This window comes from Diplotaxodon limnothrissa, linkage group LG6, assembly GCF_057381915.1.
Source record: "Diplotaxodon limnothrissa isolate DT_005_m linkage group LG6, D_limnothrissa_male_GT1.1, whole genome shotgun sequence".
Classification (NCBI taxonomy): Eukaryota; Metazoa; Chordata; class Actinopteri; order Cichliformes; family Cichlidae; genus Diplotaxodon; species Diplotaxodon limnothrissa.
The window spans coordinates 8,063,191-8,135,279 of record NC_140601.1 but is presented as its reverse complement, the minus strand read 5'-3'; the positions used below and the strand labels follow the sequence as shown (position 1 = coordinate 8,135,279).

General features: G+C 40.6%; 2 protein-coding genes across 2 annotated transcripts in view; one reads left to right on the top strand and one right to left on the bottom strand.

Moving 5' to 3' along the window:
• Positions 1-25,358: 25,358 nt before the first annotated feature.
• Positions 25,359-51,254, bottom strand: mfng (MFNG O-fucosylpeptide 3-beta-N-acetylglucosaminyltransferase). Its single transcript, XM_085355572.1, has 8 exons — positions 50,871-51,254; positions 45,405-45,450; positions 44,020-44,122; positions 37,798-37,951; positions 31,014-31,099; positions 29,061-29,226; positions 28,897-28,982; positions 25,359-25,455 (listed from the first exon to the last, which is right to left on the bottom strand). The coding sequence occupies exons 1-8, from the start codon at positions 51,252-51,254 to the stop codon at positions 25,404-25,406; spliced, it is 1,077 nt and encodes a 358-aa protein (XP_085211698.1). The 3' UTR covers positions 25,359-25,403.
• Positions 51,255-61,741: 10,487 nt separating this feature from the next.
• Positions 61,742-72,089, top strand: part of LOC146630063 (E3 ubiquitin/ISG15 ligase TRIM25-like) — an 18,130-nt gene continuing 7,782 nt past the window's right edge. Inside the window, exons 1-5 of the mRNA XM_085355571.1 lie at positions 61,742-62,387; positions 63,587-63,682; positions 68,861-68,941; positions 69,072-69,224; positions 71,056-71,215. Coding sequence (XP_085211697.1) covers positions 61,788-62,387; positions 63,587-63,682; positions 68,861-68,941; positions 69,072-69,224; positions 71,056-71,215 — 1,090 coding nt within the window. The 5' untranslated portion in view covers positions 61,742-61,787. The remainder of the gene's footprint in view (positions 62,388-63,586; positions 63,683-68,860; positions 68,942-69,071; positions 69,225-71,055; positions 71,216-72,089) is intronic.

Below are 72,089 nucleotides of genomic sequence, written 5' to 3'. Positions count from 1 at the left end.
TCTCCCTCTCTCTTCCTCTCTCTCGCTCTGTTCCTCTCTCTCCCTCTCTCTCTGTTCCTCTCTCTCTCTCTCTGTTCCTCTCTCTCTCTGTTCCTCTCTGTTCCCCCCTCTCTCTCCCTCTCTCTCCCTCTCTGTTCCTCCCTCTCCCTCTCTCCATTCCTCTCTCTCTCTCTCTCTGTTCCTCTCTCTCCCTCTCTGTTCCCCTCTCTCTCTCTGTTCCTCTCCCTCTCTCTCTCTCTGTTCCTCTCTGTTCCCCCCTCTCTCTTCCTCTCTCTCCCTCTCTCTCTCTCTCTCTGTTCCTCTCTCTCTCTCTGTTCCTCTCTCTCCCTCTCTCCATTCCTCTCTCTCTCTCTCTCTCTGTTCCTCTCTCTCTCTCCATTCCTCTCCCTCTCTCTCTCTCTGTTCCTCTCTGTTCCCCCCTCTCTCTTCCTCTCTCTCCCTCTCTCTCTCTCTCTCTGTTCCTCTCTCTCTCTCTGTTCCTCTCTCTCCCTCTCTCCATTCCCCTCTCTCTCTCTCTCTCTGTTCCTCTCTCTCTCTCCCTCTCTCTCCCTCTCTCTGTTCCTCTCTCTCTCTCTCTGTTCCTCCCTCTCCCTCTCTCTTCCTCTCTCTTCCTCTCTCCCTCTCTGTTCCTCCCTCTCTCTCTCTGTTCCTCTCTCTCCCTCTCTCTGTTCCTCTCTGTTCCTCTCTCTCCCTCTCTCTCTCTTCCTCTCTCTCTCTCTGTTCCTCTCTCTCCCTCTCTGTTCCTCCCTCTCTCTCTCTGTTCCTCTCTCTCCCTCTCTCTGTTCCTCTCTGTTCCTCTCTCTCCCTCTCTCTCTCTTCCTCTCCCTCTCTCTGTTCCTCTCTCTCTCTCTCTGTTCCTCTCTCTCTCTCTGTTCCTCTCTCTCTCTCTCTGTTCCTCTCTGTTCCCCCCTCTCTCTTCCTCTCTCTTCCTCTCTCTCCCTCTCTGTTCCTCCCTCTCTCTCTCTCTCTGTTCCTCTCTCTCCCTCTCTCTGTTCCTCTCTCTCTCTCTCTGTTCCTCTCTCTCCCTCTCTCTCTCTGTTCCTCTCTCTCTCTCTCTCTCTGTTCCTCTCTCTCCCTCTCTCTCTCTGTTCCTCTCTCTCTCTCACTGTTCCTCTCTCTCCCTTTCTCTTCCTCTCCATCCCTCTCTGCTCCTCTCTCTCCCTCTCTGTGCTGACAATCAAGCCAAACACCAACATCATCAAATATACAGTTGAAAGCAGATATTTACACACTCTTCAGATAAAAACACTTTTTTAATTGTAACATCAAATCAGACTAAATGTTTATTTTTTTTTAGATTGATAAATATAAAAAACATATCTGTTAACTTTAAGAGTAAAGAGAGAAACTATCTGTATTTCTTAATTGTAAATGGCACCAAATTGTATTCAAAATTGAGCCACACTTATGGAGCTCCACAGTTCTTTTCCAGGTGTTTTGGTTGACATCTCTTGATTTTCCCATTTCAAAGAAACAGGCTCTGTGTTTTGCCTTATATGCATCCACAGCTGTGCCACCAATTTACTCGCATGGACTCTACTAACCTATCAGAAGCTTCTTCAGCTCAGAATGGAATCATCTGGAGTTTTCTTATTAATTAACAATAAACTTAGTGTATATGTACTCCTAAATTTGATGAAAGTGATAAAAAAATAGACAGCTCTGTCTCTCTTTATTCTGACATTTAACTAATTCAAAGGATATTTCAATATTTATTTATCCAAAACAAAACAAGTTTAATCTAAATTGATGTTGTACAGCAAAACAATGTTCTTGTGTTTTCCATAAAGTGTATGTAAATATCTGGTTTAAACTGTGAATATACTGCTGTGTAAGGAAATTCCTCGTGTTTTGCATAGAAATATACTGAACAACATACAAAGCATAATATATAAAATAACATCTACTTGAGTTTTTTCTTTGAAAGCCCCTTATGTCCATTCTTGTATATCGGTACATTACTGAAACCAATTTATTTAGTCGTGGAGGGTAACAACTGAAAATATGAAATAAACACACATAAGCTAAGACGTAAATTCCCACAGTGTGCGCTATGTGCTTCGAATATTGTGTGTAGGTTTTGTTTTATACAGTTGTCAGCCAGGCATCTAACTATGAAAAAATTACACTCCAAAAGACCCCGGGCTTCTGAAAAAACAACCCGGGCTTAAACCCAGTAAGCCCCCCCTTTGCCACTGCAGCACACGCTGTCTGTTGGCAGTGGAGTGTGGTTTTTATTTTGAAGCAGTTAAGACTGTTCAGCTTGCATAAGCAGTATCACAGCTCTTCTAAAGCTTTCAGAGTCCCAGTAAACAATGAGCCTTAATTAATGGAACTTTCACCATCGCAATTTAATGGTGGATATCTGTGGCATGTCATATATGTGTTTGTTTTAGTACATTGAATGTGTTCTCTTACTATTTAGTTGTTTGTAATCAAAGTGTGAAATCTATTGTTATGGATTAACTGATGCCTGAAATAAATTGGACTGAAGGTGTTCACTACATTTCTTGCTACAGTCAGAAAGAACTTTGGCAGCTGAGGCAGTATGAGACTGTAACAATGAGTCCCAGGGTCTGCTGGAGTGCAGGAGAGGAGCAAATGTGCCTGCAGTAAGAAAACAGAGAGGTCAGAGTGCACTGGTGTGATGGACTGTACACGTCTGTGGATCAGGCTACCTCTCCCAGAACAACTGAGGGTTTAGCGATACTGTACAGTGGAACTGCAGGTGCTTGGGACTTTTCATCTGCACTTCTTATCACTATCAGACCAGAATGTGCTGAAGTTGTAATGTTAATATTAGTATTCATTAATATATTCACATCTTTCTACAACAGTTTCGTTTCTATCTTTCATTTGTGGAGAACATTTTAACTTTCTTTCTGCTTTATTGCCTGTTTTTTTTTTGTTTTTTGTTTTTTGTTTGTTTGTTTGTTTGTTTTTTACTGTCTGTCATTAACACAGAAAAACTTGAAAAGATTGAGAACATGTCCAGCTTTGTCAGTCCCAGGTGAGAGGGAATGGTGAGCAGTCATCAGTGATGTATCAGGTACAGACAGGTGTACAGACAGTATTACCTTTTCAGGTTTCAAATGCCTTTTCTACAGAACTTTCCAACATAACACTGTAAGAAAATAGAGGCAGTGTAATATGTGTGTGTTTCTTGTATTTTGTGGTCCTTTTGTCCATGTAATGCCTGTTTAATGTTAATGTATCCAAAAGTACAACAAACGTACAAATGGAATTTTCAAATATGGATTACACTCTTCAAAATAAAAGACAATATTTAAAAGCCAAAGGAAGTAACCGACTTTGAAATTCATACCATGGGTGTGTCATGGGTTTGAATCTCAGTGACCATGAACGCACTGTTAGAGTTAAGAGGTCGAGTTTTCTTGAGAACAAGGTAATTTAGCATTGTGAAATTCATACCATAGGTGAATTTGCCAAGACACTTAGGGGTGCCACTGACTGCTCCCAGTATTTTTTGTTTGTTTGTTTTTATAAACATCCCCTATACTTATGAAGGCAGCTTGGATTCTGTGTCATGGCTGCCCTTCACTCAGCCTTGTTCTGCTGGAGGTTTCTTCCTGTTAAAAGGGAGTTTTTCCATTCCACTATTGCCAAGTGCTTGCTCATGATTAATCGTTAAGGTTTTCTCTATCTTTATAGAGTCTTTATCTTATAATATAGAGTGCATTGAGACTGCTCTTGTGATTAGGGATGGGTACTGGTATCGGTTCTGACATAAATGGTAGTAACCAGACCGAAAAGCAGCGCACATTTCGGTGCTTTATTTCGGTGCTTTTTTTTCCCGGAGATGTCATACACTTTGGATTCTAGCCAATCATTTTTACCTTTGCAAGCGTAGGTACGTACGTTCTTTTAGAGCAGAGCTACAGATTAAAAATGCCCAAGGCGAAGCAGTCAAAGTTTGGTTGTGCTTCACAGCAAAAGATGCAAACTCAGCAGCCTGCAACAAGTGCTTTAAGCTGATACTGTGATACTGTGCAAACACCTAGCAATGTATAGCATTTTGTTAAAAGCTGAGAAATGCGCCGTATTTAATAGCTTGCTGCGAGACCTCACACCGAGCACATCTACTGCGGGAGTGGTGCCTGTTATCGACCCGGAGTTAGCAACATCCCCCAAGAACCGGAAGAGGAGAGTCCTGGCCCCTAGCCCTGCCAGTGTAGCAGAAATGATGACGGATGATGATGGCAGCAGCAGCCGTTCTTTCCTGCGTGAGTATCTTAATGTTGTTCGTGTGTAATTTACGTTGAGTAGGCTAACCACGTTATTACATTAATGCATGTAAGGTGAACTAGCAAACACCGTTGTAGTTACATGCAGCTGTCTTCTTGTTTGATGGCAGATACTCCCTTCACCCTGGCCAAAAAGCTAAAATGACCAAAGAAAAAGTGGAAAACAGTTAAACATGAGAGGTTTTTGGACAAAGTTTGTGTTTTTTTCCATTGATTAAGCACTGCTTCCAGCCAAGAGTGATACCATATATGCCCTATAGCTGCAGAAAAGGCTAACATTGTTATCTTTTTACAAAAAAACAGCTGAACATGAGAGGTTTTTGGACAAAGTGTGTGTTCTCCATTCTTTAAGCATCGGTTCGAGCACAGTTTAAGCACCGGCACCATTTCAAAAGTACCGGTTTGGTACTGGTATCGGATAAAACCTAAACGATACCCATCCCTACTTGTGATTGGGCACTAAAGAAATAAAATCAATTGAAAAGAGTGCCACTATCAATAAAAAACACCCACATAACCAGTGTATAAACATTAATAGGATATTTCAAGAAGATCAGCTAGAATGAATAGTATCACAGCGAGCATTCTAATTTTAAGTCGCCCTTTTTTAAAAGGTACCTTCACTTAACAACAATGCAATTTCTTCCAAAAAAGCATGCTTTTTATTTAATTCCCACAATGTAATTGTACATAAGAAAAGAAAACTAATACAAATGAGTACAGAACCTTTACTAGGTCCTACAAATTTAAAGCCAGTACACTAATAATAACTGTTATGTTTTATAGCAGCTGCAAATTAACAACAAAGGACACAGATAAGAAAAACAGTATTATCAGACTAGTATTTAGGAAGCTATTGAGTTTATTTTCTAAATTAACACTACAGGTGTTAATGAACTTCCCCAGCACTAACTCTGCACTCCCCCAGCATGCTATAATTTCAGGATAATAAATATTCTATGAGCTCAGCAATCATTAAATAATGTCACTATAGTTTGCAAGCCTTGCATGAAAGCCAGTGAGAGGAACTAAAGCAGCCCAATAGTTCTCTTTAGGTAGTATTTCAGTATTATAGGCACAGCGGTCTATATGATATCTACTCTCAAACAAAGATATACATGTAATTCAATACATAATTCAGAGTGAATGCACCTTTTTAACATCTATTTAATATGGACAAAACAGCGTCTGTTTATTTGTGATTTCTTTTGTGCAGTGATAACAGTATAGGACCACACAGATCCACAGACACAACTCTCAGATAACTCCAAAAACAAATTGTGTGTTTTAATTGGATTTCTCTCGTGTCAAATATGGACATAACAGCCAGCAGTAAATTACTACTACTGCTGAGACAACTAGCGACTCTCAGGTCTTCACATCTGGGAAATGTCTAAGCAAATTTCGGCCTTAAAAAAATAACGTAGATTTCAAACCTCAGTGGTCAATGAAAAATTATCGAAGCTTAATTAAATGGCAACATTTTTTTAATGACCCTATTTCCCCCTTGTTTTTTTAAAGTCTGGTAAGATTAAAAGATATCAAAACAGCTGCCAACACATAAACAGGGTCTCACTTCCTTTAACTTGAACTGGACTTTTCCACCATGGTTAGGCTGCTGGGGTCTAGGGTTTACTATGTGATATAGTACCCATTACGTTACAGTAAGCATTATTTTTTATACTATTGAGTCATATAGAAAAAGTCTACTAGTGTTTTTACTTTACGTGACATGTTGGTAACAGGGAATCTTTACCAGCTGATTCTGCTGTCCGCTCTGCTATGTAGAGCCAGGTGATGGGGTTTCAGCAAAGGAGCTGTTCCAGCGATCATCACAGAAATCTGAGGTGTTTCTACAATGATGTAGATGAGTTCAGTGAGCTCATTAACACCAGCGGGAACACGGTGAGTGTAGGCTGATCTGCTTCATGGAGTGTTGCAGTGGGACTTTAACACACTCACACTTTGCTGAACTACAGTTTGACTCTACCTGACTTCAGGATTTTTTGGACTGACAGAGACTTAATCTGAGCGGTAAGAAGAAAGGTGTAGGGATTGAGTGTTGTAATCCCAGACATGTTACTGTGAAAAATCATTTCTCAGGGCTGAATAATGAAGCACTAACAGTTGGAAGGTTTCCATATTACTTTCCAAGAAGATTCATCATTCCTATTTGGATCCGTTTGGATTCCTCCATCAGCTGATGCAGCAGTCATCCTGGTCACTATGGTGAATGGCTGTGGATTAATAACAGATCCTCACTGCCCTCTGCACCACTTAATGGACATGCAGCTGTACACTTTCTCTAACATCTGTTTCAGGCCCACAGCCACAGGGATACAGTACACTGATACAAGAAGCATGCATTCTTCATTGTGTCATATTTAGATTTAGTTCTATTGTGCCCTTCACTTTATTTGTATTTTCTTTTTAACTGAGCTCCTTCTCTAATGTAATTATTACCTTTCTAAGCATGTTTACTTCATGATATTAGATTTGATTTATTAAGCTAAGTTGTTTTTTATGTTTTGGCTGCTGTAACAGTAAATAATCTTAGCTCTATTTAGAACATTGAAGTGTCTTGCACCCATACAGTTTGTGAATGTGAGCTTACTGACCAAGCTTACTAACATTAAATGATAATTTAGCCTGTTGTCTACTAATAGGCTACTACAGCAAGTAGCAGAAACAACAATCCATCATTACTTTGAGAATTGAAGGTCAGTCAGTCTGAAAAATTGCTAAAACTTTAAATGGATCCCCAACTGCAGTTGCAAAAACCATCAAGCAGTACAACGAAACTGGATCACATGAGGACCTCCCCAGGAAAGGAAGACCAAGAGTCACCTCTGCTTATGTTATGGTCAAATAGCTGCTAGGAAATCTAAGGAAAAGCAACAAACAGAAGAGATTTGTCTGGGCCAAGAAACACAAGGAGTGGACATTAGACCAGTGGAAATCTGTGCTTTGGTCTGATGAGTCCAAATTTGAAATCTTTGGTTCCACCTGTGTCTTTGTGCGATGCAGAAAAGGTGAATGGATGGTCTCTACATGCATGGTTGTCACTGTGAAGCATGGCAGAGGAGGTGTGATGGTGTGGGGGTGCTTTGCTGGTGACACTGTTGGGGAGTTATTCAAAATTGAAGGCACACTGAACCAGCATGGCTACTACAGCATCCCGCAGCGATATCCATCCCATCCAGTTTGCATTTAGTTGGACCATCATTTATTTTTCAACAGGACAAACACACCTCCAGGCTGTGTAAGGACTATTTGACTAACAAGGAGAGTGATGGAGTGCTGCGCCAGATAGCCTGGCCTCCACAGTCTCCTGAACTAAACCCAGTGGAGATGGTTTGGGATGAGATGGACCGCAGAGTGAAGGCAAAAAAGCCAACAAGTGCTCAGCATCTCTAAGAACTCTTTCAAGACTGTTGGAAAACCATTTCATGTGACTGCCACTGCTGGGGTGGCTATGGAAGGAGGTAGAGCAGATCAGCTACTGATTGGAAGGTTGGTGGTTCGATCCTTGGCTGCATAATAGTATATATATATAGATGCTAACCTCAAGTTGCCCTCCGATGCGTTCATCGGAGTGTGAATGTTGGTTAGTTTGCTCTTGAGTTTAAAGTGCTTGTATGAGTTGGTGTGGATGATGCATGTTGTATACAGCGCTTTGAGTACTCTGGGAGAGTAGAAAAGCGCTATATAAGAATCAGTCCATTTACTGCCTCATGAAGCTCATTGACAGAATTTTGAAGAATCTGTGTAAAACGTGTTGTGAGATATTTCACACTACATAATTCCATATGAGTTCATTGATAGTTTTGATGCCTTCAGTGAGAATCTACAGTGTAAATAGTTATGAAAATAAAGAAAACCCATTAAATTGAAGGTGTAGCTATATCCATATTTTTTGTTCAACATATGGCTGAAACACAGTTTCCCACTAAAATTACTAAATGATGTTAGACCAGGTGCACGGCAAGCTTATCAGTGTTGCTGATGTCCAAACGTGGTCAGAAGATCTATGAAGTCTTTATACAGAAATAGGTCATAAGATGTATGTATTTTTAAATCAAAGTATGAACACCATCCCATTCCTGAAAAGGAAGAAAAAGATTTCTTTCTACCACTCAGGAGAAGTTGTCTAGCAATCCAATGTTCAGATCTTTGAAATGGTTAAAACAATGACCTAGGAGTTGAGGACGTGGCTTAAACCACATCCCTGTCAACCAAATAATTGCTGTTCATGTTCCTGTTGAAGGTTCTGTGCTTTGCAGACTACCTTTGGGTCCAGAATAGGCATCCATATATGACAAGGTGGGAGTCTGGCCGGTCTCGTTATTGCAGCAACGACTGAGTCATGGCAACAACATCAAAGAACACCTGGTGTGTATGTGACGCCAGAGGCTTTGATACAACAGCAATATTTGACACCCTCTGAATGAAAATAGACTGAATGCACATCTCAGCATCAGCTGTTTGAAGGAGACCACAAATTAAGCTTTCACGTTAGAAGTAACAGAACAAAAAACACTACTGGTTCTTATCGAAATGTCTTGATGTGTGTGAAATACTGAGAAGAGAACAGATTTTATTTGCATGTGTGTTTTCCATCTGCGAGACATAAAGATGGGGGTGTGATGGTTAGGGAGCTTTGCTGTGGGCCATATATGGAGTTTGAGACAAAGGTAACTACACCATTGTCACAGGCTGGGTCTCCGACCCAGCACTCTGAGTTTTCTTTGTATTTTTTGATATGTTATTAGTTTGTGTTATTTCCTATTTGCCTTTAGTTTAGGCAGTTATTGTTCCTGGGTTTTCTATGTTTTGGGGTTTTCTATTTATTTCATCACGTATTAGGTCTGTTAAGTTGTGTTGTCATTTCCTGTTTTATTCTGACAATGTCATGTGTTCTTTGTTCATTGTATTTAGCTTTCCTCTCCACTTCCCCTGATCACCTCATGTCTGTATTTAAGCCTTTTGTTTTCTTCATGCCATTGTCAGTTCGTCTGTTTATTCTCACCAGAGTTACAGTCATAGTCATAGTCTTAGCCTGTTTATTTTCCACCTCGGTCATAGTTATAGTTTTTGGTCTTAGTACCTTTAGTGTTTTGTTTCTTAGTGTTTTGCCAGTTCAGTGTTTTGTTTCTTAGTGTTTTGCCTGTTTGCTTTGGTCTCTTGGTTCATTTCCTGCCGTCATCGCAATAAAGGTTCACTTTTCTGTTAATCATTACTATTCCTCGTCATCATCTGCTTTTGGGTCCTGTTTCCGCACACATCGGCGCACCCCGCCGTGACAACCATAGCATATGGTGAAGTGGGAAAAATATTTTCTTGACAACAAGACAGAACAAACCTCCAAGCCCTGTGAGGGCTCTTTGAATCAGTGTGAGAGTGACAGAGTTCTGCATCTTCTGTTATCTTGTGTCCTAAGCCCACTGTAGCTGCTTTGAGATGAGCATGACAGCAGAACTAAGGAAAAGGAGCCTATCAAGTGCCAGACTAAAACACCTTCAATGCAACTGGAAAAACTTCAAGTTCAGCTCCGCACGTTTCTTCTTATTTTCCAACAATTAACACGACACCCTGCTTCTTTAATTAACTGGTCAACAGCACTACTGCTCTGCATTGACTACGATAAAGACTAGACCACATGCCGCCTAAAAAAGACCCAACACACTGCCAGAAAGCAGTAGCTGAAATCTCTGCGAGCACCAACGCCATATTCAGCAGCTATCGCTAGCCTAAAAACTCTATGGAGAGCCGCCTTGACACAATTGAGTCAACTCTGTCTAAGCTCCAGGCAGATATCCGGTCACCCGAACAGCGTCTAGATGTTATCGATGAGTCGCTTACTACAATGGACAGCCGTGTTTGTATGCTTGAAGCTACATGCAAGGAACTAATGGCGGCCACCGATAACCTGCGTTATACCAGCTAGGCCAGATGGAGGCGCACTCGCGTCGGGCCAACATCAGGATTGTTGGAGTGAAGGAAGGTGCTGAAGGTGGTAAGCCAGCGGACTTTGTTTCATCTTTGCTGCTGGATGTGTTGGGGAAAGACAACTTTATTAAGCCGCTGCAGTGGTTCTTGTTCTTTTTGTTCTTTTTTTTGTTCTTCTTGCTTTTTTTTGTGGCCTTTTTCTTTTTGGCAGTGGGGTTCAGTGTTCTTGTTGTTAATTTTGTTTTAACTGTTTTTATGCCAGTCCTTTGTATAATTTTTCACCAGTCCATTTGTCATACCACCTCTCATTTAGATGCGGGGTAACAGTGCTGCTGGTTTAGGAACATGTCCTTTGACTCTTACATCATGGAATTGCAAGGGCTTAGGCAGCACTTTGAAACGTGGGAATGTCACATTTGAAGCATTTATCTTCTGATATAATTTTTCTTCAGGAAACTCATATTCACTCCAATAAACAGAGATGTTTAAGAGTAAATTGGGTGTCGCAGGTCTACTAGTCCACTTTCACATCTAAGGCCAGAGGTGTTGCTATACTTATACCACTCCATTTATATTTGGATCCGTCGTTACTGATCCGGGTGGGAGTTTTGTTTTGGTCTCTGGGTCCATTAACTCTTTTCCACTGGTTTTGCTAAATATCTATGCCCCTAATTTTGACTGTCCTGACTTCTTTTCCAAAATATTTGACCTAATTTCTGATTATAATATGTCTAATATAATAATTGGTGGCAATTTTAACTGCCATTTTGATCCTGTTTTGGATAGATCATCTACAAAAATAGCCCCCGCTACTAGATCCATGACAGTTTTGAACAACTTGGTAAAATCACACAACATGGTAGACGTTTGGAGGATTCAGCATCCAAACGATAGGCAATATTCCTTTTTTTCACCTGTACATTGTAGCTTTACCAGAATAGATTACTTTGTTACAGATTCTAGACTATTACCTACTATTGTCAGCTCTGCTTATCATCAAATCTTGATTTCTGACCATGCCCCACTTACCATGAAAATAGATTTTAATTTACAGCCTCGAAGTTTCAATTGGAAATTCAATTCTACCCTTCTGTCAGACAAAACTTTTTCCACTTATGTTTCCACTGAGATTTCAGATTTCTTAAAACACAACGACAACGGTGAGGTCTCTGATTCCACTCTTTGGGAATCATTTAAGGCAGTATTGCGTGGCAAGATCATCTCCTTTCAAACATTTTCGAAAAAAAACTAGATTAAATTGTCTGTCCCAAATTGAGTCTGAATGATCAACATTAGAGGACTTCACCAATCTAACACAGAGGACATATCTAATGCTATTCTAAAACTAAAACTTGAATACAATCATATTTTGGGAACCCAAGTCGGAAGCGATATTATTAAATTGAAACAAAGACACTTTGAGTTTGGAGATAAATTACTTGCCAGACAATTGCCAGACAATTAAAGATTTGCAAGGCCATCGGACCATACATAAAATTGCCTCCTCTGCCTCCTCTGAATTAATTACTGATCCTAAGCTGATTAATGACAGATTCATTGAATTTTTTAGCCAACTGTACTCTTCTAAATCAAATGCCACTGACTCTGAGCTTTTTAGCTTTTTTAACTCTCTGAGCATCCCAACCCTCACAGAATCTGCCACCCAAGCGCTTGAAGCCGACTTTAGTATCACAGAAGTCAAAGCTGCTATCCTTTCTTTCCCTAGCGGTAAAGCCTGCAGACCGGATGGGTTCAACATAGAATTTTATAAAGCCCATATTGATATAATCACTCCACTTTTACTCAGAATGGTGAACTGCTCTATTGCACGGGGCTCTTTCCCTGATAGCATATATGATGCCCACGTTTGTCTTCTCCCTAAGAAGGACAGAGACCCCACCAATGTGACTTCATATCGCCCACTTAGTTTATTAAACTGTGATCAAAAAATCATTGCAAAAGTCTTGTCTTCACGCCTTAATAAATTTTTGGGCACTTTAATTCAACAAGATCAAACTGGGTTTATCCCAGACAGATTTGCTTTCTCTAATACCCGTCGTCTGTTGAATGTACTGTATGGAACAAACTCTCCAAATTCAGCTGTTATTTCATTAGATGCACAACAAGCTTTTGATCAAATTGAGTGGAAAAACCTGTTTGCTACGCTTGAGAAATTTGGCTTTGGTAGTAATTTTACAAATTTGGAACGTATGCTTTATGCACGGCCAAGATCATCGGTACTGACAAATTTTAATAGATCACATCCATTTCTAGTTCACCGGGGGACTAGGCAGGGTTGCTGTTTATCTCCACTGCTCTTTGCTTTAGCTATGGAGCCTCTGGCTATTGCAGTTAGAAGCAGCTCTGATATTCTGGTTATATCCTGTGGTCCTGTCAAATCTACTATACCTCTATATGCAGATGATGTGGCTCTAACACTGTCTGATGCCAGGCTCTCTTTGCCTTCATCTCATTAACAAATTTGGAAAACTCTCTGGTTTCACAATTAATTGGGACAAGTCCATGTTTATGCCACTGGCAGATGGGCTCGACTTTCTCAATCACATTAACGGGGATTCAACATAAAATTTAACCCATTTGACTGCACTTTGTGTTTGTGTCTGCACTTCTGCCGGACCCTGATTCCTTCCTGGTCTTGTTCCCCCCATCTTTTGGACTTGGGGAACTCTCTGTTGCCCTGTCTGACCTCACACAAAAGATCATCTTCTTTGGACACTGGTGTTTCTTTTGAACTTTTGATTTGTACTGGCTAACTGGTGTATTTTTTCTTTTCTTTCCTGTTTTCCTGTTTGGGTCTTTTTTTTGTGTGTTTGGTTTTTGTTTTCTTTTTTTCTGTGCTTAAATGTTATTATTTTTGAATCTTATGTCCTTTGTCTGGTGTGATGTTATGTAACATTGAACTTAAAATGTTATAAATAAACATTTAAAAAAAAAAAAGATCAGAAAAGTTCAAATGTCAAAAAAGGTTAGAATAAAGAGTGTCTACTTTCTTTGTTATTCTACAAACTTAGCAAACATTAACACATTTAGTATTTTCAGACTCTTTGGAACATCTACATCAATATATTCTTAAACACAGAAAGAACTGACTGTAAGTGCTCAAGCTAAATGATTTTTAAGGAAGTTTTTGTCAGTCTAATTTTGAGCTGCCCGCAGTACAAAAGAACTTCAATTCCAATTTACTGCACCACTCAGGTAGCACCTGCTGGAGCAAAACACAAGCAGAGAGGCTAATCCTCGAAAATCCAGCAGAATCTGAGTGTTTTGTATTCGACTCTCCTGTTCCCGGATTAATTTGAGCTGAAATGAAATCTGAAATTGACTCGCTGAATACTTGCCTGTCTCTCAGTGGCAAATGGGTTCCGAAGAGGACACATACAGTATAAATACACACAATAAAAATACAGCATGACAGTTCAGGTTTTACCAAATGGACTAGGCAGCCTGACATCTTGTGGGGTAAAGAGTAATTCTGCTGTCAGATTCCAAAGTACTTTGAAAACCCAGAATGTGTCTTTCTTTGTAGACATTTATCTTTATTCTCTGAACTCTCTTTTTATCATGTTTCTCTTTTTCCTGCTTTACATTGCTGTGACTTATAATTGCTGCCTTTGTATCCATTTTCCATGTTTCTGCATGGCTCTGTCTGCCACTCTCCACCTCGCCACCCCTCCGCTCCCTCATTTCATTCAGAGCAGCCTGAGAAATCTCTAGAAATCTACTCCCTCTATTTCCCACCTGTCACTGGCAATCAGGCTCTAAATCTATCCAATCCACCGATCACACAGGAACTCACCGTGACCATTTGGTAATGCTGACAAGCACGTATGAGCCTCTTTCAGGCACCAGAAAGAGGCCACGTGTGCTACCATTTACATTCCCTGTGCCTCTGAATCAAGCCCTCTTTTTCTTTATTCATTAGAGGAGGTTTGTTGGCAGGCTGCTGCCTCTTGGTGGCTGCTTGAGGTAGGCTTGGTGCCGTTCACAGCTGGAGTTTTGTTGCTTCGTGGGGTTTTCATAATGGGAGAAGAATTCTCCTGGCACCCCTCACCATCTGTCTCAGAGACAACCCACCACCGTCCCTGCCTCCACCTTTACCTTCATCTTCTGTCTTTTCAACTTCCGTGCAGGTGTTCCTTCTTATCTCTAATCAGTGCTTTGTAAAAGGCCTCCAAAGTCTTCTCTATCTGTAAGCCAAGGCAAAGCAGCAATGTTGAAAACTTTTGCTACATTAACATGAGAGTTTTGTCCAAATGGAGGACGATTACTGTTAAACTCACCGTTAGTAAGTTGTGCAGAAGTTGTGCCCCAATTCAAAGCTAGGAACTGCCAAAAAACGTGACCCACAAAGATCCTCTCAGAGGATCTGAAAGCAGGCCTACCCCAAAATAGGTCAGTCTGACCTCAGAAATTTGTCCGTATGGCTTAAAAGTATTTCAGGCAGCAGTGTCTGAAACTCCCTCCCTCAGCTCCTTTCCATTGTCAGCATGAGGAGTCCTGTGTCCAACAAATCTAGTAACTTCCTAAAATTGGCAATCCAGTACAGCAATTCCATATGTCAATTTTAGATACTATTTGTGTCACTTTTTCTTGATTACAACACTAGAGAGTGTGCAAAAGGGTTCATCTTTATCCCTGTTTGTCTGGTTTGGAAGTGGGTCACAGCAGCTATCTGCCTTTTAATCTCTCACTGTGTCCTCCTACATCTTCCCATAATCCTTTTTATGTTCCTGTCAAAGAAGTGTCCTTTTGTGTTGATCACATAAAAAGAACATGGAGTTTTTATTTTGATGCGTGTTGTACTGCAGATGCTTGAAATGTCCCTGCTTTGGAAAGTGGTTTACTGTAAGTTGCCCCTTCAGCTTCCTGCCGTGACCATTTTTCAAAACCAAATGTGCTGTGAGAATTATAGACCTGTAATTCAAAGTGTGTAAAAGTAATGTGGAATTGTTTCCCTAGTTGGTAAAAGCCCAGTTTACTGGTCAGTTGAATCATATCTTTTTCTTCTTTTAACGCATATGGGAAGATTTATCTGCGTTGTAGCTCAATAAAAGTGAAGTGTTTGTTGCTGACACTAAAGAAATAATTCTAATCTTTACTGGGAAGTCACATGACCAGGGATCAGCGGCCTGGAATATCTGCCACCATTGATTAATTGGGAGGTTCATACATAATAAAGTCAAGATTTCACATGCTGCACCCTTTGTTTCCTTTTTGCTGAGGCCATGGAGATATTCACTCATCAGAAAGTGACGTGAAGCTGCACTTCAAAGTAGAACACACATCCCTTTTTCTTTCACAAGACTGTTATGTTAATGCATGCACATGTCAATAAAGCTGCTGTACTGAGGCTTAGTGCTGAGCATATGTAGAGAGAGTGTAACCAGAATTATATTTTGCAAGTATTTTCAGTTCGGTTCAACTCAATTTTATTTATATAGCACCAAATCAAAGCAACAGCAGCTTCAAGGTGCTTTATTTTGTAAGGCAAAGACCCTACAGTAATACAGAGAAAACTCAACAGTCACACAAGCAGGCACTTGGCAACAGTGGGAAGGAAAAAAAATCTTTAACAGGAAGAACACCCTGAAAGAACATGGCTCAGGGTTGGAGATGGGGGAGGTTTCAGATGCAACATTTCAAATGACATCATTACACACACAGGATGTTTTCCATATCTAGTTTGAACATCTGTCTTACAAGCTACTGATGCAATAGCAATATTTCACATTTAGAAAACACATTATCAACATTAATGACTAGAGAAGATTATTTTCATGGGTAAAATCTGCTCATTTAAATTGAAAAACTGGAAGTAATGTCATTTGTTTAAGAATGACTTTGACAGTGGGTGTGTGGGAACATGTGGGAACTTGATTTGCTGTTGATCTGGTACTATAATGCATATTCTGAAGAATCAGTAAATTAAATTACAATAATCATTCCACTTATATGGGAATGCTGGACAGCTTAAACAAGTTCAAGTTATGGAGCTGGGTAGTATTTAGTATTATGTATACAGCACTGGATTAATTAGCTTAGTGAATGTCAAGTTAGTGTTGCGATCTAAAAGTGTTTAGAATATTTTTTATTTCATTCATCTCTGGAAAAGATCTAAGGTTTTAGCAAGGATTATACTAATTAAATTTATTTTTATTTGGGGCATTTGCTGTGACTTATTCTAGTTTTACTATTGCCAAAAAGTTAGAGTTAAGACTGGGTCATGATGTCATCAGCGAGTACGTGCGAGAACGTGATTAGTAGAAACTCACGAGTAAGAAGAGAGAACATATGTTAGCTGTGCTTCATGTAAACTCTAAAACTGATGTGAGGGTAATAAAGTTGTCAAAACAAGAATGCAGTCATGTCTCTTTGAGGGTGCAGCATTAGCATTTACGTTAGCAATTGAGATTAAAGTTTTAAAAGTGTTGCGGGGGTTCTTTTGTCTCATTTATTCTTTATTTCTTACTTTGTTTTGCTTTGGGGGGGTTTCTGGGCTGCCATATTACATTCTCATTTTTTTACATTTCTTTGGTTGAATCTGTGAAACGTTCCAAAGATAGCACACTTTAGTAGCTATGAAAATGAACATTTTACAGCAGGTTGATTCCCACAGACCCATCACCAAAAAACTTTTCTTGGCATTGTGTGCTGGGTGTCCCTAAAAAACAAGTGGACAATTGCAGAATGAAAAAAAAGCTAGCTAAATCAAACATCTACTGCAACAGTAAATGTAGGTCCTGCCCTAAGAAACCAAAAGAAATCCAACAAAGAACTGACATAGGATATATAGAAATTCGTGCCGTCAGCGTTAATCTCGTTAAAATGACCTAAAGCCATAACCGCATTAACAGTCATTTTAACAAGATTAACGCTGACACCACTAGTAGAAATGCATCTGATACATCCAGTCGATCTACCTGTTAAGAAATATTTGCTAAAGAAGGAAACGGGGAGAAAAGGCTCAGGTTTGCCGTTTAGGTCTGATGCAGTGATGAATCCATATTTGAGTTTTTCGTTTGAATTATTGCCATTATGTATGTAGGTCACGAGAGAGGTACAAAAACTGTAAACGGACATCTGTAAAACACAGTGGAGGCTTTGTCGTGGTTTGAGGTTTCATTTTTCAACCAGTGGTGTCAAAGAAGCTTATGAATGCAGTAAAGCACCCTGAGATTTTTATTCACCATGAAATACATGGATCAAATGCCAGTGCAGTCAAAGCATACCTGGATAGAAAGGTTTAACACTATCAGTCATGGATTGGCCTCCACAGAGCCTCAACATTATCAAAGTAATGTGGGATCATTTTGACAGGGAACAAAGTAAAAGCAGCCAACATCCCTTGAGAACTATTCCTAAAGCTACTTAAGGAAATGCTCAGGCTGTGTTGACGAATAAAGATGTTCACACCAAATATTAACTTTCAAGCTCGTTAGATCTATAAACTCTGTTTTTGCTTTCTATATTGTATTTCCCAACAACAAAAACAAATGAGGGGTGACTCTAGACTTTTGCACCATACTATAGTGAAAACTGTCACGGCCCTTGTCAGTCCGTCAAGTCCGTCAACTTTGTCCACTTCGGTGCATCTGTCCTCTGTCGCACAAAACAAACAGAAGCGGTGGCAGTCATACCCGCTATGCCTGATGTCTTTCCATTAAATTCCACTCATGCAGGATAGGAGAAACACTAAAGCAGAAATATGAAAAGATTGAGGCAGCAAAATGGTGAGTGACAAAACAGCTGATGCTGAAAAGCAGAGATGGAAATAGATGAAACAAAAATTGAAGCGACAAAATGGAGAAATAAAAAGAGTAATGTCGAGAAATCACTAGAGAGGGGAGGCTGGGGACACAAGACAAACACGAATAAATAAATGACAGACGGAGCGAGAAATTCAAGCAGTTGAAAGGCAGAGGCAGCACACAGACGGCAAATTTGCAAAATTACTAATATCTGATATTGCCATCAATAAAAGCAGAGCTGACTCTCTATTTTAAGTTTGGTTTTTTTCTTGTTGTTTTTTTTGGAAGAGGCAAGAATTCACTTCATCTAATTTATAATAATAATGGATTGGATTTATATAGCGCTTTTCAAGGCACCCAAAGCGCTTTACAATTCCATTATTCATTCACACACTGGTGGAGGCAGCTACAGTTGTAGCCACAGCTGCCGTGGGGCAGACTGACAGAAGCGAGGCTGCCATATCACGCCATCGGCCAACACCAGTAGGCGGCAGGGTAAAGTGTCTTGCCCACGGACACAACGACCAGGGCAGAGAGCCCGGGGATAAAACCGGCGACCTTCCGGTTACAGATGCGCGTCCCAACCCCCAGCGCCACGGTCGCCTCAATTTGCCCCTAAACTCTTAAACATGGCAGCATCTTTATCGTTAGACATTTGCATTCAAGTGTTAAGACAATGTTTTTCTATATTTTAAAATATGTCATGATCATTTTCAACAGAGAATTTTTAGGAAATTTACCAGACAGATAAGTCTAGACTGTTTGTGTATATAGTAAGTGTTAATATGACTGTGAAGGTTCTCATCGTAGTCAAAGGAGCTTGCAAAGAAAAGCGTCTGGACTTCTTTAGTTGCTTGAAGACGTTTCACCTCTCATCCGAGAAGCTTCTTCAGTTCTAAGGTCAAATGGTGGAGAGTCCCAGATTTAAACCTAGTGGGAGTATCCCCCCCACAGAGGGACAAAAGGACCCCCTGATGATCCTCTAATCACCTGAGCCAAGGTGTGAAACTGGGTGTGGGTCCCAATCAGCTAGGGTTTTGGGTGAGCTCATTGTGAAACCTGGCCCCACCTTATCATGCGAATTCCTGAGCTCACATCCTGAGGCCCAGGATGTGAGTGGGCGTTAAGGCGTCTGGGGAGGGAACTCAAAACTGGATTATAGATGGCAGACAGTTGCTGTCGTAAACCACCGCCTCTGTTCAAAGATGGTCGCTCACAGTGGACATAGATGGCTTCTTAAGTAAGTGTTAATATTGATGTTGATACTGGATGCCCAAAAGTGTCAGAATTATCTGACTGGATCTTTCCAGAAAGCTTTCCACCACACTTACAACCATGATAGCATCAGTGGGGTTCAAAACATTATTGTCCAAAGCATCATTGTACAGCATGCCATTTCTGTTAATTGGTGTTAAGGGCTCTAACGCAGTTAGAAACAACCATACACCAATATGGTGTACAATTTATATGCTTTATATTTGTTATATTTGTTATACATGCATGCATAAACTGATAAATAAAATGTAAACACTCAAAGATAAAAAATAATGAGCATAAATGTAGAATAATGCAAATAATGTTCTGCTCTGTTGTGACCTGTGTTCTTGTACGTGTAATTTAAATAACTAATATTTCCTATTTCCTGGTCTCTGAGGTCATCAGGTGGAGATCTTTTAAATGTTCCTAGAATCAGATCTGAGTATTGCTCAGGATTTTTTCACTTACTCTGGTCCTGTTCTTATGAACAAGCTGCCTGCTGACCTGAGATCAGTTACATCTGTGCATATATTCCACATATACTGTAAACTTACATAGGTTTTTATGTTTTTAATTTCCGTGTTGAGCACATTGAGTTTACATATAATGAATTCTGCTATATGATTAAAATTGTCATTGTCATTGCGAGCAGTGTATGCAGTGTTTCCCCTAAGACAAGGACCTGATTGATTTACTAGCAGACAGTCCTCACACCCTTATTTTAACAAGCTTGCAGCCGCCAAAGCCGAGGTTCAACCGCCAACCTGTTTTCTCTGATCCTGTCAGTGTTGTCATGCTGTGGTGGGACAAAGCCATAACTTCACTGTCTTGGTTTGCAGCTTTTCCCCTGTGAGCTGATTTCTGTGTCACTACAGTGAATTCACTCAGGCTTCAGGACAGAACAAGGACTGCCACTGTAAACTACAGTAAAAGACAATGGAACTGAGTATCAGTGAGTGAGCCCATCCAAGGAACTGAGTGAAGAGACAGTTCATTCTCTCTGTTGTTTATATAGCCTATATAGTATGATTTACTTCTGTAGTCACAAAATCTCCTTTTGTGCACACATGCACATGTCCCCAGCAAGAACTTCAGCCTTTAATAATCGTTGGAGAATGATTTAGTTTTTAGTAGTCAGAAGCTGGACCATTTGTCCTGTAGGACATACTTTTCATGAACTTTTTAAGTTGTAACCTGTCAGCCAAATTCTGCACAGCTCTATTAGCCCGCAAGTGGGATATTTGTCTGGAAACAATTAATGCAGTGAAACAATAAAATATTCAGTCTTGTTCATTTAATTAATCATTTCTGCATTCTCTATATTAGTGCCTGTGTTTTCAGCTGAAATCTGCTCGCCTGTCACTCCTCTTATCGACCCACCGCCGCCTCCATCATTTCATTATTCCCATGAATCCTGTCTGCCTCGGTGTCTTTTACAAGGCCCCTCTGTTTTAATGTGATGGACAGAGTGGATGAAACACAGTGTTCTTGTGACAGCTCCAACACTCTGCCTCCAATTGACCTGGTCCCCATACTACCACAGTTAGTCCCGTTTATGGACAGTGGAAGCCATAAATCTATGGTACAAGTGGACAGAGTCAGAGCACAGTCAAAGAGAAGGAGCATGAAGGCTACACTCAGGTTTCCAAATCCCACTTCCTGACTTTGTCACCTCTGATAGTCCCAACCTATACATTAAAATAAGGAAGATAATAATCTTGGCCTGATCTAAGACTGCTACAAATACTACGGTAAATTGCTCGATTGTTAACTATTTTATTCCTTTAGTCCTTTGTGCCTCAGCTGGTGTATTTGACTCTATAGTCTCTGTATTGAATAGAGAATCAGGCTGTTTAGTCAGTGTATTAAAAGTGGAGCCTTAAAACATATTGGTGCACATATGGCTGTACCACTCATTACTGGGGGTTGTAACTGTGTTAAGTCTAAGCTAATCGTATTGTGAAGCATAAACAAATGTAATTACCTTTCAAGTGTATCAATTGATGTAATTATAACCACATCAATTAAAAGTGGGAGCTCATCTAAAGAGGGTTTATGCAAAGAAAGGTGACATCCTTTCACAAAGTTATTTTTGAAGGGCTCATTTCATAATGACGTAACACTCCGATTTGTACTTTGTGGAGTCTTCTGGCCTCAGATGACATTTAATGTAAATACATGCTTCAAATCCTAAGAAATAAACAGGCTGATGAAGAGATCGTGTTCTTATTGTTAGGAAAGACATGAATTATTGGCAGTAATGTCCATATACTATACTGCAGTAGCCCATGTTTACACTTCATGAAAACCAGAGTTTATTTACTGATTTACTGTTAATAAAAAAATGTTTTAAAAAATGTAAAGTTTCCCTGATGTTGCTATTATACTGAATGAATTCAGACTGTGATTCATGCTTTTATTTTTGCTGAGTTACTGTACTGATCTTATAAGAGATATCTATCAGAAGTCAGTGAATAGTGTTCAAATTGTTCAAAATGCAGCAGCAAGACTTTTCAGAAGAACCTAGAAAAGTGAACATATTAAGTCACTTGTAATGACTCTGCCCATGCTCTCGATTTGTTTAAGAAATCATCTTTGATAATTACTTTTAAAGTCCCTAATGGCCTGGTTTCAGAAGACATACTGGAACTGTTATCCATGTACCAACTGGGGCTCAGTGTGAGATCCTCTGACAGGAACTTGCTAACAGATCACACCTCATAGTTAAAGACAAAAGATGGCGGAGCATGTGCTATTAGGGGCTACTCTGTAGTGGAATGATCCAAGTAGTGGAGAATTCTGACTCGCAGTATCTTCTTCTTATTGATCATTGTATTGATCACTAAAGACTTACTTATATACTGCTATAAATGTTATTATAGGCTGCATATCTGTGACATGCTGATCTTGCCTCCATTTTATTCCTTATAAATTGTTTTTGTTTTGATTTATTCTTTACTGTGGATTCACCATAGAAGCATATTTTAACTGATATGCTGTGCTATGCTATAGTATACTATTCTATGCTATGATATGCATGTTGTGCGATGCTGTGCGATGCGATGCTATGCTATGCTATGCTATATTATGGTATACTATTCTATGATACGCAATGGAATGGTATACTATTCTATGATATGCTATGCTATGGTATGCATGCTATGCTCTAATATGAAATGACCGATTCTAAACTTCATTATTTTCAAATAAACTTTCTTATTCATTTTTTATTACAATAAAAATACTTTGTGAATCAAATATGATTATATATGATTTTATGTATTATACCATAGTGATAACAATGCTGTGTAATTAAAGGCACAGACATGCAGATGTACTCCTCTAGCATTGGTCCTCTCACCATCAATCACTGACTAAATTCAGTCATTCTGGTCAGTGAGCTATAGAATGGAACAGCTGCAACCTTTGCTAACAATCAAACAGTATATGTAATGAGCGTGTATTTGTATTGTGTCATAACTAATTCATACCAGCATTTTAAGTTAAATGTAGCTTTCACACCTAATAGCAAAGCCACAGTAGTTTGGCCACAAGTGCACTGCTTTAATCTTCGCAGGATGGACTCTCTCGTGATGCTGTAGGTTTTTCAAATACAGAGAGAACCAGCTGTCTCATTGGGTTGTGACCTATGTCTCCCCAACCAACCATTCAGATCACCTTCACCGCATGACTATACCACTAACTCAGTCAAGGGTTACTGGTCACACATATTCTAAAAACTATTCATCATCTTTGTTCTCATTTAATAAACCACAACCGCTCTGAAGAGCATAAAAAGAAAAATCCCTCATTCTGTAGCCACTGTGGGAAATTGATTTTACATTCGGAGAGAACTTTCAGTCTGCATTGAAATGCTCAGGTTGTTTACTTGAAACAGATTGGTCTCAGCGTTCTCCTGGAGATGTGTTAACGTCACACAGTCACACTTTTCCATCCACTTCACAGAAGGTCAGTCCCAGACACTTTCAACGGCATATCTGTATTCATCACATCTCCATTCACAGCAAACAAGCAACCCGCGGGCAGCCAGCGGCGCGGTGTCATCTCTCTGCAGGTACTGCATGTATGGCCTCTGGCTTCTATTCCAACAACATTTGGTTGTGTGTATATCATAGCGACATTTGCATTCAACCCCTGATCTGTCCAGCTTGAAGAGATTTGCTTGCAAATGTGAGCTTCTCTTTCTTGGCAGCCGTGTCAGTTGTGATCTTTTTCATACTTCAAGCAGTTTCTTGTTGTTTTGTAAATCTAAAGCAGAGAAAAGTGACCCAGACCGATTGGGTAGGAAGTTATTTTACTCATTTTTCTTACAGTTTTCAAGGAGAAAAACAACTGTGGAGAAGACTGAGCAAACACATAGAGGGAAGGGACAGATGGAGGGGTGGGGGTGGGGGGGGGGAAGTAAGAGTAGGAAGATGTGGGTCAAGATGGTTCATTCTGTGCAGACTTCACAGGAACAAGGACAGAGCCTCCTTCATGAAGTCACAGAGCATCAGCAGCACCTGAGGTTAGTTTAGGTCTTCCAGGTAAAGTTTGCCATTTTAATCATCGTTAACCTCCAGTGATAACAAAGAAATTAGAAAAACAGGTAAACACAATTTCAACTTTGCACAGTGAGTCTTTAACATTTTAATTTTTCCCACTTGCCAGCAAAATGACAAAAGATCTCAGCACACACAACAACCAAAATCCACAATAATCTTAAGTGCTCATTTGTCACATAAAATTCCTTTCATTTCTTGTAACAATTTCATTTGAACATAACACAGATTTAAAGTAGAAAAATAAATTTCGTATTTCATACATTTTTCTAAAGCCAATGTTTTGAGTGCATAACAGCTGGTGCTGTCAGCAGATGACATCTGAAAATGAAACCACTGCGCTGTGCAAAAAGAAGCTGAAAAACTGGCTCGAAAATCGTGCAGACTCCCGTGTTAAAATACCACATAAACAGGTTTACAGCCTTGAACAAGGGCAGTTTTTGTGCCTAGAGTTTCTTTTCCCATTTATAAAAACTGCTTTGCAGTGGAATTTTTATCTAGCTCATCATTTAAATTTTTTTAAGGCTTAACATTTGTCCTATCAGGAGCATCCACTCATTAATAACTGACAGCTATGCAACTAGCTGTCTCCAAGACTTCACATCAGCTAATTTGATTCGATGACCTAGACCCTTCACCTGTATTTGTGGCAATAGTGCCTCTTGTAGCATTTTAATTGCAGTTATCTTAGATGTAAGATGCTTTGTGGTTCAATAAATCCAAGACATTTTTGCTGAGGGAAAATTTAGTATTTCATCTGTATGTTACTTAACACTAGATAACCAGTATCTGCGTCTATGCAGCTCAGCTATAGACTCTGTTGTGGAAGTTTTCCATTAAATAAAGCCTGCAGATGAGCGGTGAGCGGTAGCTAACATTCTTTAATCAAAAACTCAAAGAACATAAAAACCCAAGCTTGTGGCGAGCCTGCATGATCGCGGGGCAGACGGTCAGCAGAGTCTCCTGAGCCTAACATGGCTCTCAGTTAAATACCTTCTTCAAGAACAAAAGGCAGTACACAGCTGTTTCACACTTTAAGGTTCACACTCCCTTGCTCCCTCCCAATGTTTACAAAAGATTCTTCCTGTGGAGTTGTCTGCTTCCCTCAACTTCCTTACTAGACCCCCACCATTTGTCTTATAGTATGAGTGTGAAACATGTTTAAAAATCCAGTGGCACCAAGGCATCATACAATAAAATAATGTGATTAATACATAAGTAAAAGAAATTCCTATAGACTCAGTGGACCAGCCTTGCTAACTAAGCTTGCTACATTAGCGCCTAATTTCTGAATTTCACCCTCTTCTCTTGTGGCTCTAAAAGACGAACACAACAATGGCCAAACATTAAATCATGTCTTCGGAATGGAAGTCCAAAAACAGATGATGTCTAGATCCCTCTTTTACAGTCTGTGTTGATCAGTGGTAGGTGAGGCGTTGTGGAACACAGATAAGTCTGAGTCACCGTTATTCCTTCTGCATCCAGAATTGCTCCACCAAAATGAATCGGTCCATTTTTCTGCAGGTAAAGGTAAAATATTACATTCAGCTGGATACCAGCTTTGTCTCAGGTGCTTGGATGTGGTCGTCTTTAGGGGGTACTCATGGACACCAGCTGGTGAGGGGATACAGGATGCAGTGGACAGTCTTAAACCTGCAGAACACATAAGTCATGATTAATAACTCAGAGGTGGTTAACAGCTATTGTTAATGATGGTGGGGGGGGGAAGGCTTTTTCTCTAAAGGACTGGGTGACACCTATTGGAATTATTATTTTTAGTAAGGCACTGAATCTTATTGGCTCCTTCCACACATTTCCCTGTGTGTGCACAAAGCTGAATGATTTAATAGGTATCAACTCACCACTGGTGACAATAAACAAATCACCTGGAAAAGAACGTGTGTGAATTATTATCCTTACTTTTATCATTCTTTTCTGGGAATGGGAACTTCTGAAATCTATCTATTAAATACCAAAAATGGCCTGCACAAATATCTACAGCAGCAAAGATTACAGCAGAGCATCTGTGTTTCTTAAATGTTATGCTCCTCATTCACAGTGTGATAAAGCAGTGGGTCCTAAAGTGCTGAGATTAATAAATAAAATTAATAAATAAATATTACACTAACATAGTTAATTCCTTATTGAAAGTCAAAACTGTATTCTGGCTAAGATGTATATAAACATTTTTAAGAAAAAGCAGGCTCATGAAAGTCAGCCCCACTTGACAAAGTTAAATCTACAGTGCTGCTCATTAATGTTATAAAGGTGAAAACTGGGTATTTATAGTATGCACGGTGCGCTGGGTCGTCTGTTGATTTGCATGTGTAAACACTTATCTGTGGCTCTGTACTTTCATCTAACAGCAACTGCAGAATGTCAACTAGAGGGCATCTGATGAATATCTTGTGCAATTATCCATTAATAATTTCATATTTTCCTATTATTTATTTTTACTTCCAGAAAAGAGATTATGTTCTGGCCCCTTTGAGCTAGAGTCGCACAAGGGAGAACAGGGTTTGGAGACCACAGCTGGACAGCAGGACCAAAATTATTGTGACTGTTTGCAATGACCCTGCATGTCTTTGAAATGGTTGCTCCGAAGCAGGGACCAAGTCTGCAGAACAATTCTGGTGTGTCAGGACGGCGATAAAACAGAAGTAAGATGGAGTCAGTTTATTTATCAGTCTGCAACTGAATATTGTTAAGCTGGAAATTACATGCAATCTGTTTGTGATAATATGGCAATTAACGGCAACGAATCAGCAAGACCTGCAGATCTGTTGCCATGTGCATACAAAGAAATTCATATTAAACAGAAAATTGCATTAGCTGCTTATATTCAGAGTGCAGCCTGAACCTCAAAGATTTGAAACAAAAGAAATTCCAACACAGAGAGAAGTGAGTTAACCGCAAAATGACTTAGGAGATCAGCAACCCTGCTTTTATATTGGAATATAAGCTAAATAAATAACCAATAACCAAAATAAAGCCATGGTAACCAGCAGAATTGAAATGTTTCTTAGTTGCAAGGAAACATTGCCAGAATATATTGATATTATATATATAAATTACCTAACATACAAGTTCAAACTTGTGTGAATGAACCATTAGTTTGTCTGTTAACAGTTGGCAGGAAAAACACCATTTTTCCATTATATACAGTTCAAGCCTTTGTACAGACAGATGAACCTGTGACCTACTCCTCTCAGGCTGAAGGGAGGGCAAACACAACCGTGCACTAAACCAGAGGATGGGAGCAAATGGAAATGCCACTGTGAAGCATTTGTGGTGATATGTTCTTACAGCTGAGGATGAAGGAAACCGGAAAAGACAAACACATCTGTTGTTCCATTGTGTTACATCAAATTGCTTTTATCTGGGAGTGAAGATAGAACAAGATCAACTGGAGCCAGAGGGCTGTCATGCCTTAACGTAAGATCATGAGAGACAAAACTGAAAACTGGAGATTGGAGCTGGAGATTTCTACAGCAAATACCTTTAGTAAACAAGAGCTTTATCACTGAAGACGCACAATAAATGCATAAGCCTAAAATTATAATAATTATAAAACACTTACAGTATTTTTTACATATTTATCTTATTTTATTAATTGTTTAGGGGTTTTTTGCGGTGGAGAAAGTCGTTTTTCCATTCTCAGTAACAATATCGATATTGTCCAATATCACACAATATCGATATTTTTTGGTATATTTAATTGTGAGCATTTTGTAGACAGACATTATGTCTCCCCTTGACAATTTGGTATGATAAGGTAAATAATAAACTGAAGGCTAAACAAATGACGTGTCATTTGTTATGTGCATTTGATGTCCTAAATCCTGGAGCTTTTCATGATTCCCTCTGCTAGATATCGCCATCAGGTCAAAATGAGGCCCATTACTGCTTTGATACACTTCAGTCAGATTTTAAGGCAACTGCAGCACAGAGTCGAGTCTTCCCTGATACTAGTGCTCCTGTGCTTTTAGATTAGAGGCACTTTTACTTCTAAATCTGGGCTGCTCTTTCTGTAACGAAACATTGCTGGACCACAGGGTTTGTAGTTGTCCCTGGGAACCATAATTCATAACGCGTGTCCTTGACCTGTGATTCTTTTGTGACCTTCACATCAAACCCCCATCTGCTTCCGTTTAACCTGTTCCCATGTGTCTGAATAAGTGACGCATCCAGTGGCTCAGGAAGGCCGGCAAGTTGATCCCTGATTGCCTCCTCGGGCAAGATACTGAACTTTTAGTGAGTCCAAGAGCAAAAAGAATGCACGGGGAGAAGCTGCTAGACATTATGCAGCACTACACTGCATAATCATACAGCATTCATCTGTTGAATGGTCTTAGTAACGCTCATGTTTTATGCTGTTTTCACACATCAGTAGGGTCATATTGTGGGGTGCAGTAACTTTTGCAGACTCTGAGGGGAGCGCTGTTTGTAAAACACGTACTTGGCATTCATAGGACAGAGGTTAAAATGTAATGCTCTGCTCAAGGAGTGAGGCATTGTCCTGCAAAACAAACCTTAACATTACTGTGACACAACCCTGCTAAATTGGCCAAACACATATTCAAAATTGCTTTGTGTAGTTAAAAATTACTTCTACTAAATACGGGGGGGAAAATGCAACCAAAAAATGAAAGAAGAGAACTCAGGTACTTTGAAAAAGCAATAAAATGCCTAGAGACACTGTATTCACGCTGAGAAAAAAGCACAAGCACACAGAGATACAGAGCTCTTCTTACATGATCCACTCTATCTCCAGTGCCTCGACCTGGATTTTTATGCTCAGTTTTTGGTCATTATGTAGTATCGCAGTTGCACTCATGATCATTTTAGACTATGTGAGTATTATAACCTGTCGTGTAGTGGTTTTGGCATCCAATAAGCCTTTAAAACCAAGCCGCATGAAAATCCTACAATAATTAGAGTTTGATCCATTAGTCTTTAAAAGCGACATATGTTTTTTTAATGTTATGTCATTTATGTGCAAAGGGAGCCAGTGGAACACTAAACACAATAATGTCAGCAAGGACACATTTCTTAGTACCCCTCATTTACGAATGAATATTGCGAGAAACAAACCTGGAGGGATCGTCCTCCTTCGAGAAGCTCCCTTTTACCTCGATGCTGTTCATCTTATTCTCGAATATCCCATAGCTCAGTGTCACCTGCAGATTAGAAAACACATGAGAGTAGGAAGAAGTGCATTTGCTTGGACACCTGTGTATAAAACCGCCTGCTACTACCTGCTGTGGTATGCTTCTCTGGCTGATGAGCAGCAGGTTTTCCAGGTGTGAGTGGAATAAAGGACAGTGGACCATGGAGATTCCCAGTCGCTTTTCCACAATAAAGCCCACAGTGCAGTCATCAGGAAGACGGATCTTAGCTGAAGTTCTCATGAACTGGGAGCCACTGACATACACAGGGAAAAAGAGCCTTTCTCAATATTTTCTCACATAACAGAGTGTGCAATACATCCACATTTACTGTGGGAGAAATTTAGCACCATAAACTGTCCAACCTTTATCTGAAAACATGTGGTTGGGCCCATTGACTGTTTACTGTGCATATTTTACTGCTGACCTTTTCCAAAGAACTATTTTAGATTGGTTCTCTAGCTCTACCTGTAGCCCTGGGCAGCTATTAGTTCCAGCTCTTTGAGAGAAGTACAAATACAAAGTTTCAGAGACAGACTGAGAAACCAAAAAGTCAAAACAGATACAGCACCAATTTTGTCAGTCAAAAGATTAACAAATTGCTACAAGATAATTTACAGAATGAAAATCATGTTGTAGTTGTCGTAATCAAATTAGCCACTGAGACCATAAACACAGCAATAAATAATTTTGGTGGAAAACCAGTCCTGTTGGTATTTGGAGCAGTAAAAAGTAAGAGGAGATTTATTAAGATTCGCAACGAGCAATTTACTCTAACTCTGCTGATGTAGCAATGAAAAAGTATCTCTTGTGCTTTGTGTTTGATTTGACAGCATTAAGTGAACTGATGAGGCAATGCAGAGGTTTAAGAGCGTGTGTAGGAATTTCAGTTGACCCCGTGGTGTACAGAGCAAAATGACACAAGAACAGAGCAAACGGAGCGATGAAGTTGGCTTTGGAGCTAAAAAAAAAAATCAGGTCTTAGATGGACATCAGGCAAAGGAAGTGTATTTTGATGTTTGTTTGTTTTTTGATCACGGTGCTGATTGCTTTTATTCTGATCGATGCATTTCCATTAATAAACTTCAAAAACAATGTTTTCTCCAATAAATTTTCACTATACTCCAATGAAACCGTTACAAATTCAGGACCATGGACAGCGCATCCATTTTTCATGAGCTCGTCTGAGCTGTGCTCTAAAACATAACCACAGGTGCATCACAATATGTGAGATATAGATCACAGATACACACATAAAAGATTCCCACATGAGATCTGCAAATCCTTTTCTTTTTTTTTAACTAAACAAATCAGAGTAAAATTGTGCTGGTACTGTTGACCTGTTGACACCACCAGTCTGAGAGTATAGAAATAAACCTTTGTCATTTCCAGTTGTTCTGTCTCTTGAAGGGATGTAGTTTATTTTAATGCAAGAATGCTACAGATCACGATGTTTACAGTCTTACATCGGAGTCTGTCAGTTACTGAACATCATCTGTTAATGTGCGACCCTGCTCTAAATTGATTGTCTCTTGGCAGGTGGGGTCATTTTTCTATATTTGTCTATAAAGGGACGCACAACCAGAGAAGTCGCCCCCTGCTGACCGTTAAAAAGAGTGCACATTTAAGGCATTTTAGAATCTGCTTTGCTTTTTCAAACCAGAGGTTTACTTGTGTTAGCATTTATGATTTAATTAGTTTAACGTTTGGTGCTTTTTCCATTAAAACTGATGAGATATGTTAAAACAAGTTTATATCATTGAGCATTAATGCAAGTTCCCTACAACAATGTAAAGAACAGGAGGTCGTCTAAAACTAGAAAATCTGCACACTTATTAAACAAGAAGCCATTTTTACAAACAAATGTTTAAAACCAGTGAAAAAATGTGTAAAAGCCCCAAACATGTTTGGTTTGAATTCATATCAGCATTACATAGATGCAATTGTCTGTGTGCTTGTGTTTTTTTTCCTCACTGTCTTATCATCATCGTCCCTATAAAGCACACACACACACACACACACACACACACAAATTGTAAATACCTGGCCCACGGAGCCATCTTCTCTGCCAGTCTTCGACTCAGGCAGAAGCCTGCTCCACCTGTTGCAAACCAGAACTGCACCTCCCTCTGATAGACAACACACAGAAATTATTAAGAGATACCGTATAAAAATAATCACGAACTAACAAAGACTGGACTGGGTGTCGTATGAGTAAAAATGCGGTTCCAGTGGAGATATACCACAGTTTCAAACCATAAAGGAAACAAAAACTCCACCTCGACTTTTGCTGCAACATGTTGTGACAGTACAGTAGACAGAACAGTCACTGAAGCGCTGCACTATTCCTGCTGTGGTAAAATGTGCTTATTAACCATTGTAAAGTACTATGTGAAATATTAGTGCTCTGCAGAGGGTGCAACTCTGGCTGTGAAATGTCACTCAAATGTTTCCAAGGAAAAACTCCTTTTAGCCGCTTCAGACTCACAGTAGATGCTGTTTCCTCAAAAATCTGTTTAAAACACATTTTCTGTGCTTTGAATGAACTATTTAAAAATATACAGATACATTTCCATTAGACATCTACCGACTTAACCCTTTATATGGCAGTCGTTGTTACCGAGTGTTATTTGAGCATGTTGCAGAACTTTTCTTTTTACTTGTGTGACTTTTTTCAAACTTTTTTTAAGATCAACACTCACTGCTTGGGGTTCGCATTTTTCTAAACAGTGTGTATACATAGACTATAGGGAAAAAACACACATTGTCAGTTTTCACAAATATAACACAAAATGAAAGCGCAGCGCTGTCACAGGAACCTGCTTCACTGTACTTGGTAAAGCTGCTGTAACATAGTAATGATGTCCACTAAGATAATGCTGGTCATTGTCATTTTAGTCATTATCCAGCCAACTCTGAAGGAAAACAGTGAAGTGTAGATCTACTGAAAAAACATATATTGACATAGAAATAAAAAATATATATATATATAAAAAATAGCATTGCACCTGGTGTGGGTGCCCCTTATAATTGCATGTAGGTAATTCAATCGAAACTAAATAAATTACAATACTGAATTACTATCTTAATTTTAGCAGTAGTAAGACTGACAATAAACCCCAATAAATGCCATTTATTTATTATAAACCTGCTATGATGTCATAAAGCAAACAAAATCGAATATCTCACAGTTTCTAGCCAGAAAAAAAAGGTGAAATGTGTAAAAGTGGGTTAAATTTTTATCATTGGATAACTGTCTGTATGAAGCTTTGACAAAATCCATTTTACTATGAATACTACTGTCCTATGTTTATAATAGGGTGTGTTTTAGAACACAATGTGGCTCACCTGGTGCTAAAAACTACAAAGTAACCATCAGTAGTGAACGTTTTTTAGGTGAACGTTGTGAAAAGTAAATATGGTGACATCATTATTATGCCACAAATTTCACTAATCTATACTTTCTAGAAATCCAACACAAACAACATCTAACTCAACATCTAAAGCAACTTTTGAACTATATAATCCTTCGCTCTTATCGACTTATCAGTTTGGGCATTATGAGCCCAACTGTAGGAGCAGGTAAGTGCGAAGGACCCGATTTCATGAATTCTGGAAGAACACTGAAAATTACAATTCTCCAGATCATCACTGATTGATTAGACACACTGTTGCCACTATCTGTCACACACCTGATATTTGCTGATTGGCTGGAAGAAATCCATGTACAGTAGTTGTACCACCTCTCAGTGATTTATGAGGGGGGGGGATTTTGACGTCCATTTAAGGTACCAAATATTATTTATGGCCCAATAAAGAGCTAAAGCCTTTAAAAGCTTTGGTTGTATTAACTCTTTTAAATTGTGTTTACTTTTGTTACACACATATAGAGACTCACACCAACAGACATACACACATATACTCATCTGGGAATACAGAACACAAAAAATACAACACAAGCTCACACTGAATGTTATAAATATTTGCCACCATTTCACAGACACACAATACCTCTGCTATATCAGAGGAAATCAGAAGAGGAAAAGGGCCTCTATGACTGAACCTAAGTGTTCACGGTTTCTCTTTCAGGCGCGTATTAACTGCTCTGGTTTCCAGTCTGTTATGAATAGTACATCTTTATCTTCTAACTTTGAGCCATTTCTCAAGCAACTATTGTGTTTTTCCTTCTCCTGTTGCTTAAATTGCTCAGTTGATATTTTGCCGGGGTAAATGTGCTGCCTTGTTTTCCTGTTTGTCACAGCAGGCAGATAAAGAATTTAACTCATAGAGCGAGCTGTAATTGCACAACTAATCGGGAGCTTGGAAGATTTCTTTCCCTTTCTGTTCTTCATTCTTCTCTTTTTACCTCCTGTTCACTAATTTTCTTGTAAAATTTAACATGTGAAAAATGTACTTGTCCTTCCTTCCTTTACTTTACTTTAATTTCCTCTTTCCTGTACATCTCTTCAAATAAACTTCTCTTCCTTTTTACTATTCCTCTGTTTTTTTTTTATCTCTTCCCCTTCCTTTTTACTTCCCATTCCTTCCCACTCCATTCCTTTCTTTTCCTCCTTCCTCCGATCATTATCCTTCCCGTTTCACTATAGTGACAGGAAATCGGAAAAAAACTAGGCAGCAAGATGTAAGAAAATGAGATGAGGAGACAGAGAGGAGCCTGACATCGCCTTTTTTTTTGTTTTCACTAAAGGGAACAGAAAGAAGGAAGGAAGAAGGGAAGAGAGAGAAAAAGCAAAGCAAAGATTAATAAAGATCTATTCTTCCCTGCAAATGGCTGCAATCAGAGCAGAGAATGTGACACGAGGGAGACGGAGAGAGTCATTTCAAGAAACGAATGAGAGAGACTGTAAAGTGCAAGAGGGAAGCAGAGAGAGACAGAGCACGACACCCTATTCAGAGAGCATGCTGGAGTCAGGATGCTCTTTAACTCAATAGCAGCATTAATTCTGTAAACTCAATAACACACATGCATACCAATGTAGGCGCACATGCGCCGCACACACTCATGCACACACACGAGGACATGTGTATTCAGAAGAAGATGCTGCTGACCTCAGGGGGAGCCCCTGCAGCAGTGGAGAGTGAAAATGAAGAAAACAGAATGGATGGTATGGATTTTGAATGGCAGCAGTTAACCTGACTTGGGTGAAACTTGACATAAAACCGATAGGAGCAGCTTCAGCTTTGTTTTACTGTTTAATGGTGCCTGCAGAAGACCAGCAAAGCCAAAGATCAAAAAGAAGAGAAAGAAGAGAAGCATGATGGATAGACAAACGAAGGAAAGGAGGTAAAAAGGAAAATGACCATCAGAAAAGAGTTTTTTTCCATAAGCTCCTTGTGTAAATTACATGTGATCGACAGACTCCAGCAGTTCTTGACAGGGACGGTGTCCTCTGACATCAGCTGCTCTCTCTGCTGTGTGAGCAGGAGGGAAAACCCTGGCTGCTTTCATTCATCTCATTTTTAGTTTTCCCTCTTGATATTGGAAATCTTCACTCTGTGGTGACCCATCCTCTTACCTTTACAGCAGCAATATTTTTTCATCTCATCTCTAGGATTTGTTACTCATTCTATAATCAGCACCACTGACATGCATAATGCTAACAACTTACTTTATGTACCATCCATCCATCCATCGTCATCCGCTTTGTCCGGGGTCGGGTCGCGGGGGCAGCAGCCTAAGCAAAGAGGCCCAGACCTCCCTCTCCCCAGCCACCTCATCCAGCTTGTCCGGGGGAATACCAAGGCGTTCCCAGGCCAGCCGAGAGATATAATCTCTCCAGCGTGTCCTGGGTCTGCCCCGGGGCCTCCTCCCGGTGGGACATGCCTGGAACACCTCACCCAGGAGGCGCCCAGGGGGCATCCTTGTCAGATGCCCGAACCACCTCAGCTGGCTCCTTTCGATGTGGAGCAGCAGCTTTATGTACCATAAAAATAAAATGTTGCCATGGTAATGATCATGGTAAGAGATATGTCACGATGACCTTTCTAGATGTCTTCTCTAAGTTCCCCTCACTGAGCACACAGGACAAACTTATGTTTAATGTGCTGATGCATCACAGTGATCTGAACTCTGTCACCTTTTGACATTGAGTCTAATAACTGAACTGAATTAGTCATTAATTCAGCTGAAATTTGAGGACTGAATGTCGTACTTGGTTCCTGTAGTGCTAACTACCTGCTATAGCATTAATTGCTAATTGTGTGTTGGCTCTAAGGGAACAGTGGGACAGCTTATGTGGAGGAATACAGAGCGAAGACACCAGCATGAAGAGAAACATATATGTGTATATATATTCAGGTTTTACACTCGTGTTTTCACTAACCACGTGAAAATTAATGTGACATCAGATCATCCTTCCTGTATGAAGGAAGGCATACAGGAAGGAAAGTGCTTGCTCATAGGGGGTCATATGATTGTTGGGTTTTTCTCTGTATCTATGAAGCGCCTTGAGGCGACTTTTGTTGTGATTTGGCGCTATATAAATAAAATTGAATTGAATTGAACTGTAAGCGAAGCGCCAGTTACAGCAGTCATTTCATGCAGCGCTGTAACATCAGCAGGCAGTCGCATCTATCTAAGCCCGCCGTTAAGGCGCAGGAAGCCGCCGCAGCACTCCCCTGAACAATAGGTGTCACCACACAGAAGATACCGTCGTACACTTGTCTCTTCTGTCCAGCTCCAGGGACGTGGCAAGCAACTGCAAGATATCATATTGCAGATCTACATTTGGTCAGTCAGCTTTTTCCATAAAGGCTTGCCATCTGTGGAACACACTTCCAGCCGAAATCAAATTGATTACAGACATCAGATCTTTTACATTAAAGGTTCAAATCTGGTTAAAGGGAAATCCGAGATGTAGTCATTGGATTGATGATAATTTGAATTTAATTTTAATTTATTGTTTATTAATTATAATTGTATTTATGATGTAATTTGGTTTTATGAAAATGTATGTTTTATTGTAAAATGTATCGATTTTGATTGTAAACCCAACAAGGGACAATTGTTGAAAATTAGCAATAGCTATAAACTTATGTGCGTTACATCAGTTTCGTATTTTTGTACTTGGACTATGTTAAACTGCACTGTCCCTTTTAAATAAATAAATTCAAATTCAAAAACACCATAAGGCTCCAGTAACACAGGCTTAGAGACTGGGACAAATGTCTATTCCTAAACTGGTTAGTAAGTGATTGCTGGCAGTTGCTGGCAGCCGCAAGGTAAAATGGTTTCAGAGGTACGAGGTGCTGCAATGAATGGTAAATGGACTGATTCTTCTACAGCGCTTTTCTACTCTCCCAGACGCTCCAAAGCTCCAAAGCGCTCTACACAACATGCCACATTCACCCAATCACACCCATTCTTACAAGCACTTTATCTATACTCAGTGCTATCTAAGTACATTCACACTCCGATGGATGCATCGGAGAGCAACTTGGGGTTAGCTCCTCCTGAGCTACAGCCACCCCCAATGAAAACATCCATGCCATTGATTTGATTGCTAGTAGATTGCCTGCAAGATGCCGGCTTGTCTGAAAGCCTCAGCGCTGTGCACTTTTACTCTGAATACAAACATTCTCTATTTCTGGGTTCATCACACTCACTACTAGTTTGTGAGTGTTTGCAGATATGTAACTTCCAGCATGGGGGACAATATGCACACGGCGTCAGATGTAAGACGTGAACACAAGCAGAAAAGCACTGAATCACAGCTGACCTTGTTCACATACAGCTATAAATGATTTTGTTTTGTTTCATTCGTGTTCATGAGTGGACAGATTCCAGCTGAACAGCTAAAACCCTAAAAGGTCATAACATTTTCCTGGTTCTTTACTCCCTTTTTTAACTTTCCTTTAGTTTTTGTGAGACTCTTCCATATGAGTAAAGCCAGTTAATGGAAACAGTAGGATGGTATCATTAATTATACTAATGGTTATAGCTCGTGTCTAAAATGATTTTTTTAAGTACAACAAATAAATATGAAGAGAAAGCTGCTGGTATTACTAGCAGGGGGCCCAGTTTGGGCTTTTACACACTAGCAGAAACCCTTTGTTACATCCAAATAGCAATAAGCCTGACCCAATTAAACATGTTAACATGTGATTTCTTGAAATTGGTCCTGTAACCGTTTCCAGTAAGGATCAAAACTGTGAAAATATTTCTGGTGGAGAACGCATTAAAGAGTCGAGCACTCTGTGGGTATTAGTCGAAGCAATTAACCTTTCCAGAAAGAAGCTGTTCACTATCACCGCAAAACAGAGCGAAAAAGGGACACTGTGAAACAAGGACAGAAGGAATGAAAAAAGAATCCATGGAGTGAGAGAGCACAAACCGGAGAAACAGTAGGGTTGATTTAATAACAACAAGCAAGTGACATAACAGCAAATAAGAAAACATTGAAAACAAAGGAGGAGAGAAGGAAACCAAGATGGAGAAAGATAAAGAATCTCAGGAGGCTCACTGGAAAAATTAAATCTGCGGACGGCCATCCTGCTCTAATCAATGATCATTCCACATTAATAAAATTGAGTTTAGAGTTGCATTATGCTGTGCTACAAAGAGTATTTTTTGAGTGGGTGTCAGTTTCCGTCTTTAAAATGAGATGTACTGAACGTGGAACTGTAACCAAAACCTTCATGTTTTCGTCCCTTTTTGCATATTTAAGAGATTTTTTTTCTTCAGGGTGCAGTTATATGCTCCTCACTAGATCACGACTTCAGCATGTACTTTGCAAAGCTCAGCCAAGTCCTAGTGCTAAGGTTGACTCTGCCAAGAAACCTAAAATACTCATGAGTGGTATCGTACCGTTGCGTTGCCCTCCAGCAGTTCATGAGCAGTGATGGGCTTGTCCAGGCTCGGCTTGCCCACGTAGATGTCACCTTCCTGGGGGAAGGCTGACAGCAGCGAGAGGAGAGCTTCTGGGTTGACGTAGTTATCATCGTCCACATGACAAAACCACCTGAGGAGCGATCGGTGAAAGAAAAGGAAAAATATTCATTTAAAATGTAACCGTGGTGCTGGGTTTATAATAATAGTTTTCTCAGCTTCGCTCCATTTCTCCTGTTGACATTTGCAATCAGGCGGAAAAAAAATCTGAAGACTAATTTTCTTCTTTGTTGCTTCCACTCTTGCAACAGAGAAATGAAAAAAGTCTTACCTAAGTAATGCATCGTGCATCTGTACTTGAAATGGCGATACCTTACACTGACTGGAAGAGGAGAAACGGAAGCGGGATGAAATTCCTCAAACCAAGTGTGATCAATGCTGTAACCCCAAGTCATCTAGTTACCCATATGCATGTATTTACTTGTGGTTGGATGCCACAGCAAAAATATGAGATTTTCTTTTAAGTTTGATATTTTAGGACTCCATGTGAAAAATAGTTGACCTTTGGTCATATAAATATCCTGAAGCCCTTGCAAGCCTATCTTCATTACAGACATTGAAAAGAAAAAGGTTATGTTGGCACATAGTGCCAGATACTTCATCTAAATAGAGAACTGACAGCCACTTAACCACAAGATTTACAACAGAGACTGAAAAGCATTTGTATGTGCTCGTATCCTGCTGTTTGTGTTTATAGACATCACTGATAGGCTTTACCTCGAGTAACCAACAAACACAGACCCAGAGCTTGACTCAGCGTGTAGTCTTTTAACAGTCTCACCAACTTGTAAATGTGACTGTTAAATTCATGAGATCAGGTGAGAGAACAGAGAGAAAAGACACCTGGAGTCACAGCAGTCTGTAAACTATTCATATCACAGTTTACAAGGTACAGCATGTGAAAAAGAGTTTTTATGGGACTCTGTGCTGTGCAATGAGAAACTAAGTAGTAAGTACTTAGGAATTAAAGCAGTAAGCAGCAGTCAGGTGCTGCTGATCAAGTGCACTTGATTAATTGATCCTCAGCGAGTACGAGCACCTCTATAGAAGCAGAAGGTTTGGCAGTTCGCTGGTGTGGAGCAGACAATACAAACAATTTGAAGTCCATCATTTGTGCAGTGAGAAAAATAATTCACAAACAGAAAACATGCAGCACAGCTGCCAGTCTTCCCTGGAGTCAATGTTTCAGTAAATTTATCCCAAGGTCAAAAAATGCAATTCTCAGAAATATAGCAAAAAAAAAAAACAAGCACTACAGCTCAGATGCCACAGGCCTCAGGTACCACGTTCAATGTTAAAGATCACGACAGCACAAACAACCGATGGCTTGTTTGGAAGGGTTGCAAGGGGTTGCCAAGCACGATGGTGGAGGGGTGATGATTTAGGCTTGTTTTGCAGCCACATTACCTAGGACCTTGGAGTCGACCATGAATTCCTCTCTACACCAATGTATTCTAGACCCATATGTGTTCTTATATCCAACAGACACACAAAATTGGTTCGTAGAACAGGACAATGATCTCTAGCACACTAGTAAATACACAGCAGAGTGGCTGAAAATGTCAAGGTCCAGACCTCAACCTGACTGAAATGCTGTACATAAACAGAGACATTATATGAGACAGACATGGAAAAACAGAAACTGACCCCAGACAGCAAATCAGCATCCAATCTTTCAGAGCCAATCACGTTGCTTTGCTGATGCCTGCATGTCGTTGACATTCACGGCTATGCACTCGCAGGCACATTCTTAATGAAGCAAAGATGTAGGTAGGGGTACTTATCACATTTCTTGGCTTATTATATCCATAACATGGCTTAGCATGGAGTTTGTTCAGGGCTCTGGTAGAAAACCAGAGACACTGATTGTGTCTGCAGTCTTAACTGAGGCATTAATAAAGTAGGACTTATAGGGGGGGGGGCTTTTCAATCCCTACTTTTAGGCAGAGTCACAAACTTATTTAAGGAATGTTTTTCATCAGATTTACTTGAAATATTTTTGTGTCCCAATTAGTATTAGAATTAAAGTTATGGCTCTATCCCCACTCATTCAGACAGTGTTCTTCATGAGAAGGATGTCATTGTGGCTCAAGAACGCCTGTGAAGCAAGATATCGTGTCCCTTTCAGAGGGAACTTAATCTTTTTGTGGAAGAAGAACATGATGAGGTACATCTGTAATAACTTACTTCAACTTCTAGTTAACTTCTTCAGTTAATGGTAGTTGTTAAGGTCACGTGATAAGAGATAAGGTTGTATGTGTAATGATAACTCTTGGTTATCTTGGCAGATCATTCTATGTGATACTGTCACAAGAGCTCTGGAAAAGCTAGCAAAGAAATGTTGAATTTGGGCATTTTAATGGGAGAAGATTTAAGATCTTCTCCCATTTTGAAGCTTTTTTCATCTACATTTGTTTTTGTCCTCACAGCTTGAATTGCTCTGTGAGTAATCGAGCTGTTTGATTTTTTTCTCTGCCATCTTAATGACTGGACATGATGTCAGAGCCTCATTCCAAACCAAACAGGCTTGCACTGCAACATCAGAGTCCAAATTACAAAGCTGCTGGTACCAAACTGAAGTGCTGCCTTGTTTCCTCTGCCATCCTAATTGCTGCCCAACAACAGAAAAGGCTTACTTCCAAACCAAACATCCTCACTTCCCTCTTGAGTGGGACTTGAGTGAAACTGGGGAGGTTTGTAAGTGTGCCTTGGAACCAATTTGAAAACATTTTCACTGCCATTCTAATAATGAACGCCCCCCCATTCACTCCCACCCCAAACACAAGCTGTTAAGTTTCATTCATTTTTCCATAGATCAGTATCAAAGGATTGTCAATACTTTATATTGTACAGCAGCATCAAGCAGCGTTGTCTCGTGCATATTCAAGTCCCTAATAAACAAACTTTTCAGTTTCTTGGAAATATTTTAATCCTGTTTTTTTCCTGCTTCTTCTTCTTCTGTGATTACATAACGCACAAAGAGCTAATAAATACAACAATGACACAAGGGTAGCCTGCACTGTGTGCTAATGCAGTGTTCGAGACAAGGCATGAAATTGGAAAAGATGCAGACAAGAGTGTAGGGGATCATACATCATCTTCATTCTGGGCCCATTAAGAGCAGATTGCATTATTTTAGTTTTGCCCCAGTTGAAAGGTGTTATGGATAGCTGACAGTGACTGAAAGGTGTGGTTCAAATAAGCTCAGTGAACACAGAGGAGGCTCAACGCTGTCAGACTCAAGCCTCAAACTGAAGCAACCAGGGCACGGTTAATTTATCTGAGAAGTGATAGTGGGTGAATAATTAGTTTGGCAGCTATTGACTGCACATCCATCTAATGATGTTAGCTATTACAGAATGCAGTCATACATTTATCTAACTAATTAAGCAATTTCTGTATATCTGTTTGCTGGTTTTCCATCGATCTCAACATCCCCTTCAAACTTGTGCCATGTGTACTGCTAAGGACACGAGTCAGAGAAACGTAGAATCTGACTGGTTGTTCCCCCCTCCTTTGTCCCCCGGTTTCCCCTCCCTCTCCCCTTCAGCAAGGAGTTAAACAGTCTGATGGCGTGTGGGACAAAGGAGTTTTTAAGTCTGTTGGTCCTTGACTTTGGGAGAAGCAACCTGTCACTGAACAGACTCCTCTGGTTGTTTATGGCCGTGTGCAGAGGATGCCCAGCATTGTTCATAATGTCCAACAGTTTCTTTAATGTCCTCTTCTCTGCAACTGTCACCAGATTATTTGCATTTTTCTGTGTAATTTTGAGTATGTCTTACATTAAGACATGATGGGAATGTTTTCATTTATTTATTTATTTTCTCCCCGTTTTAATCTGTAGTGGTTCAGCCCAGAACCTATTTGGGCTGCGGCTTAACCAATTAACAAATCAGCCAATACCACCTTGTTAAATGTTAACTGGTCAGCTTGTATATTTCCTGAAGGTGTGATTGGTCCACTTGGATTTTTTTCTGTTTCCTGTTTTTTATTTAAACGCAAACTGTTTGACATTTTGCAATGACCCTGATGAAGGCTGAAACGCATTGGTCACTTAATAAAGCTGTTTCCTAATACTTTAAGTGTCGCTGGAGTCTTCACGTCATCAAGCATCAGCATGCTGTTTGGGCTTCCCACCTACTGCAGTTGCTAGAATACTGCCAAACAACTGTGCGTAAATTGACTGTTACAGTACCCAAGCCAGAGCCTCCAATTATCAAACCACAAGACATAAATTGCTGTATGTCAGGATATGTCAAGACCTACTTAGTCCCAATTACCTAGATGCCATTTGGGCAAACAGGGTGCTAGTTAAAAGTAACTACTTCAAAACTGTGAGAAAATCAATGTGAAATAACACACTACAAGAGTGCACCGGCTGTCCTTTCTCACCAATACGGTGAAGAAGAAAAAAAGTTATTATGTTTGTCTAATCTATGTCACCTGATGTCTTGGTAGAGTATTTAACAGAGGAGATGAAACAACTCCAGGCCTCGAAAGCAGGTGTTCTTCAGGTTTTAGATGTGTCCTTGATCCAACACAGCTGATTTATGTGTTTAAATTACCTCCTCAACATGTCTTGAAGCTCTCCAGAGGCCTGGTAACAAACTAATCATTTGATTCAGGTGTGTTGACCCAGGGTGATATCTAAAACCTGCAGGACACTGGCACTCGAGGCCTGGAGTTGCCTACCCCTGGATTAGAGAATCTAGCTTGATACCTTCTGTGAGGCAGAAACCCTCTGTGCTCTTAAGATTAGGCTTTAAACTTTCCTTTTTGATAAAGCATATAGTTAGGGTTGGATCAGGTGACCCTGAACCCTCCCTTAGTTATGCTACAATAGGCCTGGGCTGCTGGGGGCTTCTCACTGTGTATTTCTTCTTCACGTAACTCCTTTCACTGTCTATGTGTTTATGTGCCACTCTGCATTTTCAAAGTGTGTCCTTTGTCCTAGTCTCCTGTTCTGCCTCATCATTTTGTGTTGCAAGAAGCTCTTTAAACAGTTCTGTCTCCTTAAATAAGGCAGACATTTCATTCCCTATGCAGATACTCTTATGTCCTTGATATTATTATATGCTCCTGTTCCACATTCTTCATAAGTCACTGATTCAGTTCAATTCAGTTAATTTTTGTTTACATAGTGTCAAGTCACAACAATCACCCCAGGTGCTTTATATTGTAAACTAAAGACCCTACAATAATACAGCCCCAACATTCAGACAATCCCATATGGAGCTAAAACTTGGTGACAGTGGGAAGAAAAAAAGTATCGTTTGCACAGAACTCCCACAGATGCAGATTTGTCCCAAATAAATTAAACAACTCAAAGACAATCTTAGTGTTAAAAACACTAAGAGGAAGGCTCAGACAGACTTATCACAGCAGGTGTAAGGCTGTACTGGCCCACATTCACAGAATGCTACAGGACCAAAGATGATATTTGAGAGGAGGACCAGTGCCGTCTCCTGGCTGAGCACAGACAGACCACATCAGTACTTCAGGCACAAAAGGACATGGAAAATGAAAGTAGCCAGGAGCGCAGGAGAAACTTCCAGGCTCCTACAATCAATTAGAACCCTGAAGGAGAATTTTGGTGCAGAGGAAAAAGCCACAGATGAATGGATGGACAGACTCATTCATTTAAAACAGCAGATGGAAGAGGAAATGAAGGAACCAGAAAAAGGCAAAGAAATTCCTCCTCTTTCAAAGAATTCCAAGAATTTCTAAACAAGTCTGTCCTCCGAACCTAATATTAATAATATTTTTAATTATATTCATTTTATTACAAATGCATAAAAAATAAAAACATAAAAGGCTGTTCTTCATACCTTTACAAGTTGGACAGCACCGCACAGAAAAGGTAGTTAAGATGATCGATTAATGCACAGGTTATGCTTAAATAAATTCCAGTCTTTTAAACTCCTCAAAGATTACTGTTGTAATAAGTGTGACTGTAATAATCCTCACCTCTGTTTATGCCTCTGTAACCCTGGAACATAATTTACTTCTTTGATTTCTTGCCGCACTAAGTGCTGCTGTAACGGTCTGATTTCCCCACGGTGATCATTAAAGTTTGCAATCTTAATCTGATCTTTAAAGCCGGTGCAGAGAGGGTGTTAGACAGACCGTAATCGGGCTCACCTCTTGTTTGAGGCCATGAAACCGTCGTACTCTGCAGACATCTTGCAGGACAGAGCCTGCTGACTGTGATCAGACTGGCAGTCTGTTACCACCATGTTATAACCTGGTGACAGAGACAGACAGAGAGAGATGAGAAAGAGATACTACTGGATGCCATCTGTTTCAAAGCAGTTGCACATGGTTGGGTGTATTGATGATTATACCATTCTGCATGGTACATTATTTTACCATCAGCCATGATCAACCCTGTTTGTGATTGACAAGTGATATTAGAAATGGAGAGAAAATATAAAGATAGAGATGTGTGTGATAGAGAGTGAGGAAACAATATAACAGGGGTGAACAGAAGAAGGAAAAAACTAACAAGCTAACAGCATGAGTAGACAGCTCAGCCTCCACTTAACTTATCTATTTAAGACACTCCACGATATTTAGGACCCAGATTGAAAGGATTCCCTTCAATTTACCCACAGGAGCATTTGTAAAAAACAGTCACTGATGTAGGGTGATGAGGTCTGGCTTGCAGTCTGCCCAGTTGTCATTTTTACTCGGCAAAACAGACTAGAAATGAGAGGCCAGCTGGAAATCGAAGCACTGTTGCAGTCACAACAAGCATTTACAGAGTTGGTTAAGCCAGGGCTGTGGCTATGGTTTGGGGGTTTTAGTGTTTGTAACTAAATAATTGATGAAGTTACTGCTGTCGTGCCACATGAGTAAATGTATGCGCCTCTCTCTGTATGGGCATGCTCATATTCATCCTTCCTAATACTCTTAGGGGAAAAAAAGACTTCCAAAAACACAACTTCAGCTCCTGTGAGGTTATGTTGCATTCATTTTTGGTGACTCTCACAACATCTGGGCACATCTGGATTTATTGCTGCTCGATTAATATCAAAATGTCTGATTTTAATGTAAATTTTCGTTGCAGATTGTTGGAGAGTCCTTTAACTGCCTGCCTGCAGTCTCCCCTTTGTGTCACATGTTTATTGCTGCAGTATGAGCAGTGGTGTTGATAGCGGGTGTTAGTGGCAGACTTTAAAGAGCAGCGCAGGAGCAATAACAAAATATTTCAACAGGGGATGCCTAAGGCAGCTGCCTAGTTATCCTGTAGCCTTGGGTAAGAGTTATGGGTCACTTCATCTCATTCCTGTGTGCACGCCAGTATTAGAAGTCTTCCTGATGTCTGTGGTGTTGCATTTGTACACTGTGGCATTGTCATCTTGAAACAGAGAATGAGCTTACATATTTAAGGTTGTGTGCGCCAGCATTATCTGAGAAACATCCCATATAAGGAATGGAAGACACATTTGCATGCGCCCACATATATAAATATTCTGATTTAAATCTAAATTTTTGTGTGAATGAGATTCAAGATTGCTGCTTACCTTCTGAAGTTAGGTCCACATCCTCTGTGTCTGTGAAAATGAACGTCTATACAAAAGAAAAAAGGAAATATAAAAGAAGATAAGGAATTAAAAACAGGAGCTTCGATTGGTTATCTGTCTTCTTCTCAACATCTGTAACACATCATCCTGAAAGTACTCTCATTAGAGAGCAAGAACACAAACACATCATATACTCACAAGGATCAATGGGATCAATGTGATGGAGCAATGCGACGTGACAAAAACAAGGTTCCCTGCTGTGAGCTAAAACAATGAGTCATTGTACACACACATACACACACAGCATCATGATCCAGAGTGGTCAGAGCAGCACGATATGGCTGAGTCAGTTTCTTCTTTGGCAGACCCCCATATCACTAGATAGATAGATAGATAGATAGATAGATAGATAGATAGATAGATAGATAGATAGATAGATAGATAGATAGATAGATAGATAGATAGATAGATAGATAGATAGATAGATAGATAGATAGATAGATAGAAGAGCAATACTGACATCTAGTGGTGTGAAAATGTCAGCTTTATTGTCACAGCTCGGCTGTCTCAGGGCTGTCACATAGAGATTGACCAGTTACACTAACAGTCAATGTAAAATCAGCTATTAGCCTAGCATGCATGTCTTTGGACTGTGAGAGGAAGCTGGAGTACTTACAGAGAACCCACACAGGCACGGGGAGAACATGCAAAACTCCACCCAGAAAGGCCCCAGCTGGAAAGGGCCTGACATTCTCATTGTAATTGATGGTGCCACCCACTGCACCAATATGTAACCTGTTTTTTCTTTCCTTCTTTTCCTCATTATTTACAATTTTACAAAACACCACAATGCAGAAATGCTCAGATATAAGCAAAGTTGCAACTTTTCTTTTGCTCTGCTTTTGGTTGAGCCACAGTGAGTGTCTCTGGGGAAACTATATTCAGCACCTCCATTATTTCACCAGGAGCCTCATTTGCCTTTTTGTTTCCTTTTTGTCTTTTAACCGTTGTCACTCCTACAGAAAGACGTCAGACACTGAAAACACTGCACTCTTCAGTATTTATTCTGTTGCTTAGGGTGTGCAGGCTTCTCTTGTTCAACACTGTTACTGCTTCCATCATTCCTCTACCACGCTCTCTCGTGGAGGTGCAGCACTATGTAGATTGCAGTTGCACTAATACATGTACACACAGTATATGGCCAATAGCAGAAAGCAGTGAAACCAAGCAGTATGAAGCAGTTAATATGAACATACACCATTGTAATAATAATAATTGCTTGTTATAATGTAATTAATTAGCAAAAATGTTACAAAATCGGAATAATATTGTATTATGATCATATCGGATGATGTCTGGTAAGTCCCACTTCTAGTTAGTGAAGGCAGGGAGTTGTGAAGGAAGTGTAAAATGTGAACGAGAGCTCCAAAATTAATCCAGTAAGTTAACTTTCAGTCTATAAAATTGTGTAAGCTTCCAGGGAAATGCCATACTAGTGTTAATTTGAGGTAACTGTGCAAATTCATGTGTTTAAAAATGGCAGGCTCACTGTCTGACCGTTTTACTAGCTGTGATTATGTGTATTTTTCTCTGTATTTACATTAAAGTGAGTTTCCATAATATCCTCTCTGCTGCATTCAAAGAGAAAGGCTTCATCTATTCTTAAGTACACTGTTTTATTATAGCATCCCAGTCCATCAATCAAATTATAATATTCTCTATTCCTCTCGCTCGCTCTCCCGTTCTCCCTTGAAGTGACATCAAACAGCCTCTAAATCATTACTTTGGTCATTTTAATACAGCTGGAGCTCTATCCTCCCCCTCACTAGTTCTCCCAAAGGCCTTTTTTAACCTTTTTTCATCCCTTCCTGTCATCTCTCCATCACTGAAGCAGGAGAAGGAGGAGTAATGAGATACCAGGATCAATCCTCCCCCCCGCTATCATCACGACAACCACCACCACCTACGCCACTAAATCCTCCAGAGAAAATTTTGCCATTACAATTAGTTTCTCCACCTCTGGCCATAACTCAAACTAAAGCACCTGCACTGAAATCAGTCAGCCTGGGACGAGGAACGAAAACGACAGAGCGTGGAGTTGGAGCGGCTCGTAAACAGAGTTTGCAGGGACGTTTCACTGAGGTCAGGTGGGAATGCATAAATCTGAACTTGTTTTTCACACTCTTAAAGGGCTATTAAGTAAGATTTGTACCACCCCATAACACAAAATGACTGCAATATATCTTAATAAGGGCTCTGATCAATATTTCAGTGATTCCTTTGTAGTATGATGATGATAATCTGGCTTCTGAATCGGACATTTGGATGCTCAGTCTGTTCAACTGTGGCACTCTGAGAAGCTTGAATGGGAAATTTGTTGAGAGTAGAAGGGGGCAAAATCATTCTATAATTGTTATGGCCAAACTGACGCTGATACCAATGGCAGTTTTTGGGGAGTAAGAAAAAATCTGAAATTGTGAAACCAGGCACAGGGTCACACATTCTCGCATGCTGACTAACCGAAATAACAAAACCAAGAATAAATTGCAGTTAAAAAGTGCACAATATATAACCTGAACCACAGATCTGATAGCTTTATCAGTGAACTTAGTTTCAGGTATAAAACACTGAATCTCCATTAACAATTTAGAGTTGTAAGGTGAAATACCAATGATTTACTAAAACTAGTCTATAAGATGGCAACTGTCAAGGAACAACACACAGTGTAGCACTTTGTATCTATTACAGCATAGTTAATTATTTTTTATGACCGTGTGTCTGAATAATGCGCTACAAAAAAGGCACTCAATGCTTAATAGAAATAACAGAAGTCAAACATATCAAATGTTAAAAATCCTCATTTCTGTTGGATTAAAATGGTTTAAAATGTGATTTAAACATTTATAAAATAAAGAGACAGGGGCATGTTTACCACTGTGTTGCATCACTTCTTCTTTTGACAATCTCCAAGTTTGGGACTTGAGATGATGATTTGTTGTAGCTTTTAAAATGAGATGCTCTCCTGTTTTTGGTTTATACTACAATGCATGCTGCTCAGTAGTTAGGGGCATTCTTGTTTCATAATCCTTCATATACTGAGATATATATTAAAAGCTGGAAATTTAGTACCATAACACTTGTGCTTTGATGATATATTTTCTTCAACATTTATACTCCTGAAAAACTCCACCTTTCTAGATTGCTCATTTTACAGTGTAACAACTATTCGAAAACTTTTTTGACGGTTTGCTTTAAATTTTTAATGAGATAATTCTTCTCTGTGCATCACTCCAGATCAAACTTTCCACTCTGAATGTGAAATATCTCAGCTTCTACTGGATACATAGCCATAGAGTACACAGGAACAAAACATTTTAATGATTGAAATCCTCCTCACTTGTCCTCTTGCGCCACCGTGAGGCCAAAATTCTAACTTTTAGCATAAAACCTTTACTCCAAATGTCTAAATTGGTCATTAAAGATGTTAGCCATTTCTCCATCCACTTATATCTGTTTCCACCTCTGAGATCATTTCTGTTGTTGGTGCTGAAAGATGTGATAGAATTTTTTGAAGATCCGAAGCTAGACTGAGGCCAAGATCATATTAGGGATTATCACAATGTATTTACTGTTTTAGGGCTTCCAACAAGCTGTTGCCAGCTGCTGTCAGGTCTAAGCAGATTAGCTTCAATATTTTGTGGAAGCTGCTGCCAAGCTGGTTGACTTTTCACCCCAGGTGTGTGTGTGTGTGTGTGTGTGTGTGTGTGTGTGTGTGTGTGTGTGTGTGTGTGTGTGTGTGTGTGTGTGTGTGTGTGTAAGCATATGTGGGTATGGGGTTCATTCTGTTCTGCAATCAGCCCTACACTTCCTTTTCTATGACCAGCTTCCGTTTTAGTATTGTTAACAGAGTCACTACACGGCGGCTGCTTCCCCTCGGCTGAGACAGCCTGCCTGCGCAGCTTCCTGTGTATGCGTCTGTATGTTTTCATCTACCACTGGGTGTGTAGTTGCATCTTTGTGTCATTGTGTAGCTATAGATATACATATATAGAGAGAGATAGATAAATAAATATAGGGCCTGTGTGTGTGTGTGTGTGTGTGTGTGTGTGTGTGTGTGTGTGTGTGTGTGTGTGTGTGTGTGTGTGTGTGTGTGTGTGTGTGTGTGTGTGTGTGACTGTGTGCAGGCACTACCATCGACAAACGCTAAAGCAACATTTTGTTTTGTGTTTGCAAAGAGAAAGAGGAAGAGTATAAACCAAGGCGTCTTTAAAAATGTCTTTCAGCGCTCTGAGATGTGAAAAGAAAAGAAGCTAGCAGAAATGTGCTTCCTCAGCTCTTTCATCTGGTGTCAAAAAGGAAATGAACTCTGTATGTACACTCTGTACACTGTATGTGTGTATTTAAATAGAAGAATCCTGAAATTTTAAATAGTGAAACTGCTCACTGACTTGCATATTTGACAGCACTGACACACAAACAGGCACAGTGGTCAATGAAAACCTCTAAGCCGATACAAGCGACTCAGAGTAACTTGGGTTGTTTCCAGAACCTAAAGGAAGTCTGATTTTAAAGGTCAGGTAAAGACAACTCAAACATCTTTAGGCTGATGCCACTGAAGTATAAGATAGATATGTTCCTGAAAAAATAAATATATTGTATTGTATACATGCCAGTAACTAGTTTTCTAAGTATAGTAACAGAAATTACCCAGATGAAGGAAAAGGGTGAAAAAAAATGTCCCAAACCCCTTTGAAATTCTGCACCACAAGTACCACCACTGTTGTATGTTCAAAATGTTGGATGAGCTGTAGCAAAAGACTTTTAAGCTGAATACCCAATACCTCACAGATCAGGCTTTCTAACAGGTTTGACACTCTATGCCAATATTTAAAAATAGACCCTTACATAGTCGTGAAGTGAGACGTGCAGACTGTAAAACCAAAACAGAACTGATTTCTTTATGTTACTCTCTGTTTGTTTGGGGTGTTTTTCTTCATGCTAGTGGGACAAGACTAGCATGAAGTGATCAACAAAAGAAGCTAAATTTAACTTTAATGAGCCATCAGACCTGCAGCACCAGAGCAGAAAGGAAGTGAGTGTTTTCACTTCATCTTTAGAGTCATGGCACATGGTTTGACAGATCACATGTTTACTTTTTTCTTCTTTGTTTTGCCTGAAATATTTCTAAGAAATTAAACTCTTGAGCTTTACGTGTTATATCAGTTTCATTCTGTCATACCATTATAGGATTAATAAATGCATTGGAGTTCCTCTTTTATCTGTTTTGTTCACGGGTTCGGTTAAATCAACAGCTTCCTGTGATTGCGTAAATATTTTTAAACGAATGTTCTACTAAATATAGGAGAGAGTTTAAATCTTTTTTAAAAATCTGGTGGTTTGCTTGAATCAGGAGCTGCTGTGTGATGAGAAGAGTAAGATGTTTCAGGAAACAGACATCACACTCACGTGCGCTTTGGTTCTGGAGATCCAGGTCTCCAAAAGAAGCGCGAGGCGCGTCTTGTGGAACCTCCCGGTGGTTTTCACAGCTATGTAGACGTCCTCCACCTTCAGTTCGGGCTGGCTGACATGTGCGTCCTCGGGCACCGAGCGACCTCCATCGGCCAATGCTGTATCCCCGCTGCTTCTGGTACTTTTCGCCGGGTTCTGCGCGTCCCTGACCAGGAAGGTAGCCTGCTGGATGGTCCGGTGGTGGATCGCACCGGGTGATGGATGGTGAACCACTATAACTTTGGGAAGGCTGCTGGTTCGAAGCTGAAAATCCACGTAGAGAATGATGAAGAAGGTGAAAATTAAGACAAGCAACCTCCGGCGTATCCATCTGTTACGCATGGTAAAGCAAAATAAATTTAAAAAAAGAATCTCAGTTAAATGTTGTAGGTCATTTAAAACGTGCTCTTAGCCGCCTTATTTAAAATCAACGTCATTTTTTTAAGTTCTGGGTTAATTTCGTAACGGGTCCTCCATCACTTCTTCGTCTTCCTCCTTTTTTACAGTTCCTCAATGGCCCAATTAACTGATAATTCTCACAAGTGCAGCTTCAGTTTCAGAGTCGTGTCAGTCACACACACGATCAGGGTCTAAACTCGTGTCTGCTGTGATCACATAGGCAAAAACTCGCATTTCCTCTCATTTTGTGCAAAAAGCCAGAAGCGCAAAGATGTATTTGACTTTCCACTTGCAGCTCTGCGCTGTCGCCACTGTCAAGCTACAAGGAACCAGGTAATAATATTTCCTCCCGCCGCTGTCAAAATAAAGCACATCCGGTGAGGATCTGCATAGCAGCTTAAACATGCGTCATATCAGGGGTACAAGACACAGCAGGATATCACGACATATATACTTGACATTTACTTTGCTTTTTGAACCCCTGTTTCTCTTGTAGGTGTACTTCAAAATGCAAAAAAAAAAGTTTATATTTTGAGGCAACGCAAATAACAGCAAAGTGGAAAAGAAAGTTTAAAGTTTTTTTTTTAATTCCTTAAAATGACAACATAGCTTTTTGTCATTTACAAACATTCAGACTCTTCAGAAAGTCTCTATATGTGTATGAAAATGAGCTTCCTGTCAGCAAACAGTAGGCAAGACTGTCAGGACTGACATTCACAAAAGAACAATGATCTGCATCTATTATAGAACACAGCAGGAAGCTGTGCTTCAAGAACAGGGGTGAGTCTTTCAAAATAAAATACAGAGCACTTTTCTACTCCCCTTGAGGACTCAAAGTACTTTATACAATATATCTAATTTGAAAAAGTTATGTTTTGTCTAAGTACTTTCTAACTAACGTTGCCAGTCCAAGGAACTTCTCCAACAAATCATTTTAGCATGCAGACTGAAGCAGCCAGGACTCAAACCACCAACCTGCTGATCAGATGGCCTAACGTCCTGAACCACAACAACTCCTGGTCAACCAAGCCATTCCGGTCTACTACCTCTGACATTGAGGAGACCCACTTTGAAAGAGCTATGTCCACATTGTGTTAACTGAGTCCTCCTAACTCAAAACATCAGTATGGCTTTGTAACGTGCAGTAAACAGCTCTGATGTGCGCTACAATAACTGGCAATACATGGCCAAAAGGAGCCTTCAGAGGAATCACAACTCAATCATATTTACTGCCATATTTTCATAAAAGCAGGAAGGACCAACAGTTTGAAAGGAAGGGAAACATAGTTTGAGAAGCAACCACAACACCAAACAGAGAAGACTGGATTACAACAAACACAGAGGAGATGGGACTCTTTCTTCTGCTAACAATGCCGTTATTTCACCGTCTCTTATCCACTGTATACAATATCCTGCTTTATTAAAATCACAGGTCCACTTTAAAACAGCGCAGCTTTGAAGATGCTCTGTTCTAAACTGGACCTGCATATGCTGACAGATATTTCTGTTGTCTATTTCATACTTGTCTGTTTTTATTTTAAATGGTAAATAGTAAGCAGGGGTTTTTTGTTCTTTTTTGTAATTTCAGTAACTGCAAGTAATAAGTAAATATATAAGTAAATATATAAGTAAATATATATATATAAAAAACACCCAGCACGCCCCTGCGGGCGGTTTATCCTTCAAGCTCGGGTCCTCTACCAGAGGCCTGGGAGCTTGAGGGTCCTGCGCAGTATCTTAGCTGTTCCCAGGACTGCGCTCTTCTGGACAGAGATCTCCGATGTTATTCCCGGGATCTGCTGGAGCCACTCGCCTAGGCTTGGGAGTCACCGCACCTAGTGCTCCGATTACCACGGGGACCACCGTTACCTTCACCCTCCACATCCTCTCGAGCTCTTCTCTGAGCCCTTGGTATTTCTCCAGCTTCTCGTGTTCCTTCTTCCTGATATTGCTGTCATTCGGAACCGCTACATCGATCACTACGGCCGTCTTCTTCTGTTTGTCTACCACCACTATGTCCGGTTGGTTAGCCACCACCATTTTGTCCGTCTGTATCTGGAAGTCCCACAGGATCTTAGCTCGGTCATTCTCCACCACCCTTGGGGGCATCTCCCATTTTGACCTCGGGACTTCCAGGTTATACTCGGCACAGATGTTCCTGTACACTATGCCGGCCACTTGGTTATGGCGTTCCATGTATGCCTTGCCTGCTAGCATCTTGCACCCTGCTGTTATGTGCTGGATAGTCTCTGGGGCATCTTTACACAGCCTGCACCTGGGGTCTTGCCTGGTGTGATAGACCCCAGCCTCTATGGATCTTGTACTCAGAGCTTGTTCTTGTGCTGCCATGATTAGTGCCTCTGTGCTGTCTTTCAGTCCAGCTTTGTCCAGCCACTGGTAGGATTTCTGGATATCAGCCACCTCCTCTATCTGCCGGTGGTACATACCGTGCAGGGGCCTGTCCTTCCATGATGGTTCCTCGTCTCCCTCCTCTTTCTTGGGTTTCTGCTGCCTGAGGTATTCACTGAGCACTCGGTCAGTTGGGGCCATCTTCCCAATGTATTCTTGGATGTTCGTTGTCTCATCCTGGACTGTGGTGCTGACACTCACCAGTCCCCGGCCCCCTTCCTTCCGCTTAGCGTACAGCCTCAGGGTGCTGGACTTGGGGTGAAACCCTCCATGAATAGGATATATATATATATATATATATATATATATATATATATATATATATATATATATATATATATATATATATATATAAGAATCATTTTTACAGCTTTTCCATCCATTCATAGTACACCAAAGAAATGAAGCAACAGAGAAAACGAACAAATGTGCCCTTTTCTTCTTTTTAATTGGCTATAAATATTTGGGTTTTTGGGGGGGGGGGGGTTCGCCTGTCCCGTTTGGTTCTTTTGTCATCAGAATTATTGTCTAAAGGCAAAGAAAGATGCCCAACGGATTTACTTTACCAAATGGACCATCCCAGCCTTGCCGTATTGGTCTATTTGATTCACCTTTTATTGTTTATTTTATTTTATTTTCACTTGCTAAATATGGGACAGACATGACTGGGGAAAAGAAAAGGGAGAAAGAAAGAGGGAAAGGAAAACAGCGGCGAATAAGAAAGTGATAAAGGGCAAAAAAACCAAACAACAAACAAAACAAACAGACAAAAAATACATATATTAATCACCTGGATCACCTGTTGACAAAGAAAAAAGAGAAAACGAGCAAAGAAAAAAAAGAGCAACATAATAAACAACATCACGATGATCTATGAGAATATAACAGTAAATACTAAATGTTAAACATTATTGTGCAGCACGTAAGATCGACAGCACACAGTGTGCTTTGAGGTAGGAGCCAAAAAGGGTGTAGTTTGTGTGTGTGAGCACCCGTGTGTACACCTGTGAGCATGAGCACGCTTGTATTTAAAAGGTTCCTTCATGTAATGATCTGCTAGAGGGTGTGGGGAGCCACAGCCCCGTCCTCCAGGGCATGAAGCAGGTATGGAGGAGATCAAGACTCCAGACATCCAGAGGCCCTCAGAGCACCAGAGACCAAGGAAGACCAACAGAGGGGCAGCTGTGCCACTGTCCCAGAAAGAGCTGAGGAGAGCCCCAGATGAGGGTTCACCCAGCAGCCGCGAAGCAGAAGCCAGGGGGGGTTGCAGTGACGCGCCCGTGAGCTCTGCCAGCAGCCAGCTGTGCCTGAGTGACCAAGCCCCAGGCCGAGGGTACCCCACCCCCGAAGGGGCCCGAGCGAGCCCCAGGCTCCAGGCCCTGACAAGCAGCAACCAGGAGTGAGCCGGTGCGTACCTGGACGCCCATTCCCGGACACAAAGAACCACCCATGTCTGAGGGTGTCTGCCACTGGCAGGGGAGTGGTGGGGGGAGATAGGCCTCCATACCATGGAGGGCCTGAGAGGTGCCGTCTGATACCCGACCTGACATATAGACACAGACAAACAGGCACACACAGATACAAACATCCATTCCCACCCTCATGCTCTCATATGCAATTATTCAGCTGTCACCCAACGTGGAGACAGACATAAAGAGACACTGTACACACAATCACTGTCATGGTCCTGGGCCATGTGGGTCCAGTATTCTTAGTTTCTTGTATTTTTTGTATTTCGTTCCTTATTTAGGCCATGTTTCCTAAGTTGTCCTGTTGTGTTGTTCCCTAAGTGTTTTCCCTTTGTGACTCTTACCCCCTGTGTGCCCCTCTGTGTATTTATGAGCCCTCGTCTCTCTTTGTGTTTATTCCATGTTTCCCCTGCCCGTTATGGCTATGTTCTTCCTGTGCTCTCTCTCTCCCCTCCTGTCTGAACCCCCGTGTACTTCCTGTTTTACTTTGTGACTCCCGCGCCTGTATACGTCATGTTATGTTCACTCCGCCCTGTCTCGTTATGATTATCAGTGTCACCTGTGTTCCCCATGTGCTCCCACTTCCCTCGTTAACCCTCTGTGTATTTATGTCTGCGTCTCCCTCAGTTCTGTGTCGCGTTCTCCCTCATGCTGTGTGGATCTCCCTGTGTCTCTCTGCGAGTACTTAGTTTGTTGTTCCCAGTTTGGTTTTGTATTTCCTGCGATCTGCCTCTCCAGCATTAAAGCTGTGATTTCTGAGTTCATCCCTTGAGTCTGTGAGTTTTGCACTTTGGGTCCTCATCCTGCCTGCCACACAGCGATCCATGACAATCACACTCCCCAAGCGTACTCTAAGCCCCAGGTCTAGGTACCCTTGCTCCTGGAGGGGGAAACATGCACTCAGACCCAGGTAGTGTTACCCTTTTTCCTGGGGTGGAGAGAAGCTGTGCCAGCTCCCCCGCTGACCCCAGTAGACACCCCCATACTCTGCAACCCACCAGGGAAAGGGGGCCCATGCCCATCCGGGGCCCAGTTCAGCAGCGCCGCCCGGCCCCACAGAGCCCGGGACAGCCCACCCGACCCCACCACAAAGAAAACTGCACCCACCCCGTCATCCACTCATCCTTCAGACTACGCAAAACAATAAACATCCAGGCTGAGTTCTTCCTCCACCTCTCCTATATCCCCCATCTCCACCACAAAATGCTTTTGTTTTTTACGATTGGTCCATGGTAAAACAAAATTTAAAAAAAAAGATTTTATTCTTAAAAAAGGACATTTTCTGTGAATTAACTCAAACTTTCTGCTTTAAGCACACTATGACCATGAGCTACAGAGCTATGTTTTCTGTAATTTTCCACATTTATATTTTACAGTTTACACCTAAAGTCTTATGTTGACACATTTCTTTCAGTTACTACATCACTACATTTATTTAGTGTGTGAAAAAACAAAATACTGTTATACCATCACATCTTTTTCTCATATTAAAGCATCTCAACTAAATGTGTAGTTGAAGTTCCTTTCACACTAGAGCAGTTTCACTACTCCAGCACACTAAACAGGCTGTATGTGGCCCCACGATGTAAAATGAATTTAAGTTACCTGGTTTAAGAATTAACCCAGCTGATGCTGAGCGTGTTATGGACTTCTGAAGCAGTTTTTATGGCAATCCCAACTGTGAAGACAGTTCACTGCTGACAATAAATGTTTACTCGTCATATCACTCTGTATACAGCTGACGCATGATGTAATCAGTTTTCCTCACCGGTTGTAGAGTTAACTGTGTCGTAGATTTCCTTTTAAAGGGATGAAGATGCCATTTTTGACCATTTTGTTTGCCTTAGATCAGAGAGTATATTAACTTAACTGTGTGATTCAAAAGGCAGGAATAGTATTACACCAAAAAAAGCTCTTAGCATTCCTCATTTCCAACTATTATTTAGGGTTAGGGCTTGGTTGTGTTTTAGCTGCATGAAAAACAAACACATTTTCAGAAACTAGAAGCAGATTTGCAAAGAATCTCATTTACTGTCCATGTATCTCTAAGCTTTTGCTGCAACTAATCTAATCTAATTCAAACATTTGATACATTTGAAGGATAAAGCTTTATTTGAAATAATTTTTTATCTGTTGTGAATCTTCTTCACCTGATCTTTTTTGGGCCATGTCCTATATTTTTCTGAAGCAGAATCGAAACAAAACAAAACAAGATGTTCACTTTTGTTTTTGGAGAGGAACCATCAATCTCTGGGTCTAAGCTGATAGTGTGCTGTTTCCTGGGCTGCTCTCTCTGGAGACTGTCGCCAAAGAGGGAAAGGTTGATACAATTAATTCACCTCAGACCCTCATCGCCACCTTTGTTTATTTGTCCTTTCTCAGCGTTCTCACCTTACATCCATCCCTCCAACCCCCCTCCCTTCTCTCAGCCTCTCTCTCTCGCTCCCCTCTTCTACTGACCACCTGTTTTCCTTTTCCCCACTGCTACCCGACGCAGAGAGGACCAGCCCACCCCCCCAACCCACTCCTCCTGGTCCCGCAGGTAAACCAGAGACGCCCAAGGCACACCCTGGCCAGGAAAGACCCAGGATCGCCTTACGGCCTAGCTGAAAAGTGCTCTTTCTAAGTAAGTACATCGCGGCCCCACTTTGAACAAAGAGCCAGGGGAGTCAAGGGACCAGACCCTCTTTCAGGGCTTTGTCTCTCTGCCTGCTCTGAGCTCAGAGTCAGACACTGACTTGGACTGAACTCAAGAATTCAGATTGGAGAAAAAAAATCACAAACATGCAGATGAGAAAGTTTAAAGAACTAAGAAAGAGTCTTTAGAGGCCAGGCATTAATTTTACATTTTAATTAATCTGGACATCAGATTCGAAATTCAGGTTTTTAAATACGAAGATTTTAATGGTTGTTTAACAGCTACTGAAACAAATGAAGGATAAATAAAAATTGGAAAATGACAGCACATCACTGAAGAGGAAGCTTTACTAAGGCAGCTATTTCTGTCCTAATGTGGATAGCCAGAAGTTCCCCACATATCAGTGCTTTTAACTAGCTTACAGCGCTAATCTAAGGTCCCACTGACAAACAAAACCCTGCAAAGGGAACCACTTAACACTAGAGGCAGGTAAAATGACCTGACCTCTGTGTGTGTGTGTGTGTGTGTGTGTGTGTGTGTGTGTGTGTGTGTGTGTGTGTGTGTGTGTGTGTGTGTGCGCGTGTGCAGAGCTTAAGTACCTGAAAAACCCTCTCTCTTAACCTTCAGTCTGCTGCTGAACTGCTGCTGACATTCAGTTCAAAATTAAAAAACAGTCACATTGCAGACAACATTCAACTAACTACCACCGTCTTCTTTTTTTTTTATAATGACACAATAAAGCCACACTGTTTCTGGATTTAATCATGATACATTACAATAACGAAGCATGTAAAAGTCATGTGCACTTTCACTATAACTCAGGTATTATCCATCTATTGTGTAACTTATGGAAACAAATAAATATGTTATAACTTATAGTTATAGCATATTCATAACATACCTTCATACTGTGTACATTGAAACATACCCATAATAGACCCATTTCTGTAATATACCTATATACCTATATTATTGCTAATATATATTTTGTAATATATCTAAATTATGGCTAAAGCACTTCTGGATGGTTGCAAACTGCATTTCGTTGCCCTGTACCTGTGCATGTGCAATGACAATAAAGTTGAATTCTATTCTATTCTATTCAAATGCACACTCAGATATAAATATGCTCTCAGATAGTAAATATGTTCATTTTATTATCTGGCACTGACTTCAATACATGGTGCCTGACAGATGTGTAAGATCAGTGCCACACATCTATTACCATTTGTAATTTGCATTACCATATTTAGGTATTAAGAAATATTTTTAAAAAGAGAAGATTTAGTGAATTTCTGTGAAAAATAAGCAGTGAGTCTGTGATATAGCACTATGTCAGCAGAGGGCGCTACTAAACCTTCTAATAACCATTTCAGGGCTGTGCGCACTTCTGCATACTGAGGGTTGTCAAAGAGGAGCAGGCAATCCAGTGGTGTCATTCCAGTTCTGCCCATCTCCCGCTCAGCTTCCTGTCCTTTAGTCAGTGCCACTATCTCCAAACAATACATCACATCAGACCCAACTATCAGTTTGTAAACCTTCCCTTGTGCTGTTATGCTTCTGTCACAAATCCCCCCTGACACTCATCTCCACCACCTCCACCCTGCCTGCAGCCTCTTCCTCACCTCTCCTCTGCACTATCTGTTGCTTTGGATGGTTGTCTCCAGGTATTTAACCTCACATACCTTCACTATCACACCTCCCTCTCTCTCATTCACACACTTATTCTCTGTTGCTTCGATTGAATTTCATTTCTCTTCTCTCCAGAGCATACCTCCACATCCCCAGGTTTTCTTTCACCTGCTTCCCACTTTCACTGTAGACCGCAGTATCCGGTGTGAACATGATAGTCTATAGAGACCCCTTCCTAACCTCACGTGTTAGCTTGTCCCTTTTTTCTCCATGTCCGCCACAAGCTGTAGTGTTAATAAAACTATTCTGTCTTTGCATAAGCCTCGTGGATGTGCAGAGTGTTGCCAGTAGATGTCACTGCCACCACATTCAACGACTGAACAACTGAAATTCACTGATGGCTGTTGATCTATATTTTAGTTAAAGCTTCTCTTTTTAAAAGGCCTCACAGAAAAATAACCTTTTTTACAAGTTAAAAAATATTTTAACAGATGTTAAAATTTTAGAGGTTTATACTGTTTATATATAATATTTCAGAAAAATTAGAAATGAGTAACATTTATTAACTTTAGAGTTTACAAAGGTAAGCTTAAAAAAACCAAACCAAGTTGGCAAACACATTTTGCTTAGTCTGTGATACTTTGGGCTTTACACAGCTTGATTAATACACCACTGGCAAATCTTACATAGATCAGAAGTGGCCCACACCTGTATCTAACAACAAACAACCTTTATTTGTCACATACACAATTATACAGAGTACAACATGTAGCAAAACTCTTGTGTCCGAGCCGCAGACATAGCCTCGCCATTCCAGGAGTTGGTATTAAGCATGGGGGTCTAGCCAGGACCGGGTGGGAATCGAACTTGTGAACCCAGCGGCAAAGGTGTGTAGTCTTACCACCACACAGGATCCATCGCAGATTGGTTAGAGGGTGCAGACTTGACTTTTTCAATGACAGCTGCAGCTACTGGGGATCGAGCTAGTCTGACTCGCCTCTGAATCTTGGAAGTGACAAGACTTTTGCCCAGTTCTTCCAGGAAAAGCCGACGTAGGTACAATTTGAAAGAACAAGAAACGAAAAAGAAAGGATGACCAGTACTTTGGTCAACACAAAAACTGGAATGGGTCAAACTGATCCTTAACATAAAAGAAGGTCATCCTGAATCACAATCATCAGTTTAGGTTAATTACAGCCCAAGAACAGTATTGATAGGGGCCATATTTAAAGCGAATGTCTATTGCTACTGTGGAAGTGACGTAAAGACATTGATTTTATTTCAAAGGTTTCTGGCATCCTTTGATAAATGGCACTTTACCCAGTAAAAGTTTGCTATTCTGCATCTGTGTGATTTTGAGTGACAATAAAAAACTCCATGTATTAATACTAATTTACACCATACAGCCCTACTCCAAAAAACTGTCATAGATTTAACTGTGAAGTTGGGTTTCAAAAATAAGTGTTTAAGGTTTTTAGAGCATGTTAGCAGTGCCAGCACAGAACAGACCATCATGGTTGCTGCTGATAGACTTGTATAAGTTTATGTTAGCAAACTACTGAAACAAATGATAACTCAGTGTAAAAGAAGGAAACTAAAACAAAAAGGAAGTCTAAGCATGTACATTTTGTTTTAGTTTTATGTTGTTGTTGTTTTAAGTGCTGGATAGCTGCACAGTAATAGGAAAATCCAGCTGTTAGCCCTAATGTTAGGGTTTGTAGAGGACTTTCTTGAACCATAGCTTCCCCTGACTCAAACGGGTTCTCCTCCACACTGTCCTCATTTATAAAATGTTGACAAACTGAAGTATTACGGCTAACAGGTGCATTTTTCCCATTTCAGTGCAGCCAGTATAGGCCTACTGCTAAAGAAACAAACAGTAAAAGTAGATCCTGAGTATTTTCCACTGAGTTAACATAGACCAATTTAAGTCTTTCAGCAGAAACCAACCAACCGGCACAGTGAAGTCATGTTCTGTACTGGAGCAAGATGGTGCTAAATATACTTTGAACACACTTATTTCTTAAAACAGCTTCACAGACGGTGTTAAATCTGTGATAGTTTTTTAGAGTAGGGCTCCTTGGTGTAAGTTAGCTGTAGAGTTTCCTGTCCACCTTAATGCATACATGCCTGTAAGACAATAATCAGGGCACGAGGGTGGCGCTTAAACTAATGGGAGGTATGACATTGCGGAAGGCTATTCCTGTCTGCTTACCACGCCTCTTCACAATAACGTGGAAGTCAGGAAATGCTTGTGTTAATATCAGGAACGGAGTGATCGGGCAGCTCAGAGCCGATCCGGGGAAGTGGACGGAGCCGACCGCTGAGATGGCTCAGGCGAATATCTCGGTGACGGAGAGCCAGTTCAGGTGTCCCATCTGCCTGGACATCTTGAAGGACCCGGTGTCTATCCCCTGTGGACACACCTACTGCATGGCATGCATCAACAGCTACTGGGACCGGGTGGACTCGGGTCAGTTCAGCTGCCCTCAGTGCCGGGACACGTTCAGCCCTCGGCCGGTGCTGCGGAGGAACACTGTGCTCGCCGAGGTTCTCGGCAAACTCAAGCTGAATGAGATTGACACAGCGCTGGAGGTCTACCTGGGGGGAGTCGGGGAAGTTCCCTGCGACTTCTGCACGGCGGAGAGTAAACTGAGGGCGGACAAGTCGTGCCTGGTGTGCCTGGCGTCTTTCTGCAAGCTTCACGTCCTGCCGCACCGTGAGGTCGGTACTTTGCGACGCCACAAGTTGGTGCCAGCGGTAGAATGTGTGGCGGAGAAGCTGTGCGCTCAGCACCGCCTGGGGCTGGAGCCCGAGGGGAGCGGCTCCGAGGCAGGGGCTGCGGTGGAGTGGAGCGGGTACTGCCTGCTGTGCCAGGCCGACCAGGAGGAAGCGCCCAGTGTGGAAGCGCAGAGAGCTAGGAGACAGGTACTGCTGAGAGAAACTCTGAGTATCGTATAATACAGCACAGAGTTAAGACTCTCACATTAAGTCAGGATACCCCGAAAAGTTTGTGTGTGTGTGGGGGGGGACCCTCAGTGGGAAAGAGCCACATAAAATTTCTGTTCACTTCTAAAAAGAAAAACATTGTTCATCAAACAAACAGGAAATACTTTCTTCTTCTCTTTTCTTAAAAATAAACTTAGTAGTGTTGAACTGAACTTACAGAATCCCCACAAAATTTACTGCAGATAATAAGCTGCTAAGTACGACTTTAGTATGTAGGAAGAGTCCAAACAAGAGTGAAATCGATTAACTAAATAGATTTAGATTTATAACTATTGCACTGTAAGGACGCCTTACAGCAGCAGTTGGCTGAGGTGATGCCACAGAAGTTAAATCATGCAAAATTATGTCTCAGTACCTGGACAGAGAAGATAAAACACACTCTGTTCTGTGCCAAACACCATCAGAAATAATAGCTGCACTATTTGTCCTGGCTTCAGATTTAATCATTAAGTTAGACCTTTGCTTGCAGACGGTGCTCACAGCTTCTCTTAATGCTTTCCAACTTTGTGGATAGCAACTACAATAAAATCTTCTTCTTCTTTTTTTGCATTTTAAAATAAGCTGCATCAATGCATCCATAATTTAAAGTTAAACCTGAGCATAATGAGCATACATGTCCTTTCATTATGTCTGCAAATAATTTGATTTGTTAGGTTTAGGAAAATCCTAACAGTATAGTTTGTTGGTTCCCAAACCCAACCCAACCGCACTGAAAACAACCATTATTAATATCAGTTTCACCTTTATCATAGCCATCCATATGATGTTTGTGGGTGTACTGTGGAGTATTTTAGTAGCAATTTCCAAAGCTGCAATTTACAGTAACCATCCAGATAATTTTCAATGGTGGTTTGCAAGCCAACTAATAATTAGTTAGTAATTACCTCTCAGTTTAGCACTTATTAATGATGTTGCTTATGAACAGTTATCAGTCTTTTAAAAGATAAGGCACTTGTATAACAGCTGTGTTATATATGAGATATTTTACGAGCTTTCACCACATGGACAGTAATTCCCCCGAATGCAGTAAAAATGCTCATGCCAAATATCTGAATGGATGTCTTATTCTCTAATTGTTTGTCTGTCCGCCTCCATCTGTTTCTCTGTTTGTCTGTCAGCTCCAGCTCCAGGAGTCTCAGAGGATGGTCCAGGGGAGGATACGGACCAGAGAGAGAGAGCTGCAGGAGTTTCAACAAAACTTGGAGTCTCTCAAGGTGACAAAAACACAAACACACCCAGTATGTCCTGATGATTCTGTGGCCTGTGGGTAGTTCTTGGTACTGGGAAATTAACTGGTACACCAGGAACTTACCTGGAAAATGTTAGCTGTTGTCACCCAATACCTCAGCTTCTCTTACAGAAAGGACAAACTCATAGACACACCTGTGTCACAGATCAGTAGAAAACTGCTCATTGGGTATAGGTAAATGTATGTATCATGGTAATTGGGCTATTAATATCCTTAAAAGATGACTTTTCAAGTAGTAAATGTAATTGTAACAGGACGTCTTTTTAAAGTTAATGACTGGCCGACCAGATGTAACCTAATGTCCATAGATGTCTAGTACTTGTGGTGTATCGCACTAATTAACAGAAACAAACTAATCCATCAGCCTCTAACACGGGCTTGCTGAAACTTTTGACCACTCTTCTGTGATAAATGTCTTCATTTTAGTGGGCTTCAGCTCTCCTGTTCCCACCTTTGGATGATCTAACATGCCTAGGACCATTACCATTGTTGAAAGTTCCACTATAGTCTCAATTTCAAATTTCAGACATGCCTTCAAGCTTTCTTCAAGCAGTTTGATATGATGCCGATAGTTTTCTAGCTCTCCATCCGTTGACATGGCAATGAACTCCAAAGCATGACATTTCCATCACCATGCTTCACAGCAAGTGTGACTTCCACTGGCACATCAGCTCCTGGGCTGAATTTGCTGGAGCAACCAGTCGAATATAAAATTAATGCTGACATCTGTTTGAAATCTATGCAACTTACACTCACTGGACACTTTATTAAGGACACCTTGCCTGTAACAGGCTGGACCCACTTTTACCTTCAGAACTGCTCTAGTTCTCCATGGCATAGTTTTGAAAAGCTGCTGCTCTGTTGGCTGCACATCCATGATGTGAATCATCCCAAAAATGCTACAGTTTTCATTGGCTCGACTCATTTTTTTCACACCACCGTGTTGCAGAGCGTAGTGTGAGATGGAAACCTGCTCAGTCCTCTTTGTGTTTTTAACACTGTAATATTTCATGAAACTGACCTTGAAATGAGTGTAGAGAGAGAAAGTTGGAAAGCCATTAAGAGTCAATCAATTCAAAGGGAGACAGGAAACCATTGGAAAGATGCTGAAACAGACACTGTGAAATAACTTGGTGCTCTCCTTTACTTCTTTCTGTTCAGACTTTTGTATAAAAATCCACAATTTTTGTTTGTTTGTTTTTACAAAATCCTGTAAACTAATGATTCATATGTTCTATAATGACACTGAGTCTGCTTTAACTGAGAATTATGTGGGTTTTGAAATTACTAATAATAATTTAATGTCTTTTTTTTTCAATTCCAGCTACTTGTTTGACATTCAGTATTTTTAATGTGTCCTGTTTTTAAAGAAACAGGATATATATATATATATATATGTACAGTGGGGCAAAAAAGTATTTAGTCAGCCACCGATTGTGCAAGTTCCCCCACCTAAAATGATGACAGAGGTCAGTAATTTGCACCAGAGGTACACTTCAACTGTGAGAGACAGAATGTGAAAAAAAAAATCCATGAATCCACATGGTAGGATTTGTAAAGAATTTATTCGTAAATCAGGGTGGAAAATAAGTATTTGGTCAATAACAAAAATACAACTCAATACTTTGTAACATAACCTTTGTTGGCAATAACAGAGGTCAAACGTTTACTATAGGTCTTTACCAGGTTTGCACACACAGTAGCTGGTATTTTGGCCCATTCCTCCATGCAGATCTTCTCGAGAGCAGTGATGTTTTGGGGCTGTCGCCGAGCAACACGCACTTTCAACTCCCGCCACAGATTTTCTATGGGGTTGAGGTCTGGAGACTGGCTAGGCCACTCCAGGACTTTCAAATGCTTCTTACGGAGCCACTCCTTTGTTGCCCGGGCGGTGTGTTTTGGATCATTGTCATGTTGGAAGACCCAGCCTCGTTTCATCTTCAAAGTTCTCACTGATGGAAGGAGGTTTTGGCTCAAAATCTCACGATACATGGCCCCATTCATTCTGTCCTTAACACAGATCAGTCGTCCTGTCCCCTTGGCAGAAAAACAGCCCCATAGCATGATGTTTCCACCCCCATGCTTCACAGTAGGTATGGTGTTCTTGGGATGCAACTCAGTATTCTTCGTCCTCCAAACACGACGAGTTGAGTTTATACCAAAAAGTTCTACTTTGGTTTCATCTGACCACATAACATTCTCCCAATCCTCTGCTGTATCATCCATGTGCTCTCTGGCAAACTTCAGACGGGCCTGGACATGCACTGGCTTCAGCAGCGGAACACGTCTGGCACTGCGGGATTTGATTCCCTGCCGTTGTAGTGTGTTACTGATGGTGACCTTTGTTACTTTGGTCCCAGCTCTCTGCAGGTCATTCACCAGGTCCCCCCGTGTGGTTCTGGGATCTTTGCTCACCGTTCTCATGATAATTTTGACCCCACGGGATGAGATCTTGCGTGGAGCCCCAGATCGTGGGAGATTATCAGTGGTCTTGTATGTCTTCCATTTTCTGATGATTGCTCCCACAGTTGATTTTTTCACACCAAGCTGCTTGCCTATTGTAGATTCACTCTTCCCAGTCTGGTGCAGGTCTACAATACTTTTCCTGGTGTCCTTCGAAAGCTCTTTGGTCTTGGCCATGGCGGAGTTTGGAGTCTGACTGTTTGAGGCTGTGGACAGGTGTCTTTTATACAGATGATAAGTTCAAACAGGTGCCATTCATACAGGTAACGAGTGGGGGACAGAAAAGCGTCTTACAGAAGACGTTACAGGTCTGTGAGAGCCAGAGATTTTCCATGTTTGAGGTGTCCAAATACTTATTTTCCAGCCTAATTTACGAATAAATTCTTTACAAATCCTACCATGTGAATTCATGGATTTTTTTTTCACATTCTGTCTCTCACAGTTGAAGTGTACCTCTGGTGCAAATTACTGACCTCTGTCATCATTTTAAGTGGGGGAACTTGCACAATCGGTGGCTGACTAAATACTTTTTTGCCCCACTGTATATATCAGTTGTATATTTTGAGTTCACTGTGACTGACCAACTCTTTTGTTTTAACGTTAAGTTATTTACAGCTGTAAAAAAAAAAAAATACATGCATACGCTCGCTTTTAAATTAGTCAAATGTTATTTTAATTGTTTTTGATTTTCTCTCAGGTCATCATGTTGTTATTGTTATTATGCAATGTAGGCAAGACTCACGCAAATTTTTCCCCTGCACACCAACATCCTGCCCTCTGGGGATCGTGTTAGTTCCAAGTACAGTGCCAATTTGTATTCTAGTTTCTCTAACACCCTTTCAGACTTCCAGGAAAGCTATTTCTCCTCCCTCCCCCGAGCATCGTCTCCTTCCATCCACTCTTGGGAAGTCACTCTATCCGCTCACAGTAACCTCAGACAGATACCCTGCCATCTTGGCTTGTTGCTCTGGAGGTTGAAATTGTAATCGTGTGATTCTGGTTAGTTTGCCTGTTATATTAGCAAATTAAAAAATATTTTTAATTTTAATTTTAATTTTTAAAAATAATAATTTAAATGGTAATGGATCTACTTAAACGTGCAGGATGTTAAATGTTTATATTTAGTGTATTTTTACTCATAAAACCTACAAAGAACTAAATGGGAAAATTTTCCGTTCTGTCCCAAAAGGTTGAAATCTGAACTTCCCACATATCCACAATGTAGTTTTGTAATTTAACAAATATAAAGTGTAATATTCTCTTTAAATTGCTGAATTGGTCAACATTTTTTGCAGTGAATATATTGGGATAACATTTTCACCATATATAAAGAAAAAAAGAGTCCATAAATTGAGTACTGTGTAATAAAGTGATATGACACAGGGAATAAGAATTGAACATGCTAGCTGAAATGTATTTTATACTTGCTAAAAAAGTCTTTGTTGCTAATGACACCTTCAAGATACCTCCGGTACAGAAAAACTGCACTGCTCCGATGTGATTTTGGTCCATTCTTCCACACAAGCTGTCTTCTGATCTTAAACGTCCACCATCATTTCATCTTCAGCATCCTGGTTGATGGCAGCAGATTCTTGTCTCTGTACATTGCTCCATTTATCCTTCCTTCAGTTATATGAAGTCTGCCAGTGTCTTATGTTGAAAAACAGCCCCGCACCATGATGTTCCTACCACCAGGCTTCACTGTTGGTGGTTTATGGGTTGATGTGCAGTGCCACAATGCTCTGCGAGTGTAATATGTGGCTACATACTACAGACTGTGTATAAAAGATGGACCTAACCACAGCTGGGCAATGATGGCAACCTTATGTCCATAACAAACCTGTTGGTTTGTGATTTCCACATTATGAAGCCTCAACATTAGATATAAAAGTTACTATAATGGGTGAACTAAGTAATGCTAGCACACTGCATCCGTAAATCGTGCATATTTCATGCACAGTCACAAATAAATGCTAATTGATGCCAAATAACAGACTAATAAAACACTAATTTTACTCACCATGCCCAAGCACTCAGGGAGACACCAACACTAAAATAGACGAGGTCTATTTTCAAATTACCAAAGGTGACGCCTAACTGATGGCTGCTAGCTTCTTCTGGGCGTGCCATCAGTCAAAGCTACCTCGCCTTAGTACGCCCTAAAAAATTCCAAACAAGTGAGTAACACAAAAATTCACTTACCATACAGTTATAGTAAAGGTGAAATTGATATAGATGTTAAATAAAGTGTTTGCACTAGGCCATAGACCTGTCAGTGTCACTGCTAAAGGTGGATATTTTAACATGGGAGTCTCAGTGGATCCACTCTTGGACGAAGCCTCATTTGTTTTTTTGGCGTAATTTTTCGTCACCAAAGTTTTCTGCTTGTTAATTACCCATATAATTGTGTTCATTGTAAGAAAGTTTGTATGCCTGGATGAAACTACAATAAGCATGTCTTAAACACTGTGAAATAAGAATTTTTCTCACTCCTAATGTAGAGAGTGAGGCCATTCGAAATGACATGGGTTTCTTTTTGAAGTATGTCATGAAGATATGTCTGTTAATATATCATAAGGCTGTTGAGGATGCCATCAAAGAGTTTTCCAGAAGATTGCATTCTCTGCTTTATGCCATCTTTAAATACATGCTCTGTTCTACTCTAATGTGCGTCTTTTAGGTGTCGGCGTCTGCTGTTCTGGAGGATGGTGAGGCTCTGTTTGCTGATATGGCACTATGCCTGGAGAAAACCAAGGCGGAGGTGAGTAGCAGGAGCTAGAAGCATAAGTTCTAATATTGCCAGTATTTGCAACAGTAGCAGCTCTGAGGAGAATAATGTGAAACGTTCACAGTTTTGTAAGGGAATTAAATCTTCTGCTTGTGTGCTGTAGGCCCGAGCGAGGCTGGAAGCGAAAGAGCGCGCAATCGTGGCGAGAGCTGAAAGTGACATAGAGCTGATGGAGAAGGACCTGGAGGAGCTGAGGAGGCGAGACGAGGAGATCAGCCAGCTGCTGCAGTCTGAGGATAATGCTCATTTCTTACAGGTGAGGATGAATGCAGTTTGCTGGTTACAAAGGGAAGGAAGTTTGTTACATTATTATATAAGTTTGTTCATGGAAAGACACTAGGTCGGCTTAAAAGTCATTCTTTAATATCACTTACTTATATACTTACTTAAAGGAGACCTGTTATATGTTTCCTTATTTTCTGCCATATGCTGACATTAAACATGGCTAAACTTGACAATCATGAGGGACACATAAATACATGTGATCTTTGTGAGGCAAAAAGATTTCAGACTGCTCTAAACGTTCAGTTCCCGAAATATTTTCCTTTACTTGTGGTCCTCTATGATGTCACTGAGATCAAACATAGTCATCTAAGGCAGCGGTCCCCAACCCCCGGGCCTCGGACCGGTACCGGTCCATGAGTCGTTTGGTACCGGGCCGCGAGAGTTGAGGCTCAGGTGTGAAATGTCTGGTTTTCAGGGTTTTTATCGGTTTTCAGCGTTATTTTGTTATCGTTTTTTCATTAACTCAGTTTTCCTGGGTCTTTTCACGTGTGTTATGAATAAATCTTCTTTTTTTCTGTACTGGTACTAGTTTTATTTTGTTGTATTTATCCGCGACACCTTAAAGACCGGTCCGTGAAAATATTGTCGGGCATAAACCGGTCCGTGGCGCAAAAAAGGTTGGGGACTGCTGATCTAAGGCACACAGCTCTGGTTATGAGCACAGAAGCCCCTCCCATTACCTACCAAACCTTCTGTTTCTGAGTCTCAACCAATCAAAAAGAAGAAAGCTTAAAAAGAAGGTGGCCACACAGGGAAAGGAGCTTAAACAGACAAGACAGAAACGAATTTGGGTAGCTGCACCAAGGCCTAATATAAGATGCATACACTGCTCCCAAAATTAAAAAAAAAAAAAATCAGATTTCAGTGAAGCAAGCAACTCATGATGGATATTCTTACTGATGTGGATTCAATAATGTGTTAGGAATTAGAAGATGCCACATCATTTAAAGGAAATGAAAAGACACATCAAAAATCAAAATGAACAAATAATGAGGTAGGTTAGTCCATTTTGATAAAATTTAATTGCAGCAACTCAAAGTAGTACTCAGTAGTTTGTTAGGCCCTCACATGCTTGTATGCATGTTTTTGGCAACTCCAATACAGTCCTTGCTTATCACCTGTCCTTCACAGCAAACTGAAACAGACGTTGTAGGTCACTGGACACAATCCCATGTGCATCATGAACGTGCAGGTGCAAGTGTTCGGTTTATTGGTGAAGTTGTAGAACTTTGTAATTCCATGACGGGTGAGAACAAACTGATAAAATATTGAACTAACTTCAGAGTAAAAGAAAGAAAAGACTTCATTCTCACATTTGAGACACTGGGGCTATCAGATGTTCTCAATTGTTTCCAGAAAATCATCAATTATCCAAACGGCTGCTGATTGATTATCTGTTATTGGCTCATCAATTACAACAGAATTGGTTGCTGATGTGCTTTAAAGGACGCCTGCACATCGCCCACTTTTACTCTCGATTGTTCTCACTCAGAAAAATCAAATCGTTAGCAGCTCTTGTATTGGATACTCACCCATTACTGTTAATGCATCCTGGAGGACATAAGAACTCACCTGAGTGGGTACTTAGAAAGATCCAGTCAGTGTGTGAACGAGTTATGAGCAGAAAGAACGGATGAAAGGAGAGAATGAGTCAGCAGTGGCTAGTGGAAAAAGACGGCAACTGCCTAAGTGTTATTTTCAAATTTAATTGTACGAGGAATTGAGGGTGGAGGGTGGGGGGGAAGGCGGGCCAAATCTGCAGCGCCTGGAGTATAGTTTCCACTCTTTTCTCATTGGCTCAGGCCACCCAGCTGCTCTGCATGCCTTTCGCCACTGGTCGGCACTCCGGCACCCTCAGCCTGCCCACGGAGGCCTTCAGTGGTGCCAGGAGAGCACTGGGCCACCTCCGTAGCCACATAGAGGAGGTCTGCAGGGAGGAGGTCGACAAGATCACCCCCGCAGGTAGGTAGCACCACCTGGACTCAGGATGAGCTTCAAAGATGCTAACACCGACTCACAGTTAGGGATGGGAATTGATAAGAATTTAGCAATTCATTATCAATATGACTTATCAATTCTCAATGGCTCTCAATGAGAATATCACATTACCATTACATTCATGGGAATTAATAGCATGCCGAGTGGTCAAATGTTTGTGCATGTTGGAGGTATTTCTCCTCTTTGTTGTGATCAGTGTTGGCGTCATTACTCAAAAAAGTAAATAAAAAAAGTTATTGCAGATATTACACAGAGCAATTTTCTAAAAAGTAACAACGCACGTTACTTAATTACACCCAGGAGAAAGACATTTGTTATACTACTCATTACGTTCCTTTCATGTTACTTTGTAAAATGACCTGAAACACTGTCAACAATATAAACCTACAGCCCCACACACCAACACAGATCCCTGTCCTGATGAGCACACACGTGACTCTTAGTATTTTGGTGTCAACACAGAGCTGACAGCACAAATCAAAGATGAAAACCAACACAAAGAGACTTTAGAGCGGTCGACACAGGAGTTCTACTTTAGAAATGTGGACAGGTAGAAACAGGGGCTGCAGCCTGACTGCTCATCAGTTTGTTACCTGTTGAAGTTCACCAGCGGCTGACTTCACAGCAAATGATGGCTCATTTTAGCACAGTGCTGGACTTGGTCAGCATTTACTCAGCTTTAACGTCAATCTGGGCTCTTGGTTAGCTTAGCGTTGGCATTCTGTCTTTGCAGGCGCTTGCTAAGAGCCAAAGTTGTAATGTAATGTCCATATCCACGCCAAAGACACACGAACTGAAATCAGCTGGTCGTAGCAAGAGTGCAAGAGGAATCGATAGG

Coding starts and splice junctions, on each gene's coding strand:
- mfng (XM_085355572.1), bottom strand. CDS start 51,254: ATGCGTAACAGATGGATACGCCGGAGGTTGCTTGTCTTAATTTTCACC. Junction 31,100..37,797: donor TGCTGGAGGGCAACGCAACG/GTACGATACCAC, acceptor GTTGTCTATCAG/AGGGAGGTGCAGTTCTGGTT. Junction 28,983..29,060: donor AGAGAAGCATACCACAGCAG/GTAGTAGCAGGC, acceptor TCTAATCTGCAG/GTGACACTGAGCTATGGGAT.